General features: G+C 37.3%; 2 pseudogenes; both read right to left on the reverse strand.

The window, feature by feature from the left end:
- Positions 1-13,198: 13,198 nt before the first annotated feature.
- On the reverse strand, positions 13,199-19,169 carry LOC129250159 (NADH-ubiquinone oxidoreductase chain 2-like; annotated as a pseudogene).
- A 7,914-nt stretch (positions 19,170-27,083) lies between these two features.
- Positions 27,084-33,193, reverse strand: LOC129250160 (NADH-ubiquinone oxidoreductase chain 2-like; annotated as a pseudogene).
- Between the last annotated feature and the right edge of the window lie 38,896 nt (positions 33,194-72,089).

Genomic DNA, 72,089 nt, shown 5'->3' on the forward strand with positions numbered 1-72,089 from the left:
ACCTGTGCTTGACAAATGACCGGAGATTGAGGCACGGTTGTCTCGCATAATTGTCGACCATGTCATGGCGAACCCGGAGGATCAATCCCCAGGTTTCGACTCGGTGGAAGTGGTTCGCGGTTGCCGGGTAATCAAATGTGATGACCAATACTCATTGCATTTCCTTACAAACGCGATTGGCGAAATTCAGAACAGCTGGGATGGCTTGAGGCTCAAGCTCATTCCAGCTAGCGAGATACCACGAAGGCCGAGGTCTCGCATCTGGATACCAAACATGGAGTTTGAAGCCAATCAGTTAATTCCCTATCTCCAGGCTCACAACCGCTCAGTGCCGATGGCCGATTGATCGATCATCAAAGTGGAGGCTCCGAAAAAGCACAGCGTGTCGTTCCTCCTTCAAATCACAGAAAAGAGCCTTGAACCACTGCAAAAAGTGGAAAATAAACTTCGGTTTGGCATACGGAAGGCCCAGCTGAAGATATTCCGTTCTGCGAATCCAGAGGAGGAGCTGGATGAGGTCTACGGCACCAGCAAACTGCTGATTGGCATGCAGTTAAATGATGCCGAACCTGCGAAAGCAAACCAATAAAAAAATGGTTTTAAAGGTTATCCAAATTAACCTGCAGCACTCGCAAACTGCAACGGACAACCTAACCGTTCTCCTAGGGGAGGAGAACGTTGACATAGCCTTAATCCAGGAACCCTGGGTGCGGAGCAACGAGGTGAAGGGGTTCCCGCGAAGAAACTACAATCTGTACTATAAGCGTACTCAAGGTAATCCTAGATCATGTATTGTAGCCAAAAAACACTTAAACATATTTTTAATCCCATCATACAGTTCACAGGATGTGACGGCCGTTGAGGTGGAAGCTGCTGACGGTGTCAGCATCACACTTGCATCCATCTATATGGCACATGATCGGCCAGCACCGCCCGAGGAGGCTTGTGGGCTTGTGCTTGAAGGAGCCAGGAACAAAACCCTGCTACTCGGATGCTACGTCAACGCGAGGCATGCGTTGTGGGGAAGCTCTGAGACAAACGACCGAGGTGAGTCTTTATATAATTTTATTATTAATACTAACTTATCGGTATGTAACAGGGCTAACACTCCCACTTTCACCTTTCCTAGTACGGAGTACTTCAGAGGATGGGAGGAAGTGATTGATGTTACTCTACTGTCTGAAAATAGCTCAGTAAGGGTAGATAATTGGAGGGTATAAAATAAAAGGTCCTTTTCTGATCATAGTTCGATCCTCTACGATTTAGATCTTAAGGTAGATCCACCCCTACCGTATCGAAATCCTTTAAGAACCAACTGGAAGAGGTTCAAAAATGCAGTTAACAAGAGGATAGGAGAGATTCCTATCCCTCAAATCACTCTCACGGAAAACCTTGAGAGTAAGGTCATAACACTGGAAAAGGCATTTAGTAGGGCCTACATAACGTCCTGCCCCATAAAATTTAGCAAAAAAACTCACCCTCCTTGGTGGAGCAGTGAGCTCTTAAAACTAAGAGAAAAATCCAGATCAACGTTTAACCTCAGCTACTCGACGGGAAATTGGGAATTGTACAGAGAAAGTCGGAGACAGTACAAGAAGGCAATCAGGGCCGCCAAAACAGAGAGCTGGAGGGAATTTTGTTCGTCAATCGAATCCACCAGGGCTTCTGCTAGGCTCAGCCGTGTTCTTTCCAAAGACCACTCAATGGCTTCTTGGGTCAAGAAACCTGATGGAACTTTGACTGCTACAGCAGAGGAATCGCTAGAGCTTCTGCTAAACACGCGTTTTCCGGGATGCAGCGCTTACGAAAGTGAGAGGGGAAACATTAGGCGGAGCCAATATAATCCACAGCATCTTGCAAATGAAATTATTACCAAAGAAAAAGTTGCATGGGCAATCAGATCTTTCTCACCCTTTAAATCTCCGGGGCCAGATGGGATCATTCCAAAGATGTTACAGGAAACCTTGGACTGTATCCTACCATAGCTAGAGGAGATTTTTAAAGCGTGTTTAAACTTAGGCCATATTCCAGATAGCTGGAAACTAGTCAAGGTCGTCTTCATACCAAAAGCAGGTAGAAGAGGACATGAATCAGCGAAGGACTTCAGGCCAATCAGTCTTTCGTCTTTCCTGTTAAAAACTTTTGAAAGACTTTTGGATATGCACCTCAGAAGCTCTTTGGAGATCTCTGGCATATCAACTGCACAACACGCATACCTTAAAGGCAAATCTACGGAGACAGCGCTTCACGAGGTAATCCGAACTATAGAGGGCTCTCTAGAGAGCAAACATTACACCATGGCGGCATTCCTGGATATCGAAGGCGCCTTTAACAATGTTAGCACAAATGCCATCCAACGGGCGTTGGTAGACCTGGAGGTGGGAGGTGCGTTAGTAACTGGGTCATCTCCATGCTAGAAACCAGGATCATCAAAGCTAATATGGGTAATATCAATATAACCAAGAAGGTCCACGGGGGCACTCCACAAGGGGGAGTATTATCTCCACTTCTTTGGCTATGTGTGATAAGCAAAATCTTAACAAAACCTGACGGAGGTGGGGTAAAAGTGGTGGCGTACGCTGATGATGTGGTGTTAATGGTGTCAGGACTGTGCCCTAATACGATCAGTGGGATCATCCAAAGGGCGTTAGGTGAGCTTAACTCTTGGGCCACAGGCTATTGCCCAGGTTTAAACCCGCGTAAAACAGAACTTATGCTTTTCACCACCAGATATAAGGTACCAACTTTTACCCTACCAAATACCAACGGACAAACTCTCTCACTATGACCCAGCGCAAAGTACTTAAGGGTAATTCAGCACTCCAAACTTAGCTGGAAATTAAACGTCGAAGAACGGTAAGGAAGGCAGAAATTGCTTTATATGCCTGTAAACGTATGGCTGGAAGAAGCCTAAGCCTACATTATGGCTGTATAAGGCGGTTATCCGACAAATTTTATCGTATGGCTCGGTAGTTTGGTGGAAAGCTCTAGGGAGAGAGTATAATACCAAATTACTCGGCAGAATACAAAGATCACCCGTGCAATAACGGTCGGTGCAATCGGATCATGTCCTAGAGAGGCTCTCAATGCACTATAGATCTACATATTAAGAAAACGGCAACCATGAGAGCATTTAGGTTAAAAGAAGCGGGTCGCTGGAAAGAAAAAAACTTATGGTCATGCCAGTCTATTATTGCGACAAACTCAGTTAATCTCGGTGAGGACAGATAACATCGTCCCGACGGTAACACTCAATAGGAACTTTGCCACTCTCTTTGCATCTAAGGAAGAGTGGAATAAGGGATTCTCTCTAAACAACTTCGACACTGCAGTCTATACATATGGCAGTAAAATGGACTGTGGTGTTGGAGCTGGTATATATTCTCACAGAATTAAAATTGAGAAATCTGTGCGCCTCCTTAATACCAGCAGTGTCTTCCAGGAGGAAATATTGGCAATTGGGGAAGCTTGTAGGCTACTAATCACACCTTAAGTGTAAAGCATAAAGTTATCTTAACCTGGGGGATTGTAGATGGAAAGACCAGACGAAATGCAAAATTAGTAGAACGTTATGGCCTACCTACAAACTCAAGCAATCGTTGACATTAATACGCATGAAACGACGGGACGCGTGGAGACTAACGGTAGTCATAACTGGCTTTTGGTCTATCGGAGAACAAGCAGCCAAAAAGAGTATCCCTCACAATACATACTGTCACAGTTATAAACAACCGGAGAGAAAGGAGACAATTTTCCATTTCCTCTGTGAATGCCCTGCCCTATGGAAGGACAGCATGTTAACACTGGGCAAACCGCTGTTCGAGAGTCTCGAGCAACTGCCTGGCTTAAACGTCAACAACCTAATAATGTTCTTAAACCGCACAGACTGACTATAACCATTAAACAAGTTGGTAATGAGGATGTGGCAACAAAATAGTGCCGAAACACTAGTTGGATTCTGGAAGAATCCCCACTTTAACCGACCAGCCCACCATGGGAAAATTATTGAGATATATTATAATATAATATTCGCGAATAATAAAACAGCAGATCCTATTGCTTGAGTTAAGAAATACTTAAGAGAGGCTTCTATTGATATTAAATTATTTGGTCTATCGGAGAACAAGCAGCCAAAAAGAGTATCCCTCACAATACATACTGTCACAGTTATAAACAAGCGGAAGAAAGGAGACAATTTTCCATTTCCTCTGTGAATGCCCTGCCCTATGGAAGGACAGCATGTTAACACTGGGCAAACCGCTGTTCGAGAGTCTCGCGCAACTGCCTGGCTTAAACGTCAACAACCTAATAATGTTCTTAAACCGCACAGACTGACTATAACCATTAAACAAGTTGGTAATGAGGATGTGGCAACAAAATAGTGCCGAAGCACTAGTTGGATTCTGGAAGAATCCCCACTTTAACCGACCAACCCACCATGGGAAAATTATTGAGATATATTATAATATAATATTCGCGAATAATAAAACAGCAGATCCTATTGCTTGAGTTAGGAAATACTTAAGAGAGGCTTCTATTGATATTAAATTATTATCTCTTATTAGGGGGATGAAAAATAATAAATTAGTTTCTAAACCTATTCAAGCACTTAATCAAGAATTAGATGATACTGTAATTAATGTTCCTACTATTATTAAAAAAAAATATATGATTTTGGCAGAATTATTGAAAACTAAAACCTGTATAAATGGGATACGAACCCAGTAACTTAATTAACTTATCTTTTTAGGAATTTACTAAATTTGAAAAAATTATATGTGTTATTAATTAATTATGTTAGAGATAATGCTATATTTTGGTGTATGATGCACAAAAGCTTTTGATACTTTTAGACATAGTTTAATTCTACTAAATATAATGAATGTAAAGTTATTACATAATTTACCATATCAATGTAACCCTTTTTTTTGCCTGATAATTCATTAAAGGGAAATAACTTATTTAAAATGAAATAGGCTGTTTCCATTGAATTGTTTTAATGAAAAAGAGTAAATTTGATTCGGGGTATTTTTACTTTTAAGGAGGAAATACTAAAATATTTTATTAAATTTGAAATTTAATTATTTAATTTTTTTATTCAATATTTGTTATTAAGAATTTAGTAAATAAATAGATGTGACTCTTTTAGAATGTAAAGTATTACGTTGTATTCAGATTCGTAAGGGTCCTAATAAGGTTGGTTTAATAGGAACTCCTCAGCTTTTTTGTGATGCAAATAAATTATTAACTAAGGAACAAACTTACCCTCTTTTATCAAATTACAGTGCACTCGCGAAAACTCGAACACACGATAACTCGAACATTCGGAAACTTGAACATTTTTTTTTCTCCATTGACTACTTTAAAACTCGAACAAAATGTAGCTACTCTAAAACTCGAACAAGTATTTTCTTTTTTCATGGAAAAACATATGAGAAACTGTCGTTTTGCATGTGCTGTAACGGCCAGTATTCAAATTTTTGTCGTTATGTGCGTCTTTTGTCTCATTCTAAGGCGCCGCACTGGCTAGGTTTCTTGCTAATTACGGATGTTTTCGCTCGGATGCGACGCAATGGGCGGTTTGAAATGTGGGCCTCCACGGTCGCTCCGATGAAATATTTTATAAAAATGAAAAGCACAGTGTCAGTATATATTCGTCAATGTTTATTGCAGTATATATATAGATATACATATGGATATGTGCATAGAAATATACATATATGCAATATGTTGCCTACGTATTATTGTACATATATGTATTATTAGATTATGTATAATTAATAGTTTATGACATATTACCTGTTGGTTGGCTGACACGTCCTTTTTCTCCTGATTGTACAATCGCAGTGAAAGTTAAATTTAGAATTTAAAGTGAAAGTAACCTCGCCGAACAACGTTTAACACGGTAAACGTTTTAACTGTTCGGCGGGGAAATGCCAGGGTTAACGGCCTTCACGTTGCAGCGACTGGAAACGGTGGTTAGCAACAGTCGGAACGGTAGGCGCAGTTACCATTAGGGTGGCTAAAAAATGTGTATTAAATATTAGGGTGTGGCCTAAACAACGGAACTTTTCTTTTAAATTGATTGATATTTGTCAGTGATACACGGGATTTTGCGCGGTTAAGATCAAATTTATTTGCGTTTTATAATGGGACGAAAACTAAATGTTTTGAGTTTATCAAAAAAGGCTGAAATAATTAACGAGGCCAAGAATGGCCTAGTCCACAATTTGTGGAATTGTGAAAAATGAAAACAAAATTTTGGAATGCGTTAATAACACGCTATCGGGCCCTGGAGAACGTTAAACGCTTCGCGCTTCAGAATTGCCAAAAATGGGAAAAAAGCTTTACATGTGGTTTTTATTACAACGCAGCAAGAATTATCCTATAAATGGATTAATTTTGAAAGAGAAAGCTAAGAAGTTACATGCCAAATATGGCGAGAATGGCTCAACCTTCTTTGCCAGCGATGGATGGCTACAAAATTAAAAAAACGGCATGGCATACGATTGATTTCAATCTCAGCTTGAACTATGCCCAGAACAAATTTACAACGCAGATGAATCCGGGTTATATTGGAAGCTCCTTCCGGGAAAATCATACGTTTCTAGAATGGACAAGCAGGCACCGAGAAACAAATCTGAAAAACAGCGCATCATATTTCTGGCGTGTGCGAATGCTACTGGGAAACACAAGGTTAAAATGCTTGTCATTGGAAAAGCCGAAAATCCGCGTGCATTTAGGCATTTTAACTGCCCAGCCTCAAAATAAGCCTGGATGACACCAACTCTGTTCCAAAATTGGTTTCACTTTTCGTTTCTACCACAGGCAAGTTCATATTTGACTACAAATTAAACACCCTTTAAAAAACCTATTTTTTTATTACATAGGTGAAAACTTCTTTAAAAAATATAGGAAAAGGCATTACTTTTGCTTGACAATGCACCTTCGCATCCAAACGAGGACACGTTAAGATCCGAAGATGGTTTAATTAGGGTGATGTTTATGCCGCCGAATGTAACTCCTTTGACTCAACCAATGGATCAAAACGCAATAAGAATAACAAAGCTACATTACCGAAATTCTCTCTTGGCAGCTATTTTCTCCGATGATTGCGATTTGATCCAATCATTAAAAAAAATTTGCTTGAGAGATGCTGTTACATTTTGGATAGAGCTTGGAATAAATTGAAACAGGAGACGTTGGCGAAATGCTGGACAAATATTTTAAACTTTGCAACTTAGTGTCTTGAAAACCCAAATAGAAGCTGAAGCTAAAAGTATAGAAAAAGAAGCTGCCGAAATTCTCGAACACTTACATCCTGAGGTAGTTATGGTTTTGATGTAAATACAAAAACACACGATAACAATAATAAATATTTATTAGGCTACTTTCACAGAAGAAGAAATAAGGGACTGGAATAACGACGACTTGATTGAAGAGGCTGAAGCTATTGAAGAAAGCGAATCCGAAGATGAAGTTGAAGCTACAGGTAGAAATGAACAAAAGCGCATACGTTCATCCGAAGCCGTAACAATTTTCAACAAAGCTATAACATGGGCAACTGCTGAAAAAATTAACCCGAGGAGAGTTAATGTGCTACAATCACTGCGCGAAAAGGCTGTATTGAATGCGGTAGAAAATAAGAAACATCAAACCAAGATCACTGCTTTTTTTCTAATAATTTGTAAACAACATTCATATTTCCTAACATTTTTTATTAAATAAACTGGCAATGAATTACAAAACATGAAACCAGATAATCTCTTTGATTAACTATGCCTAAAAATGGACAGGGTATAAAAACTGTTAAAACGAATACATATATGTATATTAAAAATACATAACGTTCGAAAACTCGAACATTTCGATAACTCGGACAGGGCTGGTTTTCATTAGTTCGAGTTTTCGCGAGTGCACTGTATATTTCTTCTTATTTTTCTTCTATTTTTTCATTATTTATTTCTTTAATTGTTTGGTGCATTTTGATTCACTTTCATAACCCTCTATACATTGGTAGTTGCCAATAGAATGATTGTAATATTTACTATATCAAGCATCCCACGCTTTTAACTCTAATTTGAATTACTCTATTTGTATCTTAATTTTTGTTATAATTCTGTTCTGAGGTAGTTGACTATGACTGATCCTTCGATTTGCTATTACTTCATTATAGGTCCTTTTGTCATTAAAATTTATTTTCTACTTTTTAGTTCGATTAGCAATAAAAGCGTGTTTTTTAGTTTTTTTAAGCTATATTTTATTTTACAACTAACTCACTGTATGCCTTGCAAAACACAAATCAAATCACGCTTTCTTAAGATTCTGAGAATGCCGAAATATCTAACTTAGTCCCGTTATTTCCACGTCTTTAGTTTTCGAATAAAGCTGGTATACCACATTACCCGCCTATACCACAATACACGCAGTTACTCTATATATGTATGGATGTATATATGCTAGGATATAAAGAGGGTATATATACATACATAGAGCAGAATTGTTTTTGCACTTGTTAGGAATAAACTCGTTCACTAGTGCGTATGTGTATTTGATTTCTTGTAAGAATGTGATGTGCTGTGACATGTGTACATACATAAGTGAAGGTTATTGGGCATACATGCATATGTACAAATGTATGAAAGGAAGATGATGTTCTCGCGCTTGTGCATTATTGTTTTTCATATACAAATGTAAATATATACATATGTATGTAAATGCTGTCGAATACATAAACTATAAATTGACATACAATATAAAATAAGTGTTGATTTATCTTAAACCGTTCTTTTTTTCTGAATGCAAATACCTCCTATTGACATGTACATACATATTATGTATATTGTCATATACCATCATTTATGTACATATAGAGTATGAATGTATGTAATGAAAAACTTCATGAATTACTTTCAGAAGTTGTTAAAACTTATTCTCGTCGCGCGCACACATATTTACGCAGACATCACAAACCTTTTGTTCACAACGCAGGCGCAGAAATAAACGCTCTGCGTATTTATCCTCCCCACGTGACTCGCCATCAATTCTCGGCGCAAATTGTTTTTTTTCGTTTTTAAATTTTTTTTTTTTAATGTAATCGTAAAAAAATTTGTAATAAATTTTATGTATCCGCTTATCATTTCAAAAGTAACAAAATGGTAAAAAAATAAGCAGTCGAAGAAATAAACGCACCGCCTATTTTTCCTTGTCACATGTTAGACTCGATTTCAATTCCCGGCGCAAACTTTTTTTATTATTTTTTTTTTTTAAATTCGTTTTTTATTAATGTAATTGAAAAAAAAAAAATTATGTAATAAATTTTACGTATTCGCTTATTATTTCAAAAATACGAAAATAGTAAAAATGTCTCTGGTAATAGTGTACGAGAGCGAGGTAATCATCAAAATCTTATAAAGGTAGTCAAAAAAGTCATAAAATTGGTTATAATAATGCGATTTAAGTCAAATATGCGCCGTTTTGTTCGATGACGAGATGCCAATTTCATAATGCCCCTCTTATAGAAGCTCGCTTCCCTATTGTCAAAAAACTCGGAGAGCCAATTTTCACAGGACTCTCTTGTGGACAACTTCCGACTACCAAGCTCGTTCGCCATGGACAGAAATAGGGGGTAATCACTTGGTGCGAGATCCGGACTATACGGTGGATACAAAAGAACCTCCCATCCGAGCTCCCGGAGCTTCTGGGGCGTCACCAAAAATGTGTGGGGCCTGGCGTTGTCCTGATGGAAGACAATTCGGCCTCTTTTGATCAAAGATGGCCTCTTCTACATGAGTGCTGCATTCAAGCGGTCCAGTTGTTAGCAGTACAGGTCCGAATTGAGCGTTTGGCCATAGGGGAGCAGCTCATAGTGGATGATTCCCTGCCAATCCCACCAAACACACAGAAGAACCTTCCTGGCCGTCAATCCAGGCTTGGCCACCGTCTGGGCAGCTTCACCGCTTTTCGACCACGACCGTTTGCGCTTCGCGTTGTCGTAAGTGATCCACTTTTCATCGCCAGTCACCATCCGCTTCAAAAACGGGTCGATTTTGTTGCGATTCAGAAGCGATTCGCATGCATCCATACGGGCAAATATGTTCTTTTGCGTCAAGTCGTGTGGCACCCATACATCGAGCTTCTGTTTGAATCCAAGCTTCTTCAAATGGTTCATAACGGTTTGATGACTCATGCCCAGCTCTTGGCCGATGCTACGGCTGCTACTATGCCGGTCTCTTTCGATCAATTCAACGATTTTATCGCAATTTTTGACGACAGGCTTTTCGGACCGTGGCGCATCTTCGATCACCTCTGCACCAGAACGAAAACATTGAAACCATCGTTGTGCGGTGGAAATGGAAACTGTATCGGGTCCATAAACTGTACAAATTTTATTGGCAGCATGAGATGCATTTTTGCCTTTATCGTAGTAGTACTGTAAAATATGCCGTATTTTCTCTTTATTTTGCTCCATGTTTGCGACGGTATAACTCACGAACGACTAAAAGCAAACAACAATTAATCAAACACGTGTTAGCACGTGAAAAGAGCTTTCCAAAAAGCTCTAGCGTGAACCGATGCGACGAATACAACTAGAACTACGCGCTTGCAAAGAGAAGCTTGCGGAAATACCGCAAGACTTTTTTGACAACCTTTATTATTTATTCGTGGAAGGGTCTCTTAATATTAAAGGTAGTAATCAATTTCCGAATCCTCAAATTATAATAGGTATTACCAGAGAATGTTAATGAATTTTTGTCATGTCGAGTGGCCGGGGCTCCGTATGTATGTATGCACCCTTATATGTACATATGTAAATATGCCTTCTAACTGTTCGACAGTCGCGAGTTAATGCGACTTAGATTCCTTGAACAAATCTAGCGAACCACACATTTCTGTCCGCAAAGCCGCATATACATATGTACCCTATGATCAAAAAGTACCGGGAATGTTTAAATAAAACACAATAGAGTTAAATTTCAAGCAAATATATATTATCTCCTTCAAAATATGACTCGTCTGAAGCAACACACGTTTAACCCAGTCCTCCAAACACCCCCGGCAGGCCGACATGGCCTTCAGCTCCTTCGTCGTATTCTCTTTGATCAGTGCGATGGCGCGTTACCAACATGCAAAATCCAAGAATTGTTTGTTCACACTTCCGGCCGTTCGCAACATACAGCATCTCTCCAAGGCTTCAAAACGGATAAATAATATTCTTTATTGACTGTCTGGCCCGATGGAAGGTACTCATGGTGGACTATGCCTTGGCAATCGAAGAAAACAGTCAACATCACCTTCCATAGGGTATACATATCTCATCTTTTCACTGACGGACAAGAAGGCAGTCGCAGTTGTTGTTTTTTATATGCATACATTTTGCGTTCGTTGAAGGCTTGTATATATTTATATACACATGCGTGTATGCGCGTTTGGCTTTCTGGATGCATCCATGGATATTAGAACATTTTCTCATCAATACGTGTATGTAACTAGTTCAGATTTGACTAAAGAGATTAAATATAGGAATGCATATTCATATGATTGCCTTTATGGCTGTTTTACATAAAAATCAGTTCAAAAGATGTATGTATAATTTTATATAGAAAATAAATTTATAAATAACAGGTATTAGATAAGCTGAATACACTATTTTAAATCAATTCTAATTAAACCAAATACAAAAAATGAAATAAAAATATCGAACAAATATGGGACGATGTACTGCATACACGACACATCTTTCACGATTGCGCTAAACTATAATTACTAATAAACTTTTCTAAATCAGTCATTTATTCGATTCGCAGTTTTTATGCACATACCTATTCTGCGTTAGTTGAAAGTTTGTATGCGTAATTATATATAATATATACATATGTATGTGTGTATGCGCGTTTGGCTTTCAGGACGGATAATAGAATGATATTTTCTCAACAATATAATTTGGATTTGATGAAAGAGATTAAAGACATATGTATGTACATATTTTCTGTTTTGATTGATTTATATAAAAATCAGGTCATATCCAGTATGAACTATTTTATACCGAAAGAAATTTCCATTTATGAAATACAAAAAAAAAACAGTATTTTAAAGAAATTTTAATTAAAATAAACTGAAAAATTTTACCAAACTTTCCTGGTTTGAATTGTAAAAAAAAATGTGCAAGAAAAAAAATATGACTTCAGGACTTGAACCTGAATTAAATACGTGCCAAAAAACCAAACAAATAATTCCGCCGACTTTAGCTTCTGCACCACAAATTAACTGCCGCGCGGTCTTCTTAATCGCAAATTTATTCGCTTCGCTGTGGGCATGAAATAAGCCGATTTCCTTAGTAGTGTGCCGAAAAATCTTATGAAATTCCTTAGTAGTTTGGTAAACGCAGAAAAAATCTGAATTCCTGTCCTAGCGTGGTAAGTAAATATAGAAACCCTCCACTTGCGTGGTATATATCTGCAATCCCCCACTAGTGAGGAAAGTTGAATTTGAAAATTCCTTAATATGAATCTTCAAATTAGTACTCGAAAAAAGCTCATTTAACATTTGCTCCTTCTCATTCCATTAACATTCTCTGGTATTACTATAAAAAAATTATTACAAAAGTGTGAGCTGTTACAATTACATTATAAATTTGTTATCTCCAATTAAGGCTCCTGAAAATAAAATATAATGTTCCAATATCTTTATGATTTGTTGAAAATAATAATCATTGTCGCGATTAAGTATTTAGAAATTAAATAGATTTAACTAAATTTTAAAATATGGATGATTAAATGGCTGAAGATTAGGCGATAGATTGTAAATCTATTTATATGAATAAATTCTTTTTAATCAAAACAAATTTACTAAATAAGTAGATTTAACGAAATTTTTGGCTTTGGTCAATAATAACATTAGACTGCAATTCTAAAGAAGTAAATATGATTTAATTTATATTTATAGCTTTGGAGGTTATTAGTTTATTTAACTTAAAGCCTTTAGTTTTATTGTGAGTACTAATCTTTCAAATTTATAGTAATTAAATTTATAATTATTTTGATTATATTTAAATGAAGGTAGGGAGGAGTTGTATTTGTATTATATTGTTGTATTTATTTAGTGTTTATATAGAAATACATGTATATAATTTGTTCAATTATTTTCATTATAGTTTAATATATATTAAAAGCAGCAAAACATTAACTTAAATAAAAAATTATGTAATTAAAGTTATTACAGTTATAATTGTTATAATTGTTATAAGAGTATATTGATTATTTAAGACTAATAGTTGAATGACCAATTATTTTGGTAAAACTCCAATGAATAGTGGAAGTCCACCTAAAGATAATAAAATTTAGAAATAATATAAATTTAAAGATTTTTGAATTGAATAGTTGGTTAAAGTGACAGGTACATTTTAAAATTATTTAAAATAAATGTTAAACTAAATGATGAAAATGTATAAAAAAAAAAAAAAAACTGTTCATATTGATTCACTAGCTTTTATTGCAGCTAGTTTTCATCCTAGATGATTAATTGATGAAAATGCTATAAGTTTACGTAAAGATGTTTGATTTAATCCTCTTATTGATCCAACAATTGTTGAAAGAATCATTACTGAAAAAACAAAAGTATTTGTTGAATTCTAATATATAAAATTAATATAACTGGCGCAATTTTTTGTCATGTTATTAATATATATATACATACATATATATAATTGGCGCGTACACCCTTTCTGGGTATTTGGCCGAGCTCTTCCTCCTATTTGTGGTGTGCGTCTTGATGTTGATCCACAAATGGAGGGACCTACAACGGCAAATATTTCTTATGAGGAGCTTTTTCATGGCAGAAATACACTCGGAGGTTTGCCATTGCCTGCCGAGGGGCGACCGCTGTTAGAAAAAACGTCTTTTTTATTTTGATCTTTCTCCGAGATTCGAACCTACGTTCTCTCTGAATTCCGAATGGTAAAGCATTTATTCATGATAAACCTTCTATAACATTAGTAAATCAAAAATGAAAAGGCGAAGCTCCTCTTTTTAATAGTAGAGAGGAATAAATAATTATATTATAGACGGCACGCGAACCACACAGGTGGAAGAGGTAAACTTCGTTAAAAAACTCCCTCAACCCGTGCCTATTGGGTGGGTTTGGCAGCCGGGGGACTAAACGAGGCTGTCTTCGAACGGAGTCCTCCTGATATCAGGCCGCCTCTGGTTGTAACGGTGGCCTTGCCATGGTATGGGGCGCTGCCATGGTCGACCGGATAGTTCCCCTTTATCCTCTTTGGTCACCGCGCATGGTGACATGCGCAGCTCACAAACTTAACCAACAGTCGGACAAATGGACATGACGTACGAGCAATGACGAACTGAGGATGACTGCGTCACCCTCAGAGAATGAGCTCTTGGCATTCCAAACCGTTCGCACGACGAGGCTGGGAAGGTAACGAAGAAGCACAAGATTTCGGATCAGGGTAGAGTTGCCTACCAAGCGATTTCGTGAGGTGGCACGGCATTGGTGGATGAAACCTCTAACCGCGGAAAACCAGTGCTTCACAAGTGGTTAGAGATAGAGGCACGGTTGTCTTGCATAGTCGTCGACCATGTCATGGTGAGCCCGGAGGGTCAAACACCAGGTTTCGATTCGGTGGTGGTAGTCCGCGGTTACCGTGTCATAAAATCCGGTTACCAATTCTCACTGTATTTTCTGACAAATGTGATTGGTAAAATCCACAACAGCTGTGAAGGTTTGAAACGCAAGCTAATTCGGGCTAGTGAGATTCCACGAAGGCCGAGGGCTCGCATCTGTGTACCAAAGATGGAGTTTGAAGCTAATCAACTGATCCCCTACCTTGAGGCTCATAATCGCTCGGTGCTGATGACTGACTGGTCGATCATCAAAGCGGAGGCTCCGTAAAAGCCCAGCACATCTTTCCTCCTTCTAAGTACAGAAAATAGTCTAGGACCACTGGAGAAAAAGGGAAATAAACTTCGGTTCGGCATTCGGAAGACCCAGCTGAAGATTTTCCGTTCTGCGTACCCAGAAGTCCTCTTCCAGGATGAGGTTGATGGTGCCAACGAACTGCTGCCTGCCATGCAGCTAGATGACACCGAGTTCGAAATAGGAAACCAATAAACATGGGTTTAAGGGCTGTCCAAATTAATCTTCAGCATTCACAGACTAAACCGTTCTCCTGGTGGAGGAAGAGGTGGACATCGCATCATTTCAGGAACCCTGGGTGTAGAGCACCGAGGTGAAGGGGTACTCTGGAAAAAACTACAATATCTACTGCAAACGGAGAGAAGGTAATCCCAGAAAATGTGTTGTACCTAAAAAACATTTAAACACATTTTTAATTCCATTGTATAGTTCACAGTATGTGACGGCTGTTGATGTGGTAGCCACTGACGGAGTCAGAATGACACTTTTCTCTATATACATGGCACATGATAGACCAGCACCGCCTGAGGAGACCCGTAAGCTTGTGCAGGAAAACTCAAGCAAAACCCTGCTTCTCGATGTCAATGTGAGGCATGCCTTATGGGGAAGCTCCGAAACACACGACCGAAGTGAGTCTCTTTATGATTTTATAATTAACACTAACTTGTTGGTATGTAACAGGGGAACACTCCCACTTTCACCTTTCCCAGTACGGAGTACTTCAGGGGATGGGAGGAGGTGATCGATGTTACCCTATTGTCTGAAAACAGCTTAGTAAGGTTAAACAATTGGAGGGTCTCCAACAAAAGGTCTTTTTCGGATCACAGCTGGATCTTCTACGATCTGGTTCTTAATGTTGATCCGCCCTTACCATATAGAAATCCACTAAGGTTCAGAAACGTAGTTAATAAAAGGATAGGAGAGATTCCCATCCACCAAAGTACTCTGACCGAAAACCTTGGGAGTAGGGTCACAACACTGGAGAAGGCATTTAGTAGGGCTAACAAAACGTCCTGCCCCATTAAATTTACGAAAAAATCCCATTCTCCTTGGTGGAGCAGTGAGCTCTCAAAACTGAGGGAAAAATCTAGATCAATGTTTAACCTCAGCTACTCGACAGAAAATTGGGAATTGTACAGAGAGAGTCGGAGAAAATACAAGAAGGCAATTAAGGCCGCCAAGAAAGAGAGCTGGAGTGAATTTTGTTCACCAATCGAATCCACCAGGGATTCTACTATGCTCAGCCATGTCCTATCCAAAGGTCATTCAATGGCTTCTTGGGACAAGAGACCTGATTATACTTCGATTGCCATGACAAAAGAATCCTTAGAACTTATGCTGAACACGCATTTTCCGGGGTGCAGTGTCCACGATAGTGGGAGAGGAAATATCAGCCGGAGTCAATATAATCCACAGCATCTTGCAAAAGAAATAATTACAAAGGAGGATGTTGCATGGGCAATTAAATATTTTCACATTTTTAACCTCCGGGGCCAGATGAGATCTTTCCAAAGATGTTACAGGAAACCTTGGACTGCATCCTAGCATGGGTAGAGGAAATTTTTAAAGCGTGTTTAAATTTAGGTCATATTTCAGATAGTTGGAAACTAGGCAAGGTCGTTTTCATTCCAAAAATAGACAGGAGGGGACATGAGTCAGTGAAGGACTATAGGCCAATCAGTCTTTCGTCTTTCATGTTAAAAAGCTTTGAAAGACTTTTGGATGTATATCTCAGAAGCTCTTTGGAGAGCTGTGGTATATCATCTGCACAACACTCTTACCCTAAAGGCAAATCTACGGAGACAGCACTTCACGAGGTAATCCGAAAAATAGAGGGTTCTCTAAAGAAAAAACATCATACCAAGGCGGCATAACCAAGAAGGTCCACAGAGGCACTCCACAGGAGGGAGTATTACCTCCATTTCTCTGCTTATGCGTTATTAGCAAAATCTTAACAAATCTGAATAGAGGTGGGGTAAAAGCGGTGGCGTACGATGATGATGTGGTACTAATGGCGTCAGGATTGTGCCCTAATACGATCAGTGGGATCATCCAAAGGGCGTTAGGTGAGCTTAACTCTTGGGCCACAGGCTGTTGCCCAGGTTTAAACCCGCGTAAAACAGAACTTATGCTTTTCACCACCACATATAAGGTACCAACTTTTACCCTACCAAATACCAACGGACAAACTCTCTCACTATGACCCAGCGCAAAGTACTTAAGGGTAATTCAGCACTCCAAACTTAGCTGGAAATTAAACGTCGAAGAACGGGTAAGGAAAGCAGAAATTGCTTTATATGCCTGCAAACGTATGCTTGGAAGAAGATGGGGTCTTCAACCTAAGCATACATTATGGCTGAGTAAGGCAGTTATACGACCCATTCTATCGTATGGTTCGGTAGTTTGGTGGAAAGCTCTAGGGAGAGAGTACAATACCAAATTACTCGACAGAATACAAAGATCAGCCTGTGCAATAACGGTCGGTGCAATCAGATCATGTCCTAGAGAGGCTCTCAATGCTCTGACACACGTTATTCCAATAGACCTACATATAAAGAAAACGGCAACCATGAGTGCATTTAGGTTAAAAGAAGCGGGTCGCTGGAAAGAAAAAAACTTATGGTCATGCCAGTCTATTATTGCGACAAACTCAGTTAACCTCGGTGAGGACAGATAACATCGTCCCGACGGTAACACTCAATAGGAACTTTGTCACTCTCTTTCCATCTAAGGAAGAATGGAATAAGGGATTATCTCTAAACAACTTCGACACTGCAGTCTATACAGATGGCAGTAAAATGGATTGTGGTGTTGGAGCTGGTATATATTCTCATAGACTTGGAATTGAAAAATCTGTGCGTCTCCCTAATACCAGCAGCGTCTTCCAAGCGGAAGTAATAGCAATTGGGGAAGCCTGTAGGTTACTAATCGCAGATTTCTCTTTCAAGGGCAATATCGCTATTCTTTCGTATAGCCAAGCTGCAATCCAGGCGCTGGACGCGACTATAACAATCTCTAAAGTGGTGGAGCAAAGTAGGAGTAGCCTCACCAACTTGAGTGAAAACCACAGAGTAACCTTAATTGGGGTCCCGGGACACCGGAACATAGAAGGTAACGAAAAAGCTGATGAACTGGCAAGAGGGGGATCTGCCATGAATAGCGCTCTTGCAGTACCGGTATTCACTCCACTAGGTGCGGTCAAAAATGCAATTTCCCTAAAATACCTTCGAATTGCAGATTGTAGATGGAGAGACCAGACGAAATGCAAAATCAGCAGAACGTTATGGCCCACCTACAACCTCAAGCAATCGTCGACATTAATAAACATGAAACGACGGGACACCTGTAGACTTACGGCGGTCATAACTGGCTTCTGGTCTATCGGAGAACAAGCCGCCAAAATGGGCATCCCTCATAACACATACTGTCATAGTTGTAAACAACCGGGGGAAAAAGAAACAATTTTCCATTTCCTCTGTGAATGCCCTGCCCTATGGAAGGACAGAATGTTAACCCTGGGCAAACCGCTGTTCGAGAGTCTCGAGCAGCTGTCTGGCTTAGAAAACAACAACCTAATAAGGTTCCTAAACCGCACAGACTGGATATAGTCCTGCTGTAAATAACTGGCAAACAATTTGGTAACGAGGATGTGGCAACAAAATGGTGCGGAAGCGCTAGTTGGATTCTGGATGAATCACCAACCAACCAACCAAGAGTATTACTTACAAGAATCGCAAAGAAAAATGGCACTTCGATTGGGAATACACTTTTCGTGGGCCCAAATTTGTTCGCTTTGCAGACAAGAGGTCCAAGGCTTCATTATTATATCCTCCCCATAAATTTTGCCACAGTAGTTTCAAGAGGATTCTTTTGTTGGTGGAGCATTTGGAAACTCCTCTTCATTGTCACTTGAATGCGAGTCAACAAACGATTTGGTAGAAATATTTTTTTTATTAGAGGGTTTTGGGGATGGATTAATCGGAGCATTCCGTTTTCTGTTAATGCTTTCAATGCTCTGTAACAAATTACACTTATAAGGCGAAGTTGTTAAAACAGTTGCCTTTGTTTTCCGGCCTTTCCGATTAGGTGGAGGATCTCGTAGCTTTGGTGGTGGAGATATTTCCCAGTGAGTGACGAGTCCTCGGCTTGTGCTTGCTTCTATAAACAAATTTAATAGCGTTACTAAAGTTTCCATAGATTTTATTGCGAAACTTCCGAATTTCAGGCTCACTTTCCATGGTTGATGCGGCTGGGGGTTCTTCTGTCGTTGAATTTATAGTTTCAACTAGATCCTCTGAGAAGACAATATATCTAGCAAGATTTTTTATATTTAAAACTGAATCGTACCTGATGATGATGAGTTCCCAGCTATAAAATCTGCATCTGTGAAAATATGTTTGTCAAACGGATAAATCCCCGTGGCTTTAAAACCATTTATTGCAATTTGTCCAGTTTGAACCCTCAAATAAGCCTTAGTAAATAGTCCTGCGATATCAAAACGTGTAACTTTTCTGCCCTGCTCACGCATAAATCGTCTTATTTCGTCATAATAGTATTTCTTAAAAGGTCCCATAAAAGCCTTATCCAAAGGTTGAAGTTTGTGTGTTGAATGGGGTGACAAAGAAAGTATAGTCACATTGTGTTCGCGAGCTAGATCAATAACTTCTATATTGCGTATGTGGCTATAATACCCATCTAATATAAGAAGCAGAGGTTCAGACGGAGATTGTTTCGTTCCGCTTAAAAAATGCCTAAACCATTTCGTGAAGATGGGAATCTGAACCTATCCAGACAAATGGCATGCCGAGTTTGAGCCAGGGGGAGCGTCTTTCATTAGAAGAGGGTTATGGTTTCTTCGTGGAAAGATGAAAAATGGTGGTACGAAACCACCTCCTGCGCTCATGCAAGTGATGACTGTAACAAGCGATCCTCGCTCAACTGAAGTCATTGTTCCAATCTGTTTTTTTCCTTTCCGAGCGATTATTTGTGCCTGCTGCGAAGGAACTACTGATATTCCGGTTTCGTCAACATTCCAGATATGAGTAGGCGGAAAATTATGTTTTGCGTTTTCTTCTTCCAGCAATTTGAAAAATATATCAACATTTTCTCGAGAAAAACCACGTGCACGGTCGACGCTTGTTCCAGTTGGCTTTCGAAAACTCAGAACATTTCGGTGTCGGTTACAGAAGCCTCTTAGCCAATCCTTACCAGCGCACTCTTTAATAACGGAGAACTTATTGGGAATGTTGTTTCTTGTGGCAATTTGATAACACAATGACCGCACGTCTGCGCGTGTTACTCCCCAGTACCTTGACTCCATTTCTAGTAAATATTTAACTAAGTCATTTTCAATTTCGCTGTTAAAATCGGAGCCCGGCCAAGTTTAGTTGTCAATAGCTCCTCGATGGATTTCTCGCTTCTTGACATGCGCTGCAGAGTGGTATGGGGGACACTAAATGTCTTAGAAGCCAAGAGAATACCTATTTCACCTTTCTTCGGCATTTTTTTGATCGAGAGGGTAATATGGTACACTATACCACTTTAGCCGCCTTTACCCGTACCGCAACGGCCGCATTAGAGTTTGAACAAATTAATTTTGAATAATTGAATATCGACCAAATATACAAAAATATTGCTTATATGCTTCATTAGTATTAAACTCACTTATTACTTCCCGATGAATAAATGCAGTTTAAAGCACAGGATTTTAATTTGCCAGAAATTTTCCACTGAGCACAAAAAAATGCCAACCATACGACCACGCGATTTTTAACACACTTTTATTAGGACGGGTTGTATGTATGTATGTATGTATGTATGTATGTATGTATGTAACGGAATCTTTGAGCTTAATTTTCACTGGCTTCTAAAGATCTGATCGACTTGAAATTTTGCACACCTATCAAGGACCGATGACAATGCAATAATTTGATAAAAATTTTCCATTATCCTTATTGGAATTACCAGGATTAATATTTTCTTTTTTTACCTGTGGGCAAAAAGTAAGGTGAATTTGGTTGTAAAATGAAAAATCGTCATTTATTCTTGTAAATCAATTTCATCCCCTTCAAAATAATGCCCTCTCGATGAAATACACTTATGCCAACGAGTTTTCCAATCCCCGAAACATGCCAAATAGTCCATTTCCGGTAGTGGTCTCTTGAGTTTTGGGAATAGCCAGAAGTCACACGGAGCCAAATCAGGCGAATACGGTGGTTGCGGAACGATATGCGTGGAATTTTTGGCGAAATAGTCACGAAGAACGAGTGCAGTGTGAGACATGTGAGATAAATTTTCCATTATCCTTATTAGGATTGCCAGTATTAATATTTTATTTTTTTAACACACTTTTATTAGCTCGGGTTGTATGTATGAATGACTGTAACAGAATCTTTGAGCTTAATTTTCACTGGCTTCTAAAAATCTGATCGACTCGGAACACACAACATAGATGACTAGATGGGAAACTCTTTTTCTCGTAAGAGCGCTGAAAAATGTGCATTTTTTATAACATTTGCCAATATTGCCATACCGGTAGAAACATGAATTGGGTATTTTTTTAAACAAAAATTGGGAAATTTTAGTTTCCACACCACCATTGAGGTTAGTATTTAGTGTGCGGTTGTGTAATAGTATATTACTCGTAAGCACCTACATATATTATACTAAAAATAAAAAATAGTTAAAAAAAAACTAAAAAACACGCTTTTATTGCTAATCGAACTAAAAAGTAGAAAATAAAATATAGCTTAAAAAAACTAAAAAACACGCTTTTATTGCTAATCGAACTAAAAAGTAGAAAATAAATTTTAATGACAAAGGGACCTATAATGAAGTAATAGCAAATCGAACGATCAGTCATAGTCAACTACCTCAGAACAGAATTATAACAAAAATTAAGATACAAATAGAGTAATTCAAATTAGAGTTAAAAGCGTGGGATGCATTTTGCTTCACTTTCATAACCCTCTGTACATAGGTAGTTGCCAATAGAATGATTGTAATATTTACTATATCAAGCATCCCACGCTTTTAACTCTAATTTGAATTACTCTATTTGTATCTTAATTTTTGTTATAATTCTTGACTATGACTGATCCTTCGATTTGCTATTACTTCATTATAGGTCCCTTTGTCATTAAAATTTATTTTCTACTTTTTAGTTCGATTAGCAATAAAAGCGTGTTTTTTAGTTTTTTTAAGCTATATTTTATTTTACAACTAACTCACTGTATGCCTTGCAAAACACAAATCAAATCACGCTTTCTTAAGATTCTGAGAATGCCGAAATATCTAACTTGGTCCCGTTATTTCCACGTCTTTAGTTTTCGAATAAAGCTGGTATACCACGTTACCCGCCTATACCACAATACACGCAGTTACTCTATATATGTATGGATGTATATATGCTAGGATATAAAGAGGGTATATATACATACATAGAGCAGAATTGTTTTTGCACTTGTTAGGAATAAACTCGTTCACTAGTGCGTATGTGTATTTGATTTCTTGTAAGAATGTGATGTGCTGTGACATGTGTACATACATAAGTGAAGGTTATTGGGCATACATGCATATGTACAAATGTATGAAATGAAGATGATGTTCTCGCGCTTGTGCATTATTGTTTTTCATATACAAATGTAAATATATACATATGTATGTAAATGCTGTCGAATACATAAACTATAAATTGACATACAATATAAAATAAGTGTTGATTTATCTTAAACCGTTCTTTTTTTCTGAATGCAAATACCTCCTATTGACATGTACATACATATTATGTATATTGTCATATACCATCATTTATGTACATATAGAGTATGAATGTATGTAATGAAAAACTTCATGAATTACTTTCAGAAGTTGTTAAAACTTATTCTCGTCGCGCGCACACATATTTACGCAGACATCACAAACCTTTTGTTCACAACGCAGGCGCAGAAATAAACGCTCTGCGTATTTATCCTCCCCACGTGACTCGCCATCAATTCTCGGCGCAAATTGTTTTTTTTTCGTTTTTAAATTTTTTTTTTTTAATGTAATCGTAAAAAAATTTGTAATAAATTTTATGTATCCGCTTATCATTTCAAAAGTAACAAAATGGTAAAAAAATAAGCAGTCGAAGAAATAAACGCACCGCCTATTTTTCCTTGTCACATGTTAGACTCGATTTCAATTCCCGGCGCAAACTTTTTTTATTATTTTTTTTTTTTTAAATTCGTTTTGTTTTAATGTAATTGAAAAAAAAAAAAATTATGTAATAAATTTTACGTATTCGCTTATTATTTCAAAAATACGAAAATAGTAAAAATGTCTCTGGTAATAGTGTACGAGAGCGAGGTAATCATCAAAATCTTATAAAGGTAGTCAAAAAAGTCATAAAATTGGTTATAATAATGCGATTTAAGTCAAATACGCGCCGTTTTGTTCGATGACGAGATGCCAATTTCATAATGCCCCTCTTATAGAAGCTCGCTTCCCTATTGTCAAAAAACTCGGAGAGCCAATTTTCACAGGACTCTCTTGTGGACAACTTCCGACTACCAAGCTCGTTCGCCATGGACAGAAATAGGGGGTAATCACTTGGTGCGAGATCCGGACTATACGGTGGATACAAAAGAACCTCCCATCCGAGCTCCCGGAGCTTCTGGGGCGTCACCAAAAATGTGTGGGGCCTGGCGTTGTCCTGATGGAAGACAATTCGGCCTCTTTTGATCAAAGATGGCCTCTTCTACATGAGTGCTGCATTCAAGCGGTCCAGTTGTTGGCAGTACAGGTCCGAATTGAGCGTTTGGCCATAGGGGAGCAGCTCATAGTGGATGATTCCCTGCCAATCCCACCAAACACACAGAAGAACCTTCCTGGCCGTCAATCCAGGCTTGGCCACCGTCTGGACAGCTTCACCGCTTTTCGACCACGACCGTTTGCGCTTCGCGTTGTCGTAAGTGATCCACTTTTCATCGCCAGTCACCATCCGCTTCAAAAACGGGTCGATTTTGTTGCGATTCAGAAGCGATTCGCAGGCATCCATACGGGCAAATATGTTCTTTTGCGTCAAGTCGTGTGGCACCCATACATCGAGCTTCTTTTTGAATCCAAGCTTCTTCAAATGGTTCATAACGGTTTGATGACTCATGCCCAGCTCTTGGCCGATGCTACGGCTGCTACTATGCCGGTCTTTTTCGATCAATTCAACGATTTTATCGCAATTTTTGACGACAGGCTTTTCGGACCGTGGCGCATCTTCGATCACCTCTGCACCAGAACGAAAACGTTGAAACCATCGTTGTGCGGTGGAAATGGAAACTGTATCGGGTCCATAAACTGTACAAATTTTATTGGCAGCATGAGATGCATTTTTGCCTTTATCGTAGTAGTACTGTAAAATATGCCGTATTTTCTCTTTATTTTGCTCCATGTTTGCGACGGTATAACTCACGAACGACTAAAAGCAAACAACATTTAATCAAACACGTGTTAGCACGTGAAAAGAGCTTTCCAAAAAGCTCTAGCGTGAACCGATGCGACGAATACAACTAGAACTACGCGCTTGCAAAGAGAAGCTTGCGGAAATACCGCAAGACTTTTTTGACAACCTTTATTATTTATTCGTGGAAGGGTCTCTTAATATTAAAGGTAGTAATCAATTTCCGAATCCTCAAATTATAATAGGTATTACCAGAGAATTTTAATGAATTTTTGTCATGTCGAGTGGCCGGGGCTCCGTATGTATGTATGCACCCTTATATGTGCATATGTAAATATGCCTTCTAACTGTTCGACAGTCGCGAGTTAATGCGACTTAGATTCCTTGAACAAATCTAGCGAACCACACATTTCTGTCCGCAAAGCCGCATATACATATGTACCCTATGATCAAAAAGTACCGGGAATGTTTAAATAAAACACAATAGAGTTAAATTTCAAGCAAATATATATTATCTCCTTCAAAATATGACTCGTCTGAAGCAACACACGTTTAACCCAGTCCTCCAAACACCCCCGGCAGGCCGACATGGCCTTCAGCTCCTTCGTCGTATTCTCTTTGATCAGTGCGATGGCGCGTTACCAACATGCAAAATCCAAGAATTGTTTGTTCACACTTCCGGCCGTTCGCAACATACAGCATCTCTCCAAGGCTTCAAAACGGATAAATAATATTCTTTATTGACTGTCTGGCCCGATGGAAGGTACTCATGGTGGACTATGCCTTGGCAATCGAAGAAAACAGTCAACATCACCTTCCATAGGGTATACATATCTCATCTTTTCACTGACGGACAAGAAGGCAGTCGCAGTTGTTGTTTTTTATATGCATACATTTTGCGTTCGTTGAAGGCTTGTATATATTTATATACACATGCGTGTATGCGCGTTTGGCTTTCTGGATGCATCCATGGATATTAGAACATTTTCTCATCAATACGTGTATGTAACTAGTTCAGATTTGACTAAAGAGATTAAATATAGGAATGCATATTCATATGATTGCCTTTATGGCTGTTTTACATAAAAATCAGTTCAAAAGATGTATGTATAATTTTATATAGAAAATAAATTTATAAATAACAGGTATTAGATAAGCTGAATACACTATTTTAAATCAATTCTAATTAAACCAAATACAAAAAATGAAATAAAAATATCGAACAAATATGGGACGATGTACTGCATACACGACACATCTTTCACGATTGCGCTAAACTATAATTACTAATAAACTTTTCTAAATCAGTCATTTATTCGATTCGCAGTTTTTATGCACATACCTATTCTGCGTTAGTTGAAAGTTTGTATGCGTAATTATATATAATATATACATATGTATGTGTGTATGCGCGTTTGGCTTTCAGGACGGATATTAGAATGATATTTTCTCAACAATATAATTTGGATTTGATGAAAGAGATTAAAGACATATGTATGTACATATTTTCTGTTTTGATTGATTTATATAAAAATCAGGTCATATCCAGTATGAACTATTTTATACCGAAAGAAATTTCCATTTATGAAATACAAAAAAAAAAACAGTATTTTAAAGAAATTTTAATTAAAATAAACTGAAAAATTTTACCAAACTTTCCTGGTTTGAATTGTAAAAAAAAATGTGCAAGAAAAAAAATATGACTTCAGGACTTGAACCTGAATTAAATACGTGCCAAAAAACCAAACAAATAATTCCGCCGACTTTAGCTTCTGCACCACAAATTAACTGCCGCGCGGTCTTCTTAATCGCAAATTTATTCGCTTCGCTGTGGGCATGAAATAAGCCGATTTCCTTAGTAGTGTGCCGAAAAATCTTATGAAATTCCTTAGTAGTTTGGTAAACGCAGAAAAAATCTGAATTCCTGTCCTAGCGTGGTAAGTAAATATAGAAACCCTCCACTTGCGTGGTATATATCTGCAATCCCCCACTAGTGAGGAAAGTTGAATTTGAAAATTCCTTAATATGAATCTTCAAATTAGTACTCGAAAAAAGCTCATTTAACATTTGCTCCTTCTCATTCCATTAACATTCTCTGGTATTACTATAAAAAAATTATTACAAAAGTGTGAGCTGTTACAATTACATTATAAATTTGTTATCTCCAATTAAGGCTCCTGAAAATAAAATATAATGTTCCAATATCTTTATGATTTGTTGAAAATAATAATCATTGTCGCGATTAAGTATTTAGAAATTAAATAGATTTAACTAAATTTTAAAATATGGATGATTAAATGGCTGAAGATTAGGCGATAGATTGTAAATCTATTTATATGAATAAATTCTTTTTAATCAAAACAAATTTACTAAATAAGTAGATTTAACGAAATTTTTGGCTTTGGTCAATAATAACATTAGACTGCAATTCTAAAGAAGTAAATATGATTTAATTTATATTTATAGCTTTGGAGGTTATTAGTTTATTTAACTTAAAGCCTTTAGTTTTATTGTGAGTACTAATCTTTCAAATTTATAGTAATTAAATTTATAATTATTTTGATTATATTTAAATGAAGGTAGGGAGGAGTTGTATTTGTATTATATTGTTGTATTTATTTAGTGTTTATATAGAAATACATGTATATAATTTGTTCAATTATTTTCATTATAGTTTAATATATATTAAAAGCAGCAAAACATTAACTTAAATAAAAAATTATGTAATTAAAGTTATTACAGTTATAATTGTTATAATTGTTATAAGAGTATATTGATTATTTAAGACTAATAGTTGAATGACCAATTATTTTGGTAAAACTCCAATGAATAGTGGAAGTCCACCTAAAGATAATAAAATTTAGAAATAATATAAATTTAAAGATTTTTGAATTGAATAGTTGGTTAAAGTGACAGGTACATTTTAAAATTATTTAAAATAAATGTTAAACTAAATGATGAAAATGTATAAAAAAAAAAAAAAAACTGTTCATATTGATTCACTAGCTTTTATTGCAGCTAGTTTTCATCCTAGATGATTAATTGATGAAAATGCTATAAGTTTACGTAAAGATGTTTGATTTAATCCTCTTATTGATCCAACAATTGTTGAAAGAATCATTACTGAAAAAACAAAAGTATTTGTTGAATTCTAATATATAAAATTAATATAACTGGCGCAATTTTTTGTCATGTTATTAATATATATATACATACATATATATAATTGGCGCGTACACCCTTTCTGGGTATTTGGCCGAGCTCTTCCTCCTATTTGTGGTGTGCGTCTTGATGTTGATCCACAAATGGAGGGACCTACAACGGCAAATATTTCTTATGAGGAGCTTTTTCATGGCAGAAATACACTCGGAGGTTTGCCATTGCCTGCCGAGGGGCGACCGCTGTTAGAAAAAACGTCTTTTTTATTTTGATCTTTCTCCGAGATTCGAACCTACGTTCTCTCTGAATTCCGAATGGTAAAGCATTTATTCATGATAAACCTTCTATAACATTAGTAAATCAAAAATGAAAAGGCGAAGCTCCTCTTTTTAATAGTAGAGAGGAATAAATAATTATATTATAGACGGCACGCGAACCACACAGGTGGAAGAGGTAAACTTCGTTAAAAAACTCCCTCAACCCGTGCCTATTGGGTGGGTTTGGCAGCCGGGGGACTAAACGAGGCTGTCTTCGAACGGAGTCCTCCTGATATCAGGCCGCCTCTGGTTGTAACGGTGGCCTTGCCATGGTATGGGGCGCTGCCATGGTCGACCGGATAGTTCCCCTTTATCCTCTTTGGTCACCGCGCATGGCGACATGCGCAGCTCACAAACTTAACCAACAGTCGGACAAATGGACATGACGTACGAGCAATGACGAACTGAGGATGACTGCGTCACCCTCAGAGAATGAGCTCTTGGCATTCCAAACCGTTCGCACGACGAGGCTGGGAAGGTAACGAAGAAGCACAAGATTTCGGATCAGGGTAGAGTTGCCTACCAAGCGATTTCGTGAGGTGGCACGGCATTGGTGGATGAAACCTCTAACCGCGGAAAACCAGTGCTTCACAAGTGGTTAGAGATAGAGGCACGGTTGTCTTGCATAGTCGTCGACCATGTCATGGTGAGCCCGGAGGGTCAAACACCAGGTTTCGATTCGGTGGTGGTAGTCCGCGGTTACCGTGTCATAAAATCCGGTTACCAATTCTCACTGTATTTTCTGACAAATGTGATTGGTAAAATCCACAACAGCTGTGAAGGTTTGAAACGCAAGCTAATTCGGGCTAGTGAGATTCCACGAAGGCCGAGGGCTCGCATCTGTGTACCAAAGATGGAGTTTGAAGCTAATCAACTGATCCCCTACCTTGAGGCTCATAATCGCTCGGTGCTGATGACTGACTGGTCGATCATCAAAGCGGAGGCTCCGTAAAAGCCCAGCACATCTTTCCTCCTTCTAAGTACAGAAAATAGTCTAGGACCACTGGAGAAAAAGGGAAATAAACTTCGGTTCGGCATTCGGAAGACCCAGCTGAAGATTTTCCGTTCTGCGTACCCAGAAGTCCTCTTCCAGGATGAGGTTGATGGTGCCAACGAACTGCTGCCTGCCATGCAGCTAGATGACACCGAGTTCGAAATAGGAAACCAATAAACATGGGTTTAAGGGCTGTCCAAATTAATCTTCAGCATTCACAGACTAAACCGTTCTCCTGGTGGAGGAAGAGGTGGACATCGCATCATTTCAGGAACCCTGGGTGTAGAGCACCGAGGTGAAGGGGTACTCTGGAAAAAACTACAATATCTACTACAAACGGAGAGAAGGTAATCTCAGAAAATGTGTTGTACCTAAAAAACATTTAAACACATTTTTAATTCCATTGTATAGTTCACAGTATGTGACGGCTGTTGATGTGGTAGCCACTGACGGAGTCAGAATGACACTTTTCTCTATATACATGGCACATGATAGACCAGCACCGCCTGAGGAGACCCGTAAGCTTGTGCAGGAAAACTCAAGCAAAACCCTGCTTCTCGATGTCAATGTGAGGCATGCCTTATGGGGAAGCTCCGAAACACACGACCGAAGTGAGTCTCTTTATGATTTTATAATTAACACTAACTTGTTGGTATGTAACAGGGGAACACTCCCACTTTCACCTTTCCCAGTACGGAGTACTTCAGGGGATGGGAGGAGGGGATCGATGTTACCCTATTGTCTGAAAACAGCTTAGTAAGGTTAGACAATTGGAGGGTCTCCAACAAAAGGTCTTTTTCGGATCACAGCTGGATCTTCTACGATCTGGTTCTTAATGTTGATCCGCCCTTACCATATAGAAATCCACTAAGGTTCAGAAACGTAGTTAATAAAAGGATAGGAGAGATTCCCATCCACCAAAGTACTCTGACCGAAAACCTTGGGAGTAGCGTCACAACACTGGAGAAGGCATTTAGTAGGGCTAACAAAACGTCCTGCCCCATTAAATTTACGAAAAAATCCCATTCTCCTTGGTGGAGCAGTGAGCTCTCAAAACTGAGGGAAAAATCTAGATCAATGTTTAACCTCAGCTACTCGACAGAAAATTGGGAATTGTACAGAGAGAGTCGGAGAAAATACAAGAAGGCAATTAAGGCCGCCAAGAAAGAGAGCTGGAGTGAATTTTGTTCACCAATCGAATCCACCAGGGATTCTACTATGCTCAGCCATGTCCTATCCAAAGGTCATTCAATGGCTTCTTGGGACAAGAGACCTGATTATACTTCGATTGCCATGACAAAAGAATCCTTAGAACTTATGCTGAACACGCATTTTCCGGGGTGCAGTGTCCACGATAGTGGGAGAGGAAATATCAGCCGGAGCCAATATATTCCACAGCATCTTGCAAAAGAGGCAATTACAAAGGAGGATGTTGCATGGGCAATTAAATATTTTCACATTTTTAACCTCCGGGGCCAGATGAGATCTTTCCAAAGATGTTACAGGAAACCTTGGACTGCATCCTAGCATGGGTAGAGGAAATTTTTAAAGCGTGTTTAAATTTAGGCCATATTTCAGATAGTTGGAAACTAGGCAAGGTCGTTTTCATTCCAAATATAGACAGGAGGGGACATGAGTCAGTGAAGGACTATAGGCCAATCAGCCTTTCGTCTTTCATGTTAAAAAGCTTTGAAAGACTTTTGGATGTATATCTCAGAAGCTCTTTGGAGAGCTGTGGTATATCATCTGCACAACACTCTTACCCTAAAGGCAAATCTACGGAGACAGCACTTCACGAGGTAATCCGAAAAATAGAGGGTTCTCTAAAGAAAAAACATCATACCAAGGCGGCATAACCAAGAAGGTCCACAGAGGCACTCCACAGGAGGGAGTATTACCTCCATTTCTCTGCTTATGCGTTAATAGCAAAATCTTAACAAATCTGAATAGAGGTGGGGTAAAAGCGGTGGCGTACGATGATGATGTGGTACTAATGGCGTCAGGATTGTGCCCTAATACGATCAGTGGGATCATCCAAAGGGCGTTAGGTGAGCTTAACTCTTGGGCCACAGGCGGTTGCCCAGGTTTAAACCCGCGTAAAACAGAACTTATGCTTTTCACCACCAGATATAAGGTACCAACTTTTACCCTACCAAATACCAACGGACAAACTCTCTCACTATGACCCAGCGCAAAGTACTTAAGGGTAATTCAGCACTCCAAACTTAGCTGGAAATTAAACGTCGAAGAACGGTAAGGAAGGCAGAAATTGCTTTATATGCCTGTAAACGTATGGCTGGAAGAAGCCTAAGCCTACATTATGGCTGTATAAGGCGGTTATCCGACAAATTTTATCGTATGGCTCGGTAGTTTGGTGGAAAGCTCTAGGGAGAGAGTATAATACCAAATTACTCGGCAGAATACAAAGATCACCCGTGCAATAACGGTCGGTGCAATCGGATCATGTCCTAGAGAGGCTCTCAATGCACTATAGATCTACATATTAAGAAAACGGCAACCATGAGAGCATTTAGGTTAAAAGAAGCGGGTCGCTGGAAAGAAAAAAACTTATGGTCATGCCAGTCTATTATTGCGACAAACTCAGTTAATCTCGGTGAGGACAGATAACATCGTCCCGACGGTAACACTCAATAGGAACTTTGCCACTCTCTTTGCATCTAAGGAAGAATGGAATAAGGGATTCTCTCTAAACAACTTCGACACTGCAGTCTATACAGATGGCAGTAAAATGGACTGTGGTGTTGGAGCTGGTATATATTCTCACAGAATTAAAATTGAGAAATCTGTGCGCCTCCTTAATACCAGCAGTGTCTTCCAGGAGGAAATATTGGCAATTGGGGAAGCATGTAGGCTACTAATCGCAGATTTCTCTTTTAACGGCTACAACAGCCTCTAAAGTGGTGAGTAGCCTCACCACCTTAAGTGTAAAGCATAAAGTTATCTTAACCTGGGGGATTGTAGATGGAAAGACCAGACGAAATGCAAAATTAGTAGAACGTTATGGCCTACCTACAAACTCAAGCAATCGTTGACATTAATACGCATGAAACGACGGGACGCGTGGAGACTAACGGTAGTCATAACTGGCTTTTGGTCTATCGGAGAACAAGCAGCCAAAAAGAGTATCCCTCACAATACATACTGTCACAGTTATAAACAACCGGAGAGAAAGGAGACAATTTTCCATTTCCTCTGTGAATGCCCTGCCCTATGGAAGGACAGCATGTTAACACTGGGCAAACCGCTGTTCGAGAGTCTCGAGCAACTGCCTGGCTTAAACGTCAACAACCTAATAATGTTCTTAAACCGCACAGACTGACTATAACCATTAAACAAGTTGGTAATGAGGATGTGGCAACAAAATAGTGCCGAAACACTAGTTGGATTCTGGAAGAATCCCCACTTTAACCGACCAGCCCACCATGGGAAAATTATTGAGATATATTATAATATAATATTCGCGAATAATAAAACAGCAGATCCTATTGCTTGAGTTAAGAAATACTTAAGAGAGGCTTCTATTGATATTAAATTATTTGGTCTATCGGAGAACAAGCAGCCAAAAAGAGTATCCCTCACAATACATACTGTCACAGTTATAAACAAGCGGAAGAAAGGAGACAATTTTCCATTTCCTCTGTGAATGCCCTGCCCTATGGAAGGACAGCATGTTAACACTGGGCAAACCGCTGTTCGAGAGTCTCGCGCAACTGCCTGGCTTAAACGTCAACAACCTAATAATGTTCTTAAACCGCACAGACTGACTATAACCATTAAACAAGTTGGTAATGAGGATGTGGCAACAAAATAGTGCCGAAGCACTAGTTGGATTCTGGAAGAATCCCCACTTTAACCGACCAACCCACCATGGGAAAATTATTGAGATATATTATAATATAATATTCGCGAATAATAAAACAGCAGATCCTATTGCTTGAGTTAAGAAATACTTAAGAGAGGCTTCTATTGATATTAAATTATTATCTCTTATTAGGGGGATGAAAAATAATAAATTAGTTTCTAAACCTATTCAAGCACTTAATCAAGAATTAGATGATACTGTAATTAATGTTCCTACTATTATTAAAAAAAAATATATGATTTTGGCAGAATTATTGAAAACTAAAACCTGTATAAATGGGATACGAACCCAGTAACTTAATTAACTTATCTTTTTAGGAATTTACTAAATTTGAAAAAATTATATGTGTTATAAATTAATTATGTTAGAGATAATGCTATATTTTGGTGTATGATGCACAAAAGCTTTTGATACTTTTAGACATAGTTTAATTCTACTAAATATAATGAATGTAAAGTTATTACATAATTTACCATATCAATGTAACCCTTTTTTTTGCCTGATAATTCATTAAAGGGAAATAACTTATTTAAAATGAAATAGGCTGTTTCCATTGAATTGTTTTAATGAAAAAGAGTAAATTTGATTCGGGGTATTTTTACTTTTAAGGAGGAAATACTAAAATATTTTATTAAATTTGAAATTTAATTATTTAATTTTTTTATTCAATATTTGTTATTAAGAATTTAGTAAATAAATAGATGTGACTCTTTTAGAATGTAAAGTATTACGTTGTATTCAGATTCGTAAGGGTCCTAATAAGGTTGGTTTAATAGGAACTCCTCAGCTTTTTTGTGATGCAAATAAATTATTAACTAAGGAACAAACTTACCCTCTTTTATCAAATTATATTTCTTCTTATTTTTCTTCTATTTTTTCATTATTTATTTCTTTAATTGTTTGGCTATATATTCCTTTATTTGTAAAATGGTTTTTTTTTTAATTTAGGAATTTTATTTTTTTGTGTTGTACTAGATTGGGGGTATATGCAGTTATAGTTGCTAGTTGGTCTTTTATGTATAATATTATATATACTTCTAAATATGCTTTGTTATGAGGGTTGCGAGCTGTTGCTCAGACTATTTCTTATGAAGTTAGTATAGCTTTAATTTTATTATCTTTTGTTTTTTTTTTAATTGGGAGATATAATATTTTAGATTTCTTTTATTATCAGAATTATATTTGATTTGTAGTAACTATATTTCCAGTTAGCCTTATTTGATTTTGTATCTGTTTGGCTGAAACTAATCGGACATCTTTTGATTTTGGGGAAGGTGAATCTGAATTAGTTTCTGGGTTTAATATTGAATATAGAAGTGGTGGATATGCTTTAATTTTTATAGCTGAATATGCTAGAATCTTATTTATGAGTATTCTGTTTTGTTTAATTTTTTTTTTGGTTGTGATTTATTTAATTAAATATTTTACTTAAAATTACTATTTATTTCAATTGTTTTTATTTGAGTTCGTGGTATTTACCTCGATTTCATTATGATAAATTAATATATTTAGCTTGAAAGTGTTTTTTACCTTTTTCTTTAAATTATTTATTATTTTTTATTGGGATTAATCTTTTATTAATATATTATATATTGGTAATTGATTTTAGTAAAGTTAATAGGAAATTTTTGTTCTTATATTATTTTTTGAAAACATATGCTTGTTCAAGCTCATTAACTAGTTATTTAAGTAGTGGATTAATAATATGGTATAATAAGTAAACTACTGTTAAGATTTGTCCAACTAACACATAATGATCTTCTACAGGTCGTGCTCCAATGCATGTCAATACAATTACAGTAACTACTATAATTCAAAATAGAATTTTATCAATAGGATAAAATTGAATTCCTCGAAAATTTCTAAGATGATAGAATGGTAGAATTGCTAGAATTGCAATTGATAGAACTATTGTTGCATTAGTAGTGGATTAATAATATAGTATAATAAGTAAACTACTGTTAAGATTTGTCCAACTAATACATAATGATCTTCTACAGGTCGTGCTCCAATTCATGTCAATACAATTACAGTAACTACTATAATTCAAAATAGAATTTTATTAATAGGATAAAATTGAATTCCTCGAAAATTTCTAAGATGATAAAATGGTAGAATTGCTAGAATTGCAATTGATAGAACTATTGTTGCATTAGTTACCTCCCAGTTTAGGAATAGAACGTAAAATTGCATATGCAAATAGAAAGTATCATTCAGGTTGAATATGAACTGGTGTTATTAAAGGATTAGCTGAGATAAAATTGTCTGGGTCTCCTAATAAATATGGATTAATTACAGTTAATAATAGAACTGCTATAATTATAATAATAAGTCCGACAATGTCCTTATATGAAAAATATGGATGAAATGGAATCTTGTCAATATTAGAATTTAACCTAATTGGATTATTTGGTCCTGTAAAAATAATAGATGAACTAATGTTATTGCTAATACAATAAATGGTAAAATGAAATGTAAAAAATTGTGTAAGAGTAGCATTATCTATTGCGAATTCTCCTCAAACTCATTGTTCTAAATCAATTCCCAGATAAGGGATTGCAGATAATGGCCCTTATTATGAGCAACATTCGATCTTCGACTATAGTCGAAAGTGCTGATCGAACGAATTTTCATTTGGTATTATGGTGCTCATTCGTTGAAGAATAGGACTATTGTGAATTTCGATCGCTCGACGCATTTGCAATAGATAATTTTTCTCAGCTGATACAGCAAATCAAAATAAAAGAAAATCCGATTGTGTTGAAATTCTTTGCTAACAACAATTTTAAAAGTTAAAAAAAGTATTTTTTGTGAAAATGAGTACAACGGAGTTGTGGTTCGACGATTCATCGCTCGATGAAAGATTAGTGGAACTAGCTAGATGTAGAAAACAGTGAGGGGCGCATTCAACCCCCTTGAAATGGGTTCCACTGAGTTAGTTTAGTATTTTCAAAATGTGTTGACGTACTTAATATTACAGAAATTTTCTTACAGTTTTTTAAAGAACTTTAGATTATCTAAAGAGGCGTTTATGAACCTACTGTCCAGTACAGAAAACCAGTTGCAGCAGTGCACCCGAGCCAAGAGCTCTTCACTATTATCCAAAAAAAGCAACACAAATTATTAATGTGTGTGCAGCTTTGCACAACATTTGCTTGTTTTATAATGTTCAACTTCCGGATGAAGAGTTATCCGATGAGACCCTCAACGATGATGCTGAAGATATTGAAGTGGAGCCAAATAACGGAGAAGCAGAAAACATAAGAAATGAAATTCTTAGAATATTATAGAAAAATCTAAAAAGTATTAAATAGAAACCTTTACGCCACAGTTTGTGTTTTATTTTTGTTATAAATTTTCTTTATTCAATTATTCGTCATTCGAAAAAAATATGTATTTCAGCCCATACCTGCCAAGGGAAAATAAAAATGTATTTCTATAAACATCACAAAAAAAAAAACCATTATTAACCTTAATCCATTTTGCTGCCGTTCTAACTGGTGGTCCCAAGCAATTCAGCTCCGTTGTAAATTCTTCCCATTTTTTTGCTGCTTGTACTTTGGTGGAAATCCCTTTTGCGAATTGTGGATTCTCTTCCATTAATGCAACTAGCCTTTCTAATTGCTGTTTGGTACTCACGACTTTCGACCTGCATAATATTAACAAAATTAGTATATATTTATTATTTGGTTACTATAAAACAATAAATAATCGCAAACAACTTACATTTTAACAAGTTTTCCCACAATACGCTACACAATCGAAAGCAAAATTGCATTCGGCTCTAAATAAATATTTCATGGTTGTCATATAATAATAATCTAATACCTTCTAACGTTAAATCTGAAATTGAGTTACTGTTTGTAAGCACTTTATTATCGTTTGGCCTTAAACAGATCAATTCAGTTCTAAACGATAACAATCGAATATTGGATTTAGCTTTTATTTCTGCAGACTTGAATTCATCTTGCCAACAATGATATTTACCTATTTTAAATAATAGTCAACATCATAAAGCGCTCTTAATAAATTTTGAGTTTTATAATTTTGATAAACTATCGTCGATCACTACACTTGGACGCAATTACTCTAAAGCTGATGTTACAAAGATGAGCGAATACATTGATAACACAGATTGGTCATTTTTGGACACTTTCGATGATCCTAAAACATCTTATAGTATTTTATGTGACAAGTTACAATCAACAATTTCCCGCTTTGTTCCTCTACGAAATTGGAAATCTCATAAGAAACTCCCTTGGTTTAACTCGAGGCTTTGTCATCTGAAAAATTTAAAAAATAAAGCATACAAGAAATTAAAAAGAACCAATAGCATAATCGATCGAGACAACTTACTCCGATTGAAAAGGGAATTCAATTGTCTTCATAACTACTTGTTTAAACATTATATACAATATTTAGAATTGAATCAAATTTAAAATCAAATCCCTCTAGCTTTTGGCGTTATATCAACAATAAACGGAAGACCAATGGCTTCCCCACTTGTTTAAATTACGATGGCATTGTTTCGGATAATGAACAAGACTCGTGTGACCTCTTTGCAAAATTTTTTCCAAAAAGTTTATGAAAAATTTGACAAATTAGACACTTTTAACCTTAATGTAGCCTCTTCTAAATCCTATGATGACTTTACTGTTTCAACCAGTGATGTTTTACAAGCAGCTTCAAAACTGAATAATAGCTCATCTACCGATCATGAAGGTTTCTGCCCCGTATTTTTTAAACTCGTCTCCACCTCAATAGCGAAACCGATCTCAATTCTCTTCAATAAATGTCTAAACAAATCGATTTTCTTAGAGGATTGGGAAATATGCTCAATCACGCCAATTTATAAGTCAGGAAGCCGAAATGACGTATGCAACTATCGCCCAATAATTAAACAAAGCACCATTTCGAAATTATTTGATTATATTCTCAAAGTTAAAATGTTAAGTCGTATTAGTGATCTTATCTGCGAGTACCAGCATGTCTTTGTCCCCTTAAAATCCACTTGTACTAATTTGGCACTAGTCACAAACAATATTATTAACGCTTTTGTAAATCGCGCACAACTAGATGTAGTTTACACGGATTTCTCAAAGGCATTCGATAAAGTCAACCATTCTATCCTCATTAAAAAGCTGAGTGCATGCGGCATTAAGGGAACACTTTTAAAATTCTTTTTAAGCTACCTTACGGGAAGGAAATTATTCGTCCAAATCTACATTATTAATTAATGCTTGGTCTGGAATACCCCAAGGGACCCACTGTGGGCCAATTCTTTTCTTAATATTCATAAACGACTTACCTAAAATATTTCAATATGTAAAATGCTTAACCCTAGAAGGGTACTGTGAGTAAAATTTACTCACATAAGGAATAGATTTGTTCGTAAATCTGCAGGTTGGCCACACTGAAAGTCAAGCCACTAGCAGTGCTTGGCCCACTCTGTCATTAATCGGCTGCCGCAAGTATTGAATGGTGTTGTTTGATTTATCGCGCTTGTGGACAATTTAAAAAAAGTTAGTGAGTAAAATTTACTCATCGGTACGCTTTACGTACTAAATTGTGTGAGTCAAATTTATTTATCAGTAACTTAGTGCGTGTCTAAAAAATATATTTTGTGCTGAATTATGACAATTATGTTTATGTTACCGTAAAGAAAACTACAGAGCATACAAATGGCAGGTCGCGGGCTATCAGAACAAAATATTTTGGATGCAATACTTGAACTAGAATCTGAGGAAGAAGACAATTTGGAGTTGGAGCTTTGTAACTTTGATGAGGATTCTTGGGACAGTGTTGCAGATCCGGAATATCAACCAGAACCGGAAGAATTAAATGATGTCGAAGAAAATTTGATACACGAAATCATAAATGCAGAAGAAGCTGAAAAGGAAGAAAGGGAGGAAACACCTGGAAGCAGCAAACGTAAAAAACAGAAACTTATTGAGGGGAGAAGAAATGAAAGATCAGCTGCCCAAGAATTTCGTGTAACAGAAGAGGTAATTACAATTATTACACCTAGTAACAACAATCTGATCGGAAAAGATGGAAATTTTAGTTGGAGTAAGGAACCTGTTGCTGCGCTAGGTCAAAAAACTCCCTCAAAAAATATTGTTCACATTCGCCCTGGCCCAACAGCAAATGCTAAAAATTCGTTGTGTCCTGCCAGCTGCTTCAAACTGTTTTTTACCGCAGACATATTGGAAGAGATTTTGGTTTATACAAATAAAGAAATAAACATTCAAAGGGAGAACTATACGATAAATGGAATGGAATGGAATGGAAATGGACGAACTTGAAGCATTTCTTGGTTTGTTAGTCTTGTCCGCTGCTCTCAAAGATAATCACTTGGCAACACATATGATGTTTGACACTACCTACTGTGGGGAAAGGTACAAGGCAACCCTGCCTGAGAGAAGGTTCAAATTTATCCTAAATTGTCTAAGGTTCGATGACAAAGAAACAAGAACAGCTAGAAGAGAAATGACCAAACTAGCTCCAGTTTGCAGAGCGAACTATAAGGCTGGAAGCTATATAACCATTGATGAGCAACTAGTTGGATTTAGAGGCAAATGCCCATTTAGGATGTATATTCCCTCTAAACCCAACAAGTATGGCATCAAAATTGTCATGTCTTGTGATAGCGGAACAAAGTATATGTTGGATGCCATTGTTTACCTTGGAAAAGGAAGTGTTCCACCTGCAATGGCTGCTGGTGAATATTATGTTCTTGAACTGCTGAAAAATGTAAAGGGCACCAATCGAAATGTCACGATAGACAATTGGCTTACGAGTGTACCTTTCATTCAACGTCTCCGCCATGAATACAAAACAACAACTGTTGGCACAATAAAAAAAAATATACCACAATTGCCTATTGAAGCTACAGATATAAAGTTTCAAAAAACGAGCCGCATCCACTTCATTGTTTATATTTCATGAGGATTTGACAGTTGTATCATACAAGCCCAATAATAATAAACTTGTATTATTGGCGTCTAGTATGCACAGTACGGGTAGTATTCATGAGACCACTGGAAAACCAGAAATAGTGCATGTGTACAACTCAACAAAAGGAGGAGTTGACAGTTTTGACCAGATGTGCCAAAACATTAACCATGTCAGGAAAACCAGAAGGTGGCCTCTAGCATTTTTCCAAAATATGATGAACATAGCTGCAATAAACGCATACATCATTTACGCGCACAACATGTGTAGCCGTGGGAAAACCCCAGAATCCCGACTATAATTTTATGTTATCTCTACACAAGTAGTTAACGGAAGGATTTCAAAATAAAAGATTAGCAACTAATACAAACATCAACCTCGCGTTGCGGTGAACATGCACAAAAAAAGTGTCCTGAATGTGCTTGAAAAACAATTTTTATGTATTCATAATGGTCAAAAATCAATAATAAAGTATTATTTTTGCTTATTTTACATATTATAATAAAAAATTACATTTATATTATATGCTGGCTTTAAATTTTTTTCATTTAAAACTACTATTTTACAAAATAAATTAGATAATAACGACAAAATTCTGAAGTGAGTAAAATTTACTCATCGGTACCTATAAGCGCCTACAATTTAACCGTACCCTTCTAGGGTTAATGTTTGCAGATGATGTAAAGTTATGTTTACAAATCAGCTGTATTGAAGATTGTTCCAATCTTCAAAAGGATCTCAAACATCTTCAAGATTGGTGTACCATGAACCACCTACACTTGAATACCGACAAATGCTGCGTGGTTTCATACAGGAAGAAACCTAATTCATTCATCTATAATTACTTTTTGAACAATATTATACTTAGTAGGAAAGAGGAAACCAAAGACTTGGGCATAATCTTCGATTCAGGACTTACGTTCTCGAAACACATTGATTACATTATCTCTAAAGCTTTTTCTATAATTGGATTTTTATGTCGTAGTACGGAAGACTTTTCAGATCCCTTGACTTTGAAAGCACTCTACGTCTCCTTAATTCGAAGCCGACTAGATTATTGTTCTCTAATATGGAACCCATTCTACCAATGTCATATAAATAAGATTGAAAGAGTCCAAAAAGTCTTTACCAAATATGCGTTGTGTAAGCTGCGCTGGCCTAAAGGGCTCCCTAGTTATATAGGCAGACGCAAATTGATTGGACTGCAAAGCCTTGAGGACAGACGAATCTACTTTTCGATTCTCTTCGTGTATAATCTTTTAAATTTCAACATAAATTGTTGTGAGTTACAGAGTCTAATTACATATCAAACAAAGCACCATGATTTAAGGCAGGTTCGTTTATTTGTAGATCAACGGTATAAAACTAACTATGCCCTCAATGAACCAATGGTGAGATGCATTCGATTCTGCAACAATTATCCTAGCCTCGACTTTAGACTAAGTTTATATAATTTTAGGCAACAATTGTTTATAATCTTTAACTAATAATTAAAAATTGTCTAATATAGTCTGTAAGAATTATTTGTAGACTGAATAAATAAATAAATAAATAAATAAATAAAAATTCGGTATACAACGAAAATTTCGACAGCGTTGCATCGCTCATAATACCAAATTGACATTCGATTTTCGATCTTCGACAACCAACGAATATCGAAGATCGAATGCAACTCATAATAGGGGCCAATAAATTAGTAATGACTGAGAATGATATTTGTCCTCATGGTAAAACATATCCTATGAATGCTGTTGCTATAACTAAAAATAGAATTTGTACTCCTACTAATCATATGGGTGTAAATAAATATGAGCCATAATAAATTCCTCGACCAATATGTAAATAAATGGAAATGAAGAAAAAGATGCACCAATAGCATGTAAAGCTAGTAATAATCAATAATCAATATTAATAATCTCGTGAAGATGGGAATCTGAACCCATCCATACAAATGGCATGCCGAGTTTGAGCCAGGGGGAGCGTCTTTCATTAGAAGAGGGTTATGGTTTCTTCGTGGAAAGATGAAAAATGGTGGTACGAAACCACCTCCTGCGCTCATGCAAGTGATGACTGTAACAAGCGATCCTCGCTCAACTGAAGTCATTGTTCCAATCTGTTTTTTTCCTTTCCGAGCGATTATTTGTGCCTGCTGCGAAGGAACTACTGATATTCCGGTTTCGTCAACATTCCAGATATGAGTAGGCGGAAAATTATGTTTTGCGTTTTCTTCTTCCAGCAATTTGAAAAATATATCAACATTTTCTCGAGAAAAACCACGTGCACGGTCGACGCTTGTTCCAGTTGGCTTTCGAAAACTCAGAACATTTCGGTGTCGGTTACAGAAGCCTCTTAGCCAATCCTTACCAGCGCCCTCTTTAATAACGGAGAACTTATTGGGAATGTTGTTTCTTGTGGCAATTTGATAACACAATGACCGCACGTCTGCGCGTGTTACTCCCCAGTACCTTGACTCCATTTCTAGTAAATATTTAACTAAGTCATTTTCAATTTCGCTGTTAAAATCGGAGCCCGGCCAAGTTTAGTTGTCAATAGCTCCTCGATGGATTTCTCGCTTCTTGACATGCGCTGCAGAGTGGTATGGGGGACACTAAATGTCTTAGAAGCCAAGAGAATACCTATTTCACCTTTCTTCGGCATTTTTTTGATCGAGAGGGTAATATGGTACACTATACCACTTTAGCCGCCTTTACCCGTACCGCAACGGCCGCATTAGAGTTTGAACAAATTAATTTTGAATAATTGAATATCGACCAAATATACAAAAATATTGCTTATATGCTTCATTAGTATTAAACTCACTTATTACTTCCCGATGAATAAATGCAGTTTAAAGCACAGGATTTTAATTTGCCAGAAATTTTCCACTGAGCACAAAAAAATGCCAACCATACGACCAAGCGAATTTTTTTACAACTAACTCACTGTATGCCTTGCAAAACACAAATCAAATCACGCTTTCTTAAGATTCTGAGAATGCCGAAATATCTAACTTGGTCCCGTTATTTCCACGTCTTTAGTTTTCGAATAAAGCTGGTATACCACATTACCCGCCTATACCACAATACACGCAGTTACTCCAGAGAACGTAAATTCATAGAGAAGGCGCAGTCCCGGCCCGTTCCTCCTAACAAAATACGGGTAGGAAAATGAAATCAGCACACGTTAACAGTAGGAAATTAATTAATATGGCTGCCGGAGAGAAATGAGAGGGAGAGAGTGATACGCAAGTGTGAAAAAATGTAGTTTACATTAGCTTACATTTGCTTGCGTACAGAACAGATTTGTTCATTTGATATGTCCATATGATTTGTATGCATGTTTACAGATTTGTTCTTTTTGGTCTTTTTATGAAAATTGCGCGTAATTGTATGTATGCATGTTTATATACATATATTAGCATACGACATATGTATATTAGCTTTACATATATGAAAATTGCGCCAAATATTGGAAAAAATGTATGATTGCATTAGATTTGATTTTGATTGGATAAATGTATATATGTACATATATGAAAATTGCGCCAAATATTGAAAAGCTCTTATGAAAAGCTCTTTGGTTTCAATTCTAATTCGAAAAGAAATGCATGTATGTATGCATGTTTATATATATTACATACATATAATATATTAGCATAGGACATATGTGTGTAATTAAGTTATGAAAATTGCGCGAAATATTATGTATGTGTCGTAGCATAAGTATTAAATGTGTATTGGTGCGTCGTTGGGTATTTCATTAGAATCGTAACTGTAGTATGGCTTGATATTGCATCAGCCAATTTATGCGTTGTGATTGGTCGCCTTGTTTTGTAGTTTGGTAAAGTCCCGTTTTAGCGAGGCGACAGCGTCGGCAGCTGTCGCTGAGCGTGGTCCGGTAAGCAAGATGTAGATGAGCACAGGGAGTTAGTTGTGTTCGGGACCTTTACGCATACGGAACGCGCTACGCTAAAATAATGGCAAGTGATGGTGCAACATCAGAAGTGGGATCGGGCTCCCTACCGAATATGCCAACTGATCCATGGCAAGTGTTAATGGAAATGCAAAACAAAAACTTAATCGAACTTGTTAAAGCATTAAAATCAGCGCCATCTGAAACCACAAATAATAAGACAGTGGTGTTGCCGAAATTTAACGCAGATCTTGTTGGCGCCGATGCGTCCGCGTGGTGCGCTACAGTAAATATAATTTTAGCTGAAAATACCTTACAAGGCAGTGCGTTGGTGATGGCTTTGAGTGCAGCGTTGGAAGGCAGTGCGTCGCAGTGGCTTTCCCAAATATGTTATCCCGAAATAAATTGGGGTGAGTTCAAGGAACTTTTCGTTCAGCGTTTTACCAGTGTGGAAACACCAGCTGCTATGGTTTTGACTATGCTATCAACTAGCCCGACCGACGGAGATTGTCTCTCCAATTATGCAAGTCGCATGGTGCCGCACTCATCAATAAATGGCGTAATATGGATGTGGAGGAGATTGCTGTTTCTGTGACGCTTGCTCAGTTGGCTCATATTGATACCAGATTACAACGTCTAACCTTTACTTCAAACGTGCGTACCAGGAGTGAACTACAGACCGAGCTTAAAGCTTTCACATTCAACAAACGGAAGAAATCTTTACAAGAAGAAACAGGTTCAACCGACATAAAACGGCAGAAAGTGTCAACGATAAATTGTCATTTTTGTGGAAAATTGGGTCACAAGATGGCTGAATGTAGAACTAGACAGCAACGTAGTCTTTCTCCCCGTGTTGCAGAGCCTAGTGGCAAGAGCGTGTTTCGTCGACAACAGCAATCAAATGTAACCTGTTTCAAGTGTGGCGAAGTTGGACACATTTCAACTCATTGCAGTAAGCCCAAAATGGACAAGGTCAGAGATACGCATCAGGTGAAGAGAGTGCAGATTTGTGAAGTTGTCGAGCCCAAAGGAGAAATGCTTCATCACGGCGTGGTTTTCACGACAACATTTGACTCTGGATCGGAATGTTCTTTAATTAAACAAAAGATAAGTGCTAAATTAGTTGGTAAAAGAATTAACAATGTAGTATTACTAAAGGGTATTGGCAATGACAGCATTTGTAGTACATTGCAAATACTTAGTAATGTAGAAATTAACAACCATTGTATTGAAATGTTATTCCATGTTTTGAGCGATGAATATTTGAAGAACGAAATTGTTATTGGCCGAGAAATATTATCGCAGGGTTTTCATGTCATTATGGCACCCGGAAAATTTGAAATTGTCAGATCAAAAATTGTAAACTATTGTTCAAATAACGATACATTTTCTAAAGTGAATACTGATCTTGTCGGTGAAGATAAAGATAAATTAAACAATTTATTGGAAAACTACTCGAAGTATTTTACAAAGGGAATTCCTTCTTCTACAGTCAGTACAGGTGAAATGAAAATTAAATTAGCAGACCCCAGAAAAATTGTTCAGAGAAGACCATACAGACTTGGCCCAAATGAAAGGGAGTTAGTGCGCGACAAGATTAAAGAGTTGTTAGAATGCAATGTCATAAGGGCAAGTTGTTCACCCTATGCAAGCCCTATGATGTTAGTGAACAAAAAGGATGGTTCTCACCGTTTATGCGTCGATTACCGTGAATTGAATGCTAATACAGTTTCAGACAGATATCCTCTACCTCTTATAGCAGATCAGATAGCTAGACTTCATGGAGCTAAATATTTCACATGTTTAGATATGGCAAGTGGATATTACCAAATCCCTATGCATGAAGAATCGAGAGAGTGTACGGCTTTTGTCACCCCCGATGGCCAGTATGAGTTTTTGTCAATGCCGTTTGGACTCAAAAATGCACCGTCAGTATTCCAACGTACAGTGATGCATACACTTGGAGATCTTGCAAATACATTTGTGGTTGTCTATATGGATGATGTATTGGTGGTGGCTGCAACAAAAAGTGAGGCTTTAGAAAGATTATAGGTTACTCTTGACATTCTAACGAAAGCTGGATTTTTGTTTAATATTAAAAAGTGTTCGTTTTTAAAGTCGACAGTTCAATACTTGGGATATGAGGTGAGCGCAGGTCAAATTCGTCCGAATTCACTTAAAATTTCAGCGTTAACTGCTTTACCGCCTCCTCAGTCGGCCTCTGCTTTAAGACAATTCATTGGATTGGCTTCATATTTTCGGCAATTTATGCAAGGATTTTCCTGTTTCATGAAGCCTTTGTATCTTTTAACGTCGGAAAAGAACGATTTTGTTTGGAAGCCTGAACATGAACAAATAAGACAGAAAGTTATTTCTATCCTTACAGGGAAGCCAGTTTTAGTTATTTTTGACCCGCAATATCCAATCGAATTGCATACTGATGCAAGTTCTCGGGGATACGGTGCTATCTTATTACATAAAATCAATAATAGGCCTCATGTCGTTGAGTTTTTCAGCAAGGCTGCTTCACCTGCTGAGTCACGATACCATTCTTATGAATTGGAGACTCTTGCGGTTGTCATGGCTATAAAGCATTTCCGTCATTATTTAACCGGTAGAGATTTTGTTGTTTTTACCGATTGTAATTCACTTAAAGCATGAAGGACCAAACGGGAACTATCTCCCAGGGCCCAAAGATGGTGGGCTTATTTACAGTCGTTCTCATTTGATTTGCAGTATAGGGAGGGTAAACGAATGGCTCATGCTGACTTCTTTTCCAGAAATCTTCCATCCGCGGATGCGATTGATGCTTGTAAAATTTCTGAGAAACGAGTCAATCTGGCAGAGATATCTAGTGAATGGCTTATGGCGGAACAGCGCAAAGATTCCGATATTATTGATATTGTGAATAAATTAAAAGATAATTCTCTTGCCGAGGACATTGCAAGAACTTACGAGCTAAGAGCAGGAATAATTTATCGGAAAATTCAGAGAAATGGTAGAACTCGTTCCTTGCCAATTGTTCCAAGAGCATTTAGATGGTCTGTAATAAATCAGATTCACGAGTCAATTATGCACTTAGGTTGGGAGAAGACTTTAGATAAGGCTTATGATTATTATTGGTTTGATCACATGTCTAAGTATATACGAAAGTTTGTTGAAAACTGTATTACTTGCAAGATGTCAAAGTCATCATCAGGTAAAATCCAAGCTAGACTTCATCCAATACCAAAAATTGATACACCTTGGCACACGATACACATAGACATAACTGGAAAGTTGAGTGGCAAGTCTGATAAAAAAGAGTATGTCATTGTCCAGGTAGACGCTTTTACTAAATTTGTTTATTTAACACACACACTCAAGATTGATGCTGACAATTGTATAGGTGCTGTGAAATCGGCTGTATCTTTGTTTGGAGTACCAAACCGCATAATAGCAGACCAGGGTAGGTGTTTTGCCAGCTCTAAATTTAGTGAGTTTTGTTCTCAACAAAAAATAAATTTGCATTTAATTGCGACAGGTGCAAGTAGGGCCAATGGACAGGTGGAACGCATAATGAGCACTTTGAAAAACTTACTAACGGCAGTTGAGACTAGCAACAGATCTTGGCAGGACGCATTGGGCGAGGTACAGTTAGCCTTAAATTGTACAGTAAGTCGAGTGACAAAGGCAAGTCCTTTGGAATTGTTTATTGGAAAGGTTGCTCGTCCGTTGGGGTTGCTTCCACCATGTGACATGACACAAGAGGTTGATTTGGCAGAATCAAGAGCTCGAGCGGTGCAAAATATATCAGCAGCTGCAGCATATAGTAAAGACCACTTTGATAAAACTAAGGCTAAGGTTGTTGGATACGAAGTAGGAGATTTTGTGTTGTTAAAAAATGAAGAAAGGCATCAAACAAAATTAAGTCCAAAGTTTAGAGGTCCTTTACAAATAGCTGAATTGTTAGACGGAGATAGATATATCCTTAGATCATTGACAAATAATAGAAAATACAAGTATGCTCACGAAGATATAAGAAAATTGCCAAAGGAATATGTACCAGTTGAACTAGAAAGTAGTGAAGAGGCTTTAAATGATAGTGAAAAGGAAACTGTTGAAAGAGACAGTAATGAAATGGTTGAGAAAGGAACTGTTGAAAGAGACAGTAATGAAAGGCTTGAAAAAGAAACTGTTGAAAGAGACAGTATTGACATAATTGAAACTGTTGAAAGAGACAGTATGGATGCTTGAAAGAAGTTGTCATAATGCAAGCACAAGTGCAAAACAAATGTTTTGATCATGGCGTGTGGTGCATAAGATGATGGAAATCGAAACCAGTTGGGTTTATGATAATGAAAAGAATTATTAATAAAATAAATTAATTTAAAGATGAATTGTTTAAGGATGAAACAAAGAGTGGAATTTAAAATTTGTAAGAGATTAAAAGTTGAAACTAAAATCTGGTAGTTGTAATTGATAAAGTTGTATGGAAAATTAAAATGGTAATATTAAGTTCTATTCGATAATGATTTGATTTATGAATAAAATGATTTATGCAGTAAAACATTTTTGTGGAATTTCACGAGGTCGTGTTATGGTCAGGATGGCCGTGTCGTAGCATAAGTATTAAATGTGTATTGGTGCGTCGTTGGGTATTTCATTAGAATCGTAACTGTAGTATGGCTTGATATTGCATCAGCCAATTTATGCGTTGTGATTGGTCGCCTTGTTTTGTAGTTTGGTAAAGTCCCGTTTTAGCGAGGCGACAGCGTCGGCAGCTGTCGCTGAGCGTGGTCCGGTAAGCAAGATGTAGATGAGCACAGGGAGTTAGTTGTGTTCGGGACCTTTACGCATACGGAACGCGCTACGCTAAAATAATGGCAAGTGATGGTGCAACATATGCATGTTTATATACGTATATTAGCAAAGGACATATGTATGTATGTATATTAGGTTTATATGAAAATTGCGCCAAATATTGGAAAGCTCTTGTGATTGCTTGTAACCAATTGAACTTTGGTTTGAATTTTAATTCGAAAAGAAAGTCAATTGAAGTGCGCGTGTGCGGTGAAGCAAACATTTTGAAATTGTTAATAAGCAATTAATAAAAGAAAAAAAATGCCTAAAGCTTCGAAATGTCGTGTTCGGGAGTGTTATAGTGAACAAAATGTTCGTTCGTTTGCATTTCCCAAAAATCGGGAATTATTAAATTTGTGGAAGGAGAATTTGAGGATCTCACCCTCAATGCAAATGCCAATGCACAATTCATTTGTATGCATTAAGCATTTTGAGGAGGATGCCGTGGGACCAAAATATCTCAAGAATGGAGCGGTTCCAACTTTAAACTTGGGTAAGTAAATTAATTTATTATTATGTCTCCATATATGTATGTACAGTGAAAACAAAATAAACGGAGTTACCGTCAATATTATTATTTCTTATAAATCTGTGAATATTTTTTTAAATATTAGTGTCTCAGTTTCTTTTTGGTTCACTGTACATACATAAACTGATAATCGTATGCTTGGATGTCGTTTTCAATACTTCGTGCCTATTGAAAAGCTTAATATACACATCCATGCATGCATGCATGAAATAGAAAGCAGAGAAGGGATTTATTTATTTAGAATGCGCACATTCTCATTATTTTATTTACATACATATTTATAAAAAACTTTTGAATTTAAAAGATCGGGTTTAGGATAATGCCGTATGGGCAATTTTAGGCCAGGTATAATGATTTATTTAATGAAACTTGGTTGAGATGTTAGATGAAAACTATAAATCCCCGGAGGGTGCGGGTTCTAGTTTTATATATGTACTAGCAAACCCGGCCCCCTTCGCTGGGCACACTAAAATAGAATAGATATGGTTTAGAACAGAAAATATATGGTTTTCAAATTATTTATTTCTTTATTCAAGCGCTTTGGCATAAACAATATTTTTTGTTTTTCTATTTGTTTTTGAGTAAATATCTATACTAATATAAGGTTGGCCAAAAAGTCTTGCGGTATTTCCGCAAGCTTGTCTTTGCAAGCGCATAGTTCTAGTTGTATTCGTCGCATCGGTTCACGCTAGAGCTTTTTGGAAAGCTCTTTTCACGTACTAACACGTGTTTGATTAATTGTTGTTTGCTTTTAGTCGTTCGTGAGTTATAGCGTCGCAAACATGGAGCAAAATAAAGAGAAAATACGGCATATTTTACAGTACTACTACGATAAAGGCAAAAATGCATATCATGCTGCTAATAAAATTTGTGCAGTTTATGGACCTGATACAGTTTCCATTTCCACCGCACAACGATGGTTTCAACGTTTTCGTTCTGGTGCAGAGGTGATCGAAGATGCGCCACGGTCCGGAAGGCCTGTCGTCAAAAATTGCGATAAAATCGCTGAATTGATCGAAAGAGACCGGCATAGTAGCAGCCGTAGCATCGGCCAAGAGCTGGGCATGAGTCATCAAACCGTTATAAACCATTTGAAGAAGCTTGGATTCAAAAAGAAGCTCGATGTATGGGTGCCACACGACTTGACGCAAAAAAACATTTTTGCCCGTATGGATGCATGCGAATCGCTTCCGAATCGCAACAAAATCGACCCGTTTTTGAAGCGGATGGTGACTAGCGATGAAAAGTGGGTCACTTACGACAACGTGAAGCGCAAACGGTCGTGGTCGAAAAGCGGTGAAGCTGCCCAGACGGTGGCCAAGCCTGGATTGACGGCCAGGAAGGTTCTTCTGTGTGTTTGGTGGGATTGGCAGGGAATCATCCACTATGAGGTGCTCCCCTATGGCCAAACGCTCGATTCGGACCTGTATTGCCAACAACTGGACCGCTTGAATGCAGCACTCATGCAGAAGAGGCCATCTTTGATCCACAAAGGCCGAATTGTCTTCCATCAGGACAACGCCAGGCCACACACATCTTTGGTGACGCGCCAGAAGCTCCGGGAGCTCGGATGAGAGGTTCTTTTGCATCCACCGTATAGTCCGTATCTCGCACCAAGTGATTACCACCAATTTCTGTCCATGGCGAACGAGCTTGGTAGTCGGAAGTTGTCCACAAGAGAGTCCTGTGAAAATTGGCTCTCCGAGTTTTTTGACAATAGGGAAGCGAACTTCTATAAGAGGGGCATTATGAAGTTGGCATCTCGTTGGGAACTCGTCATCGAACAAAACGGCGCATATTTGACTTAAATCGCATTATTATAACCAATTTTATGAACAATTGAAAATTCAATAAAAATACCGCAAGACTTTTTTGACAACCTTATATTATAAAGAGGAAAACTTTGTTTGTTTGTTTGTTTGTTTGTTTGTAACGAATAGGCTCAAAAACTACTGGACCGATTTTAAAAATTCTTTCACCATTCGAAAACAACATTATCCAAGAGTAACATGGATTACATTTTATTTTGGAAAAAAATAGGGTTCCGTAAGATATTTGGATTTTTCCGACACAAACTGAAAAAAATCTTATATATAAAATAAAGTCAACTTTTTGTGTGTGTTCGCTAACCGGCCGTGTCTGCACCGAATTAAACCAAACTTACACACATAGTTAAGAAGGTATTGAAGATGGTTTCCGTATAGCTTGGATACCTATTGGTGGATAGGGCTCGAGATATAGGTCAAAACGTGGACCCGGGTAACCTTCGGATGTGTATGTACAATATGGGTATCAAATGGAAGCTGTTGGTGAATGCTTTAGTTCAGAGTATTTTTCATGCCGCTCCGTGACTAGGGTCTCGAGATAGAGACCAAAACGTGGACCCTAGAATGTGTATGTACAATATGGGTATCAAATGGAAGCTGTTGGTGAATGCTTTAGTACAGAGTATTTTTCATGCCGCTCCGTGACTAGGGTCTCGAGATATAGGTCAAAACGTGGACCCGGGTAACCTTTGGATGTGTATGTACAATATGGGTATCAAATGGAAGCTGTTGGTGAATGCTTTAGTTCAGAGTATTTCCATCCGCTCCGTGACTAGGGTCTCGAGATAGAGACCAAAACGTGGACCCTAGAATGTGTTTGTACAATACGGATACCAAATTGAAGCTGTTGGTGAATGCTTTAGTACAGAGAATTTTTCATGCCGCTACGTGACTGGGGTCTCGAGATATAGGTCAAAACGTGGACCCGGGTAACCTTTGGTTGTGTATGTACAATATGGGTATTAAATGGAAGCTGTTGATAAGTGCTTCAATACGGTGTAATTTTCATACCTATTGATGACTAGGGTCTGGAAATATATGCCAAAACGTGGACCCGCCGTGTCTTTGCACCGAATTAAACCAAACTTACACACATTGTTAAGAAGGCATTGAAGATGGTTTTCGTATAGTTTGGATACCTATTGGTAGATAGGGTCTCGAGATATAGGTCAAAACGTGGACCCGGGTAACCTTCGGATGTGTATGTACAAAATGGGTATCAAATGGAAGCTGTTGGTGAATGCTTTAGCTCAGAGTATTTCCATCCGCTCCGTGACTAGGGTCTCGAGATAGAGACCAAAACGTGGACCCTAGAATGTGTTTGTACAATATGGATATCAAATGAAAGCTGTTGATAAGTGCTTTAATACGGGGTATTTTTAATACCTATTGATGACTAGGGTCTCGAGATATAGGTCAAAACGTGGACCCGGGTAACCTTCGGACGTGTATGTACAATATGGGTATCAAATGGAAGCTGTTGATAAGTGCTTCAATACGGGGTAATTTTCATACCTATTGATGACTAGGGTCTGGAAATATATGCCAAAATGTGGAAACGCCGTGTCTTTGCACCGAATTAAACCAAACTTACACACATTTTTAAGGAGGTATTGAAAATGGTTTCCGTGTAGTTTGGATACCTATTGGTACATAGGGTCTCGAGATATAGGTCAAAACGTGGACCCGGGTAACCCTAGGATGTGTATGTAAAATATGGGTATCAAATGGAAGCTGTTGGTGAATGCTTTAGTTCAGAGTATTTCCATCCGCTCCGTGACTAGGGTCTCGAGATAGAGACCAAAACGTGGACCCTAGAACGTGTTTGTACAATATGGATATCAAATGAAAGCTGTTGATAAGTGCTTTAATACGGGGTAATTTTCATACCTATTGATGACTAGGGTCTGGAAATATATGCCAAAACGTGGACCCGCCGTGTCTTTGCACCGAATTAAACCAAACTTACACACATTTTTAAGGAGGTATTGAAGATGGTTTCCGTATAGTTTGGATACCTATTGGTACATAGGGTCTCGAGATATAGGTCAAAACGTGGACCCGGGTAACTCTAGGATGTGTATGTAAAATATGGGTATCAAATGGAAGCTGCTGGTGAATGCTTTAGTTCAGAGTATTTCCATCCGCTCCGTGACTAGGGTCTCGAGATAGAGACCAAAACGTGGACCCTAGAATGTGTTTGTACAATATGGATATCAAATGAAAGCTGTTGATAAGTGCTTTAATACGGGGTAATTTTCATACCTATTGATGACTGGGATCTGGAAATATATGCCAAAACGTGGACCCGCCGTGTCTTTGCACCGAATGAAACCAAACTTACACACATTGTTAAGGAGGTATTGAAGATGGTTTCCGTATAGTTTGGATACCTATTGGTGGAAAGGGTCTCGAGATATAGGTTAAAACGTGGACCCGGGTAACCTTTGGATGTGTATGTACAATATGGGTATCAAATGGAAGCTGTTGGTGAATGCTTTAGTTCAGAGTATTTCCATCCGCTCCGTGACTAGGGTCTCGAGATAGAGACCAAATCGTGGACCCTAGAATGTATTTGTACAATATGGGTATCAAATGAATGCTGTTTATAAGTGCTTTAATACGGGGTAATTTTCATACCTATTGATGACTAGGGTCTCGAGATATAGGTCAAAACGTGGACCCGGGTAACCTTCGGACGTGTACGTACAATATGGGTATCAAATGGAAGGTGTTGGTGAATGCTTTAGTTCAGAGTAATTTTCATGCCGCTCCGTGACTAGGATCTCGAGATAGAAACCAAAACGTGGAGCCTAGAATGTGTTTGTACAATATGGATATCAAATTGAAGCTGTTGGTGAATGCCTTAGTACAGAGTATTTTTCATGCCGCTATGTGACTGGGGTCTCGAGATATAGGTCAAAACGTGGACCCGGGTAACCTTTGGTTGTGTATGTACAATATAGGTATCAAATGAAAGCTGTTGATAAGTGCTTTAATACGGGGTAATTTTCATACCTATTGATGACTAGGGTCTGGAAATATATGCCAAAACGTGGACCCGCCGTGTCTTTGCACCGAATTAAACCAAACTTATGCACATTGTTAAGTAAGTATTGAAAATGGGTTTCGTAAAGTTTGGTTGTAATTCGGAGCAGTGGCAACGGGTACAGCGTTCTTTTGAGCCAGCCATAATGTCGTTTACTTTTGTAACGCTTGGGGCGGAACTGAACTGTCAAATTGACAGTGTTAGTTACAATGTGTCAATATTTCTTTCTGATTTGGATGCCATCAGGAAAAAACGTAAGTGCAACATGTAAAAATTGTTTGTGAATTTTTTTGGAGTGGATTTTGGAACAGTGAATAATTTCTTACAAAATTTGAGAATTTAATGTGAAATCTGAATCTTCAAATGAAATTATGTGTTCGTGGAAAAAACAATTTTTTTCGTTTTTTTTTTTTTAATATAAATGGATAATGGTTAAAAAAGCTCCAATCTCTCTTCTTAATTGGCGCGATAACCGCTTACGCGATTTTGGCCGAGATTAACAAAGCGCGCCAGTCGTTTCTTTCTCGTGCTAACCGGCGCCAATTGGACACACCAAGTGAAGCCAAGTCCTTCTCCACCTGATCTTTCCAACGCAGAGGAGGCCTTCCTCTTCCTCTGCTACCACCAGCTGGTACCGCATCGAATACTTTCAAAGCCGGAGCGTTTGTATCCATTCGGACGACATGACCCAGCCAACGAAGCCGCTGGATCTTTATTCGCTGCGCTATGCCTATGTCGTCGTAAAGCTCATACAGCTCATCGTTCCATCGTCTGCGATATTCGCCGTTGCCAACGTGCAAAGGTCCAAAAATCTTACGCAGAATCTTTCTCTCGAACACTCCAAGCGTCGCTTCATCGGATGTTGTCATCGTCCAAGCTTCTGCGCCATACGTTAGGACGGGCATGATGAGAGTCTTGTAGAGTGTTAATTTTGTTCGTCGAGAGAGGACTTTACTGCTCAATTGCCTACTTAGTCCAAAGTAGCACTTGTTGGCAAGAGAGATTCTACGTTGGATTTCAAGGCTGACATTGTTATCGGTGTTAATGCTGGTTCCTAAATAAACGAAGTCTTTTACAACCTCAAAATTATAACTGTCAACAGTGACGTGGGTGCCGATACGCGAGTGCGCCGACTGTTTGTTTGAAGACAGGAGGTACTTCGTTTTGTCCTCGTTCACCACCAAACCCATTCGCTTTGCCTCTTTATCCAGTTTGGAGAAAGCAGAACTAACAGCGCGGTTGTTAAGGCCGATGATGTCAATATCATCGGCATACGCCAGCAATTGTACGCTCTTATAAAAAATTGTGCCTGAGCGATTAAGTTCTGCGGCTCGTACGATGCTCTCCAACATCAGGTTAAAGAAGTCACACGACAGCGAGTCACCCTGTCTGAAACCTCGCTTGGTATCAAACGGCTCGGAGAGGTCCTTCCCAATTCTGACGGCGCTGCTGGTGTTGAGCAACGTCATCTTACATAGCCGTATTAGTTTTGCGGGGATACCAAATTCAGACATAGCGGCATACAGGTAACTCCTTTCCGTACTGTCGAATGCAGCTTTGAAGTCGACGAAAAGATGGTGTGTGTCGATTCTCCTTTCATGGGTCTTTTCCAAGATTTGGCGTATTGTGAATAGTTGGTCGATGGTAGACTTTCCAGGTCTGAAGCCACACTGATAAGGTCCAATCAGTTGGTTGATGGTGGGCTTCAGCCTTTCACACAATACGCTCGCTAGAACCTTATAGGCGATATTTAGAAGACTAATCCCGCGGTAATTGGCACAGATTGCAGGATCACCCTTCTTATGGATTGGGCAGAGCACACTTAAATTCCAATCGGCAGGCATGCTTTCATCCGACCATATTCTGCATAGGAGCTGATGCATGCACCTTACCAGCTCCTTGCCGCCATGTTTGAATAGCTCAGCCGGCAGTCCGTCGGCGCCCGCGGCTTTGTTGTTCTTTAGCCGCGTTATCGCTATTCTCACCTCGTCATGGTCGGGTAACGGAACGACAACTCCGTCGTCAACGATTGGGGTATCGGGATCTTCACATTCTCTATGACATGCGCAGCTGTCACCGTTTAACAGGTTCGAGAAGTGTTCCCTCCATAATTTAAGATTGCTCTGTACGTCAGTCACCAGATCGCCGTCTTTGTTCTTACAGGACAACGCCCTGGTCTTAAAACCTTCTGTAAGCCGCCGAACTTTCTGGTAAAATTTTCGGGCGTTGTTCCTATTGGCCAGCATCTCAAGCTCCTCGCACTCACGTATTTCGGCCTCTCGTTTCTTCTGTCGGATAATACGTCTCTCTTCCTTTTTTAGCTCTCTGTAGCGATCCCACATGGCTCGCGTTGCGCCCGATCGCAGCGTGGCTCTATAGGCGGCATCTTTTCTTTCGGCGGCAGCATGACATTCCTCGTCGTACCAATTGTTTTTTCGGGCTCGCCGGAATCCGATTTCTTCTTCGGCGGCGGTACGTAGGGAACGAGAAATGTTGCTCCATTGCTCGCGCATGCCGGTGTGTAGGGCAGTGCTCTCCGAGAGCAGGAGTGAGAGTCGAGTGGCGAATCTTCTGGCTGTCTGTTGTGATTGCAGCTTTTCGATGTCGAACATTCTTTGCGTAGGTAGATGTACGTTTTTTGCTGCACAGAGGCGTGTGCGCAGTTTGGCTGCAACAAGGTAATGATCCGAGTCGATATTGGGTCCTCAGATCGTACGTACATCTAATACACTAGAAGCGTGTCTTCCATCTATCACAACATGATCGATCTGGTTTCGCGTTTTTCGATCTGGAGACAGCCAGGTAGCTTGGTGAATCTTCTTATGCTGGAATCTGGTGCTACAGACTACCATGTTTCGGGCCCCGGCGAAGTCGATCAGCCTCTGTCCGTTACCGGATGTTTCGTTGTGTTTTCGTGTTCTATATATATATAAATGAAATGATGTTCGTTTGTCCGCATTTTTTTGGGCCGATACGAGGCCAATTTTATTCGTTCTTTTTTCATATTATAGGGATCCACTAGGGGAAGGTTTTTAGCAAAAAAAATTTCTTTTAAATATTTTCTTCATATAAAAAAAAGAAAAAATCAAAATATTGTCCAAAACAAAACTTGCTCGATTGTTAGATTAAAGTAAGTTTCGAATCGACATTCATTTTATGTGTAATTTTATGTGTGCAACTTTTTTTGAATTTTTTGTATTTGTATTGTGATACAGAAATGTATTGTATACAGAAATTTCAAATGATTCGAATGAAAATTTTTTTTTTTTTTTATTTCTTCCATAAAATATTACACCTGTCGTTAGACAATAAGTAATTTGATTTACAAAAAGATGGAATGAGAGTGATATTGAAGGGCCAATGCCCCCAAGCTCATTTAGAAGCAATATATACATATTATTTAAAAACAAGTGGTTAACAAACAATGATATATACGATTAGTTGACAATTGATTACAAGGATTTTGCAAGATCTGTTGGTGTTTGACGGTTAAGCCGACTTTGGGTAGATTTTTCTTTATTTGGTAGTCTTCTCATCATAGGATTTGTGTGCGTTAATAATCTATTTATGTGTCTTCTGCTAGCGCTTTGTATTGTTTCATCAATAGTGTGGATGTCAAGGTCGCGATGAATATCTGCGTTAGGTATGTACCAAGGTGCATTAGTTAAGGTCCTAAGTATTTATGAAAATAATGTTTCAATTCAATTGAGCAATGCTTTCTTTGACCAATTCTATATGGAAATGAATGCGTTTGCAAACGATGTTTTCGGCTATGAACAAATGTTGGAATCGAATGAAAAAGGAAAGAAACGCGAAATGATAAAAAAAATTCTTGGAAAATTTAAAATGAATGGTGCTTCATTGGAAAAATTCAAAGGTAATAAGAACATACACAAGATAAAGTTAGAATTCGAATTTTTAGATTTATTTTGTTTATTTCTCATTTTTTCAGAAGTACACCACACAACAACTCATTCCAACTCTGATTTTGAAATCCTGTTGGAATTGGTGATCGATAATTTTGTCACTATAATGGTCAATGGAAATTTGCGTGTATCAGACCCTGCATATTATTTACCATATCAACTTTTTATGGAACATATGGACCAAATGAACACAAAAAAATAATTTAGTTTTGTTTTGATTTTTTGCAACATTTTGGTTTTCAGTTAATACAATAAAAACAATACTGTTTTTTCGTGAACACAAAATTCTAAATTTATTACGTTGTTTGTTTAGAATTTTTTTAGAAAAAAAGTAAATTTTTTGGTTTTGAGGAAATTTGTTTATTGTTGCTATTTGTGAAAGCGTAGATATTTGTAAGTATTTGACTATAATCCTAAAAGTTAATGGAATACCACTATGACACATAGAAAACATTTTTTCAAAGGGGTGTTTTTCGAAAATTATAAAAAAAATTGTTTTCAAAAATTTTCAAGAAATAAAGTAAAATAAAAAAATTTCGAAAGCATGAAATTTTTTCAAAACCAAATTTTCCTCAAAAAGATAAAAGAAATTTCTTCGAAGAGGTGTTTTTCTAAAATTACAAAAAAAAAATTTCAAACATTTTAAACAAATAAAATAAAATAAAACTTTTTCAAGGGTATGAAATTTTTTCAAAACAAAATTTTCTGAAAACCAAACAAAATTAAAAAAAAATGGTGTTTTCAAAGCATTTCATATTCACCTATTAATAGAGAATACATTTTTTCGAGGGGGTGTTTTTCAAAGCGGAAAAAAATCTTTTTTAACAAATCCATTTAAACTTTTACAAAAGTATGAAATTTTTTCAAGAACAAAATTTTCTCAAAAAAGTTAAATTAAAAAAAAATAGTTTTTTCAAAATATTTAATTTTCAGCAATTAACTGAGAAGAAATTTGTTAGAGCGAAGTGTTTTTCAAAACTTCAAAAAACACTTTTCAACCAAAAAAATTAACCTTTTTTCAAAAACAACAGGAATGATAACATTGCCTAACAATTTCTGCACTTTTGCACAGTCTAAAGAGGCATTGATACAGAGTGTATTTCCAAACATAGTTCAACATTACAAAAACCATGATTGACTAAGCGAAAGAGCAATTTTAGCTGGGAAAAATAAGGACGTCAATGATATAAATTCAGCTATTTTAGATCAAATACTTGGTGACATAGTTGCGTATAAGTCAATGGACACTATTACTGATCAAGATGAGGTCGTAAATTATCCAACTGAATTCTTAAACTCACTCGATTTGCCAGGCTTACCACCTCATAATTTACGATTAAAAATTCGAGCACCGATTATTATGCTGCGAAATAGTAATGTGCCCCGACTTTGCAACGGTACCAGACTCGCTGTGAAGAAGCTAATGGGTAACGTTATCGAAGCAACAATTTTGAAAGGGAAGTACAAAGGAGAAGACATTTTGATACCCTGAATTCCACTGATTCCGGCGGATTTACCATTCGATTTCAAACGTTTGCAGTTCCCTATTCGCCTTGCCTTCGCTATGAGAATTAATAAGGCGCAAGGACAGTCTCTACAAATGTGCGGTATTAATTTAGAATACCCAATTTTTTCTCATGGACAATTGTATGTAGCTTGCTCACGAGTTGGCAAACCATCGTCATTATTCACGCGAAAGATGAAAAAACCAAAAACGTTGTCTACCAAAAAGTGTTACAATAAAGTTCGAATGAAATTGTATCAAAGAATTTGCTTTGTTTCGTATTAATTTTATTCTCTTTCAGCAAATCATTGAATTTATCGTCTAGCGAAGCGGGCGAGGGTACGCTAGTTTATATATATATAGATTAAGCATTGGAGCTTTTTTAACCATTATCCATTTATATTTAAAAAAAAAAACGAAAACAATTTTTTTTTCCACGAACACATAATTTCATTCGGATTTCACATTAAATTCTCAAATTTCGTAAGAAATTATTCACTGTTCCAAAATCCACTCCAAAAAAATTCACAAACAATTTTTACATGTTGCACTTACGTTTTTTCCTTATGGCATCCAAATCAGAAAGAAATATTGACACATTGTAACTAACACTGTCAATTTGACAGTTCAGTTCCGCCCCAAGCGTTAAGAAAGTAAACGACATTATGGCTGGCTCAAAAGAACGCTGTACCCGTTGCCACTGCTCCGAATTACAACCAAACTTTACGAAACCCATTTTCAATACTTACTTAACAATGTGCATAAGTTTGGTTTAATTCGGTGCAAAGACACGGCGGGTCCACGTTTTGGCATATATTTCCAGACCCTAGTCATCAATAGGTATGAAAATTACCCCGTATTAAAGCACTTATCAACAGCTTTCATTTGATACCTATATTGTACATACACAACCAAAGGTTACCCGGGTCCACGTTTTGACCTATATCTCGAGACCCCAGTCACGTAGCGGCATGAAAAATAGTCTGTACTAAGGCATTCACCAACAGCTTCAATTTGATATCCATATTGTACAAACACATTCTAGGCTCCACGTTTTGGTCTCTATCTCGAGATCCTAGTCACGGAGCGGCATGAAAATTACTCTGAACTAAAGCATTCACCAACAGCTTCCATTTGATACCCATATTGTACATACACGTCCGAAGGTTACCCGGGTCCACGTTTTTACCTATATCTCGAGACCCTAGTCATCAATAGGTATGAAAATTACCCCGTATTAAAGCACTTATAAACAGCATTCATTTGATACCCATATTGTACAAATACATTCTAGGGTCCACGATTTGGTCTCTATCTCGAGACCCTAGTCACGGAGCGGATGGAAATACTCTGAACTAAAGCATTCACCAACAGCTTCCATTTGATACCCATATTGTACATACACATCCAAAGGTTACCCGGGTCCACGTTTTGACCTATATCTCGAGACCCCAGTCACGGAGCGGCATGAAAAATGCTCTGTACTAAAGCATTCACCAACAGCTTCCATTTGATACCCATATTGTACATACACATTCTAGGGTCCACGTTTTGGTCTCTATCTCGAGACCCTAGTCACGGAGCGGCATGAAAAATACTCTGAACTAAAGCATTCACCAACAGCTTCAATTTGATACCCATATTGTACATACACATCCGAAGGTTACCCGGGTCCACGTTTTGACCTATATCTCGAGACCCTAGTCATCAATAGGTATGAAAATTACCCCGTATTAAAGCACTTATCAACAGCTTTCATTTGATATCCATATTGTACAAACACATTCTAGGGTCCACGTTTTGGTCTGTATCTCGAGACCCTAGTCACGGAGCGGATGGAAATACTCTGAACTAAAGCATTCACCAACAGCTTCCATTTGATACCCATATTGTACATACACATCCGAAGGTTACCTGGGTCCACGTTTTGACCTATATCTCGAGACCCTATCTACCAATAGGTATCCAACCTATACGAAAACCATCTTCAATGCCTCCTTAACAATGTGTGTAAGTGTGGTTTAATTCGGTGCAAAGACACGGCGGGTCCACGTTTTGGCATATATTTCCAGACCCTAGTCATCAATAGGTATGAAAATTACACCGTATTGAAGCACTTATCAACAGCTTCCATTTGATACCCATATTGTACATACACGTCCGAAGGTTACCCGGGTCCACGTTTTGACCTATATCTCGAGACCCTAGTCATCAATAGGTATGAAAATTACCCCGTATTAAAGCACTTATCAACAGCTTTCATTTGATATCCATATTGTACAAACACATTCTAGGGTCCACGTTTTGGTCTCCATCTCGAGACCCTAGTCACGGAGCGGATGGAAATACTCTGAACTAAAGCATTCACCAACAGCTTCCATTTGATACCCATATTGTACATACACATCCAAAGGTTACCCGGGTCCACGTTTTGACCTATATCTCGAGACCCCAGTCATGGAGCGGCATGAAAAATACTCTGTACTAAAGCATTCACCAACAGCTTCCATTTGATACCCATATTGTACATACACATTCTAGGGTCCACGTTTTGGTCTCTATCTCGAGACCCTAGTCACGGAGCGGATGGAAATACTCTGAACTAAAGCATTCACCAACAGCTTCCATTTGATACCCATATTGTACATACACATCCTAGGGTTACCCGGGTCCACGTTTTGACCTATATCTCGAGCCCTATCCACCAATAGGTATTCAAACTATACGGAAACCATCTTCGGTGCAGACACGGCCGGTTAGCGAACACACACAAAAAGTTGACTTTATTTTATATATAAGATTTTTTTCAGTTTGTGTCCGAAAAATCCAAATATCTTACGGAACACTATTTTTTTCCAAAATAAAATGTAATCCATGTTACTCTTGGATAATGTAGTTTTCGAATGGTGAAAGAATTTTTAAAATCGGTCCAGTAGTTTTTGAGCCTATTCGTTACAAACAAACACACAAACAAACAAAGTTTTCCTCTTTATAATATTAGTATAGATATGATTATACTGAATATACCTCAATTTAAATTTTGTAAAAATTAAAATAAAAATTTTAATTAGGCTATGATGATGTTCCACCGAACAAGTGGACCGAAAAAAAGAAAAAAAGGAGCTGAAATTAACACTTTTTTCATGCACGAAAACAATAAAATTTTTTGTATGTTTGACTATTGCCATCTCATAAAGTCCATCCGTTATGTATTTATGAAATATGATATTCCAACCGCTCATGGCACTGCAAGCTTTAAGGTCATTAGGAAGTTATTTGATATTGATCAAAAGAATTCCAATTTTAAAATTTGCCCAAAATTGACGGAGGCTCATATTTATCCAAGCATTTTCGAAAAAATGAACGTTTCACGCGCAACACAAGTATTGAGCAATTCGGTAGCGTCAGGTGTTGACATGATGTGTAGTCAAAATTTATTTGGTGATGACGAAAACTTGATAAATTTTGCCAAGCCCACGTAGATATTTGTTAAAGAAATGAACGATCTTTTTGATGAACTCGATGCAAAGCATTTCCAGTCAACAAATCCATTAAGGTCTCCCCTGAAGCGGGATGATAGGGGCAAAGTTGAAAGACTATTAAGTTACTTCGAGTTCTCTAGTCCAATGTCTACAATGCGTGTATATTCCACTATTAAATGTATCCAAGGCTTTCGTACTACCATAAAATCGATGCTGGAATTGTGCGAGGAACTTTTTCAACAGCATCAAAATTTAAAATTTATTTTCCTTGGAAAGTTAAACCAAGATTGTCTAGAAAATTTCTTTTATCGGGTCCGAGCTAGTCAGGGTATTAATACTCATCCCACAGCACACGAAGTACAGTATATAGTAGCGCGATTGATATCTATGAAAATTTTACGACAGCGGTTCGAAAACAAAGGCAATAATTGCGAAGATGATGATGATATTAATTTAGACTGGATTTTTAAACCACTACAATTTTCACTTAATCACAATGGATTGAGAGTAGTGTTTTAAAAATCAGGTAAATCGCAATGACTTAATCGATGTCAATATCGAAGTCGTGTGAGAAATTGTTATAGAATGAGAACAATTTCGTAATTCGTGCTTTCACAATTTTATATATTTTTTTTTTCATTTCAGGAAATGTAAATACCATTTATTTATAGTATTGTAATATATAAACATATACATATTAGAGTACTTAAATTACTTGTGAATAAAAATAAAAAATTAAAACTTAAAAAAACTAGTATTTCATTTTCTTAAGGATAATAATATTTATTTGGTAAGAAGAACTTAAATGAACATATACCAATAATTTAATTCAATCCTGTCGAAAATCAATATATTACAAAATCAATATATTCGTTCAGCTAAATCAAATGAATACCTGCATATGAAAAATCGTCCATATGGACGTGCAAAAGCAAACACGCATACACATAAATACATGCCTACAAACTTCCATAGACATACATACATATGAGGCTGCGAGCACTTGCGACAGAAAAAATATAGTCCAGTCAAAAGAGACGAAAAAAATAGCCAACTTCGTAATTTTAGGAGTATGCGAGTTTATGGTTTTATTATGTAAAACCCATCACTGTGAACTTAAATTTGAGTTTTCGGGGTCGGGGGTTGTGTCCCGCGGCTGCCATCTTGGAAATAAGGGTGCAACTGGTTTTTTGCGATTATCTCGTGAATTTCGAAAGTTACGAAAATTTTGTAAATTCTTTTTTGTAGATAATAATATTCTCTACAACTTTCATTCAAAACGTTTTATTGTAAAATTAATAATAAAAAAGTTATAAACAAAATTACGCGAAAAATTAAGGGATGCATTGTTTTAAAGCGTAATAACTTTTTTTTTATTGATTTTATGGAAAATATACATCAGAGCTTTTTTATAGAGCATTCTTTTGTGAACATTTTTGTCTAAAAGTTTTTTCCGCTATCTTTATTTAGTCGTATGATTTTGAGCTGCTAAGCGGAGCAACCAATACATTAGCGAAGCGAGTACATGATTACACAGGTCGACAAAATTTAACCAACATTCAGACCCAGAAACCAGACTATATATTTCCAAAGGTTTATGATGCGCTAAATCCAAATCTGGCCTCAGAATTGCTCTATCAGCTCTGGTTTTCGAGATATCCTAACCTAAAAGTGCAAAAAACACCATTTTTGCCCATATTTGAGGTTATGTAGCCTTGCAGATGTTTTCTTTCACCAAAATTAAAAGATGGCATCTTTAAATACAATCCTTCTTTTTTCAAATGGCGTTTTGTTTGCTCAAATATCATTTTTTTTTCGCAGAGATATCGCATTTTGAAATTTTCATGTTCCGAAATTTTCCTACACCTGAAAATCGATTAAGATAACATAGACATGATATAGTCGCTTACTAATTTTCTTGAATTGAGTCTTATTTTTCTTAAAATTTTGTCTCACACCATAAGTGTCCTGACTCACCACATCCCTACACTATCTAACCTTTGGGTACCGAGTCACACACAGCCCTAACCCCTAGAAACCACCCCTATCATACCGCGAGCAGGCTTTCCCACAAACTCCAAATTTACATACTATGAATCCATATGTTTCAGGCCCTCAAACCCAAGAAAATTAGTAAGCGACTATATCATGTCTATGTTATCTTAATCGATTTTCAGGTGTAGGAAACATGAAAATTTCAAAATGCGATATCTCTGCGAAAAAAAAAGATATTTGAGCAAACAAAACGCCATTTGAAAAAAGAAGGATTGTATTTAAAGATGCCATCCTTTAATTTTGGTGAAAGAAAACATCTGCAAGGCTACATAACCTCAAATATGGGCAAAAATGGTGTTTTTTGCACTTTTAGGTTAAGATATCTCGAAAACCAGAGCTGATAGAGCAATTCTGAGGCCAGATTTGGATTTAGCGCATCATAAATCTTTGGAAATATATAGTCTGGTTTCTGGGTCTGAATGTTGGTTAAATTTTGTCGGCCTGTGTAATCATGTACGCGCTTCGCTAATGTATTGGTTGCTCCGCTTAGCAGCTCAAAATCATACGACTAAATAAAGATAGCGGAAAAAACTTTTAGACGAAAATGTTCACAAAAGAATGCTCTATAAAAATGCTCTGATGTATATTTTCCATAAAATCAATAAAAAAAAGTTATAACGCTTTAAAACAATGCATCCCTTAATTTTTCGCGTAATTTTGTTTATAACTTTTTTATTATTAATTTTACAATAAAACGTTTTGAATGAAGGTTGTAGATAATATTATTATCTACAAAAAAGAATTTACAAAATTTTCGTAACTTTCGAAATTCACGAGATAATCGCAAAAAACTAGTTGCACCCTTATTTCCAAGATGGCGGCCGCGAGACACAACCCCCGACCCCGAAAACTCAAACTTAAGTTCACAGTGATGGGCTTTACATAATAAAATCATAAACTCGCATACTCCTAAAATTACGAAATTAAATCCTCTTTTGACTGGACTAATATTTCGATTTGCTATTGCTGTCGAGAATTGAGAACACATATTTACATACATATATTGATGCATGCATATGTACGGAGCCGCGGCCACTCGACTTGACAAAAATTCAAGATTTACCAAATATTGGCAAATAATTCAACGCGAAATATTCCAATATTGACTATTTTCAAATTGTCGAGAAAATTGGCATATGGGCGGCTCGTTTTATGAATGAAAGTACTTTGCTCGTAGAAATATGAGCTCGAACTTATCAATGAATTTGTTTTTGTTGTGCTTTTTAATATTTGAAACTGTTCAGCGCCGTCGCGGGTAAATAATCATGGCCGCACCAGCTACGCCTAGGAATGCATTTTGTTCTTGTAGTCGCTAGGCTTAGAATTTTAGTTTTGGAAGCATACACATGTAGAGGCATAAAGTAAGTATGTGCGGTTATATGTATATACGAATATTCATTGTTTTGCTTAGAATAGAAACATTTACGTACATATGTACATTGTCCCAACATATGTATTCATATATGCATATATACATACATATGTATATGTACGCGAATACCGTTTAGATGAGTTTTTTTTGCATATGTTAGGAATATGTTTGTATACGTTTGTGTATTTGCTTTTGAATGTTTTATATGTAGATACATATGAGCTGTGTTTTGAGGCAGGACAAGATTTTTTTCTGCCCACATGAATATGGATGGTAGATGTTATATCTATTTAGAATATGAATATACATACATACATATGGATATAAAAATTTAAAAAGGACACATATTGTTGAATAATAACCGTTGATGCAAATGAATGGTTTACAAAGCCAATTTTTTATGTGTATAATTCTAAATTATTTTGATAATGCACTTAATATCAATACAATTAAGTTAATTAGATACTTAAAATTTCACATTCATGCATGCATATACTTAGAATTAATTTATTCATCTCACAAGAAATAATCCATTTGCGCATGCAAAATGCCTACGGGAAATAAGCATGAAAAAGAAATGTAATTTTTGCATACATACATACATACATATGTATATTAGAAATATGTTTGCATACGTTTGTCTATTTGCTTTGAATTCTTTATATGTAGATGTGTATGAGAGGTGTATGAGCTGGGTTTTGAGGCAAGTCATGTTTTTTTCTGCCCACATGAATATGGATATTAATTCAACACTTTGCTGAATAATAAACCTTGATGTAAATGAATGGTTTACAAAGTTATTTTTTGTGTTATATTTGAATAATTTTGGTAATAGACCTAAATTCAATGCAATTTAGTCAATTAGATACCTAAAATTTCATATTCATGCATGCATATATGTACTTAGAATTACTATTATTATTATTTATTAGAGAAATATGAAATATAACACTAATTGATAGAGCACACTAGCTACTTAGGCCTACGGTGCTATTGCGTTACTTAAAATTAATTTATTCATCTCACAAGAAATAATCTATTTGCGCATGCAAAATGCCGACGGCAAATAAGCATGAAAGAAAAATGTACAAGTCTTCTGTCATTTTCTTTTCCCTATCAACAAATCATGGCATTTTACATTTCAATGCAAACGCTACATATATTTATTTCTGTTGACTACGCTCCGCTATGTTAACTCTCTTCTGTTAACTTCCTACCCTCGTTTTGATGTATTTTGACATTTAACCTGTCCATTCGTTCCTGCGCCTTCTCTATGAATTTACGTTCTCTGGTTACTCTATATATGTATGGATGTATATATGCTAGGATATAAAGAGGGTATATATACATACATAGAGCAGAATTGTTTTTCCGGGGTATTTTAGAAGGGTGTTTTTATTAAAAATCAATTTCGTGAATAAAATATGGCATTATTCGAGCTGCATGTCGTGACTAGCCGATGAAAAAACTAATAGCTCTAGATATCTTGTAAAAAAAATTCTAAAAATAGTAAAGGACTTTGCTTCAAAATTACAAGAATAATTGGCGGTTTTTATGCATCGTGGGACACCTTCATAAATAATTACGCCTATTTAAGATACAATATAATTATTATAACATGTGTTGGAGCCAACTTGCAATTCAACCATGTATAGTTTAAGTACGAAAAAAATATCAACCCTGTTTGTAACTTCTTTACTTCTTCTTCTTGTATTAAATCTTACTGTGACTCAATTCACTCCAATAAAGTTCTTCAAACGAAACGGTCGTGTTTATATATATATTAATATTATATATTTAATTGCGCTTTTCTCTAACAACATGTGTTGCTATATAACGGGAAGAAAGTTACCATGAAAGAGCCGTTGCAGCTTTTCCTTATCGCAACGGCGACACCCTGTGTACTGTTAACTCGAAATTTTAAATAGCGCGCCAACGAAATCGCGATGACGGCGCCGAGTGATTTTTCCCTAAGTTTTTTTGGTGAATAACTATGCTATCTTTAAACATGCATGAACATGCTTCTATTCTTTTGTTTCTTTCAACGAGCAGAATACATTGTGTCGAGCATTTGTTGACAAGTAGTTAATGTGATTGTTAATACGCCTCCTAACATGAAGAGAACATTATTTTCTTATTTCGAGCACCTTGATCCAGAATCAGAACCAAAAATAAAAAAGAAGGAAAAACAGGTAAAGTTAAAAATTTGTATCCAAGAACAGTCAGTGTACAGTTGGTGCTCAAATTAATAGAATCACTGTGAAAAATTAAAAATGGCTGATCCAATATGGCGGACGATCTTTCGAAAATTTAATGTAATTCGCTTGAAACTTGTTATTGGATCTGCCATTTTGAATTTTAAAAAACTAACATCAGATTCGTAATCAGCGACACCAATGTCGAACATACATAGTTTTTTAAGCATCTGTTGCGCCATTAAAGAGGGCGTTAAGAAAATGAATTTGCATGTCTAAAAGTCTTAAATTCAAAATAGTATAACTTTTTTTTCATTCATCCTAGAAGTCTTTTAAAAAATGGATTTTAAAGCTTCAGAGTATTACTTTGCGATTCCGTTGTGGAATATAAAAAAAAAATTTACCTTACTCAAAAAAAATTCATAAAGATGTCCAAAATCGGCATTTCTTGACTATTTAACCACAAATTGCCAAAAGTCCTGACGTGCTGGAGCATTTTCAAGATCAAATTCGTTTTCAGCACAAAAAAAACTTCAAGAGACACTCGTAGCCGTTTTAGAAATGGGACAAAAATGAAATTACGCAGGCCTGTGTAATTATTCAAAATTTTGAATTGCGTCCGTCGTATTATAATTGTTTTTATTATAAAATAAATTAAAACTGGAAGAAAAATCTAATAAACTGCTAATGCATATAAAAAAATATTGTTTTTTTTTAACTTGACTCATACAGAATTGAAACATAAAATTTTAGAGCATGATTCCAATGGGAGGGGGGGAAGGGGTCCGGACCCGAAACACCACCCCCCCGTGGATTCGCCACTGCATACATATTATGTATATTGTCATATACCATCATTTATGTACATATAGAGTATGAATGTATGTAATGAAAAACTTCATGAATTACTTTCAGAAGTTGTTAAAACTTATTCTCGTCGCGCGCATACATATCTACGCAGACATCACAAACCTTTTGTTCACAACGCAGGCGCAGAAATAAACGCTCTGCGTATTTATCCTCCCCACGTGACTCGCCATCAATTCTCGGCGCAAATTTTTTTTTTTTCGTTTTAAAATTTTTTTTTTAATGTAATCGTAAAAAAATTTGTAATAAATTTTATGTATCCGCTTATCATTTCAAAAGTAACAAAATGGTAAAAAAATAAGCAGTCGAAGAAATAAACGCACCGCCTCTTTTTCCTTGTCACATGTTAGACTCGATTTCAATTCCCGGCGCAAACTTTTTTTATTATTATTTTTTTTAAATTCGTGTTTTTTTTAATGTAATAGAAAAAAAAAATTATGTAATAAATTTTACGTATTCGCTTATTATTTCAAAAATACGAAAATAGTAAAAATGTCTCTGGTAATAGTGTACGAGAGCGAGGTAATCATCAAAATCTTATAAAGGTAGTCAAAAAAGTCTTGCGGTATTTTTATTGAATTTTCAATTGTTCATAAAATTGGTTATAATAATGCGATTTAAGTCAAATATGCGCCGTTTTGTTCGATGACGAGATGCCAATTTCATAATGCCCCTCTTATAGAAGCTCGCTTCCCTATTGTCAAAAAACTCGGAGAGCCAATTTTCACAGGACTCTCTTGTGGACAACTTCCGACTACCAAGCTCGTTCGCCATGGACAGAAATAGGGGGTAATCACTTGGTGCGAGATCCGGACTATACGGTGGATACAAAAGAACCTCCCATCCGAGCTCCCGGAGCTTCTGGGGCGTCACCAAAAATGTGTGGGGCCTGGCGTTGTCCTGATGGAAGACAATTCGGCCTCTTTTGATCAAAGATGGCCTCTTCTACATGAGTGCTGCATTCAAGCGGTCCAGTTGTTAGCAGTACAGGTCCGAATTGAGCGTTTGGCCATAGGGGAGCAGCTCATAGTGGATGATTCCCTGCCAATCCCACCAAACACACAGAAGAACCTTCCTGGCCGTCAATCCAGGCTTGGCCACCGTCTGGGCAGCTTCACCGCTTTTCGACCACGACCGTTTGCGCTTCGCGTTGTCGTAAGTGATCCACTTTTCATCGCCAGTCACCATCCGCTTCAAAAACGGGTCGATTTTGTTGCGATTCAGAAGCGATTCGCAGGCATCCATACGGGCAAATATGTTCTTTTGCGTCAAGTCGTGTGGCACCCATACATCGAGCTTCTTTTTGAATCCAAGCTTCTTCAAATGGTTCATAACGGTTTGATGACTCATGCCCAGCTCTTGGCCGATGCTACGGCTGCTACTATGCCGGTCTCTTTCGATCAATTCAGCGATTTTATCGCAATTTTTGACGACAGGCTTTTCGGACCGTGGCGCATCTTCGATCACCTCTGCACCAGAACGAAAACGTTGAAACCATCGTTGTGCGGTGGAAATGGAAACTGTATCGGGTCCATAAACTGTACAAATTTTATTGGCAGCATGAGATGCATTTTTGCCTTTATCGTAGTAGTACTGTAAAATATGCCGAATTTTCTCTTTATTTTGCTCCATGTTTGCGACGGTATAACTCACGAACGACTTAAAGCAAACAACAATTAATCAAACACGTGTTAGCACGTGAAAAGAGCTTTCCAAAAAGCTCTAGCGTGAACCGATGCGACGAATACAACTAGAGCTACGCGCTTGCAAAGAGAAGCTTGCGGAAATACCGCAAGACTTTTTTGACAACCTTTATTATTTATTCGTGGAAGGGTCTTCTAATATTAAAGGTAGTAATCAATTTCCGAATCCTCAAATTATAATAGGTATTACCAGAGAATGTTAATGAATTTTTGTCATGTCGAGTGGCCGGGGCTCCGTATGTATGTATGCACCCTTATATGTACATATGTAAATATGTCTTCTAACTGTTCGACAGTCGCGAGTTAATGCGACTTAGATTCCTTGAACAAATCTAGCGAACCACACATTTCTGTCCGCAAAGTCGCATATATGTACCCTATGATCAAAAAGTACCGGGAATGTTTAAATAAAACACAATAGAGTTAAATTTCAAGCAAATATATATTATCTCCTTCAAAATATGACTCGTCTGAAGCAACACACGTTTAACCCAGTCCTCCAAACACCCCCGGCAGGCCGACATGGCCTTCAGCTCCTTCGTCGTATTCTCTTTGATCAGTGCGATGGCGCGTTACCAACATGCAAAATCCAAGAATTGTTTGTTCACAATTCCGGCCGTTCGCAACATACAGCATCTCTCCAAGGCTTCAAAACGGATAAATAATATTCTTTATTGACTGTCTGGCCCGATGGAAGGTACTCATGGTGGACTATGCCTTGGCAATCGAAGAAAACAGTCAACATCACCTTCCCGGTTCTTTTTGCTCATAGGGTATACATATCCCATCTTTTCACTGACGGACAAGAAGGCAGTCGCAGTTGTTGTTTTTTATATGCATAGATTTTGCGTTCGTTGAAGGCTTGTATATATTTATATACATATGCGTGTATGCGCGTTTGGCTTTCTGGATGCATCCATGGATATTAGAACATTTTCTCATCAATACGTGTATGTAACTAGTTCAGATTTGACTAAAGAGATTAAATATAGGAATGCATATTCATATGATTGCCTTTGTGGCTGTTTTACATAAAAATCAGTTCAAAAGATGTATGTATAATTTTTTATAGAAAATAAATTTATAAATAACAGGTATTAGAAAAGCTGAATACACTATTTTAAATCAATTCTAATTAAACCAAATACAAAAAATG

The sequence above is a fragment of the Anastrepha obliqua genome, chromosome 6 (assembly GCF_027943255.1).
Source record: "Anastrepha obliqua isolate idAnaObli1 chromosome 6, idAnaObli1_1.0, whole genome shotgun sequence".
In the NCBI taxonomy this organism is placed as follows: domain Eukaryota; kingdom Metazoa; phylum Arthropoda; class Insecta; order Diptera; family Tephritidae; genus Anastrepha; species Anastrepha obliqua.